Genomic DNA, 72,089 nt, shown 5'->3' on the forward strand with positions numbered 1-72,089 from the left:
TCGAGGGTAGCAGGTATTTTAATACCTGCTTGTTAACGGGTCAGGTTCGGGTATCACATTATCCATATCCGCGGGTATCCGCTACTCGTTAAAAAAATGAAATTATAATTTTATTTTTTTTTTTTATTTTTTTTTTAATTTGATTTTTTCTTTTATGTTGAATCTGCTGTAAAATTTGGCCAAGCCCAAATCCCTTTTTAGGGTTTTTTTTTTCAAATCAGAATAAGGATCTTTTAGGGTTTCTTTTTCAAATCATAATAAGGTAAACGCAAAAGTGGTGACGGCAAGACGACACATAGGAGACGAAACCCTCGTCGCTAAACGCAAAAGCCCTTGCCGCGCCACCGTCGCGCCATCATCGCGCCCTCGTCGCTCCATTCCGCTAGAAAAGAGATGGAGAAGGATATCTCACTGTACGAAACCCTCTAAGGCTATGGCTAGTGCTCGAACCTGATGCAGAGAAGGGAAGAAGAAGGTCTCTTGATGCAACAAAAAAACTTGCGAAGCTGCCAACGAAGGCGAGATCATGCCTGACCCGTGCCTCCCACACTGTCGCCATTCTCGCCGCCGTGAGGTTGTGCCTTTGCTCGAGATGCAGAGCATTCCCGCCCTAAGGTTTGGTTGTTCGCGAGAGGGAGAAGAAAGAAGCTTGAAGCTTCTGATGGGCAATAGAGATTGACTTGAACAGAGAAGAGAGAAGAAGAAGGAAGTTGCTCCCTTTGTTTGAGAAGAATAAACCTTAGTGGTTTCTGAAAGAGAGTAAATGGGCCAGCCCATAATTTTTTTTTCATATATTATTATTTGTTTATTATTTTTTTCGTATGTTATTATTCTACCAGACAAGAAAACGGGTATCCAACAGGTACCCGCGGATAGGGAAAAATCCATGGATTTTTTTTAAGTGAGTCTCTGGCGGGTAGCGGAGCGGGTAACGGGTATAGTTTTTACCTGCGGGTCGGGTTCGGGTATCACACTATTCATACCCGACCCAACCCGTTGTCATCCCTACTTGTGACTAATTTAAATGAGTATTGTTTCACAATAATTTACTCCAAATTAACACAAGAATTGTTTGCCAACTAACTATTATTGGCTAACATGAGTATGGTTTAACGACAAGTCACTCTTAACTAACATGAACGTTGTTTGACAATAAGTCACTGCCAAATAATATTAATATTCTTTAACAGCAAAGTATTTTTAGTTAATATGAGCATACTTTAAGAGAAACAAGTCATTACCAAATAACATGAATATTCTTTAACAACAAATCATTTTTGACTAATATGAGTATACTTTAAAAGCATATATCTCCTGTCTAAAACAAAGACATTGTTTGGCTATGATAAAAAGATCACAAGGTTTGTTCACTAGAGGGGTTGAGTCTTTTGATGTTTGCTTAATATCTACTAGTTTATTAAAGGAACACAACAATGTTCTTTCTCATGACTACAAGACCTAAATGCTTTAATCTTGTGCACATTGTTGTATTGAGACTTTTGTTTCTTGCCACAATTGTTAGGACCAAGACAATAAAAGAAAAGAGAAAGAAATAAATGACATAAGAATTTAACGTGATTCAACATACAAATGTCTCAGTATTGTACACCTACGTCCACACTACGCCAGGAAATATATTTATTTTGGTGTATCTTTCAAGTTTTACAAAGGGTTGATTATATAACTAAATAGAGAACAACATCTCACAATACTAAGCGATGTGAGACTAAATTAAGCTCCGCAATACTGACAATTCTTCCACTTAGAGCTTGATATCCAACATCACCTAGTGTAGTTGCTTTCATCATTTATTGTTGAAGGCCAATTGAGGCAATACAAAGCCTCAACTTGTTTCTTTTGACATTCTTGGTCAACATATAAACTAGATTATATGCACCTGAAATCTTTGACAAAGGCAAGTCTCTATCATTTATCAAGTTTCTCATAAAATGATACTTTATTTCAATATGCTTGCATCTAGAATGAAGTATTGGATTTTTAGCAAAATATATAGACCTTTGATTATCACTGAACAATGAAGGGTCATCTTTTTCTTTCCCTAATACTTTTAGAAAGTTCTTCAACCATATCATTCCCTTTCCTACTTCTGAGATAGCTACATACTCAGCTTCAGTGGTTGAGAGGGAGACTCTTCCTTTAAGTTTAGACTTCTAACTGATAATTATACCACCCAATGTAAAAATGTAACCTGTTGTGCTTTTTCTACCATTCAGATCTCTTGTAAAGTGAGATTACTTCTAATAAAAGACAAATGCATTTTTGAAGTGCCCTTCAAATATCTCAATATCCACTTTACATATTTCCAATGATCCTTTCTATAATTTGATAAAAATCTACTCATAACTTCCACTGCATGTGATATGTTAGCTCTGGTGCAAAGCATAACATACATCAAGCTCCTTACTACAGATGCATATGGAACTTTAGACATGTAACTTTCTTCTTCATTTGTCTAAGAAGATTGCCCTTTTGAAAATTTTAAGTGAGTTCCCAAAGGTGTATTACTAGTTTTAGCATTTCCAACATTGAATCTGCTAAGCAATTTTTCTATATATTCTCTTGAGATAAGTTCGAAATACCTTCAGATCTATCCTTGGAGATTTACATACTAAGAATTTGTTTGGCTGGACCAATATCCTTTATTTCAAAATTTTATGACAATTGTTTTTTCAACCAGTTAATTTCTATCATATTAGCTCATGTGATCAACATGTCATCAACATATAAATCAAGAATGATGTAACTAGCAACACATTTCTTCACGTAACAACAATGATCTTCTTCACATATGTGAAATCCTGAGTTTCTCATAAACTCATTAAACTTTTTTTACATTGTCTTGGTGCTTGTTTCAATCCATACAAGCTTTTATGAAGCTTCCATACAAGATTCTCTTGGCCTTGTGCATCAAAACCTTTTGGATGTGCCATAAAGATCTCCTCTGTGCAGGAATGCAGTTTTGACATCTAACTACTCGAGATGAAGATTTTTTGTGGCTACTATACTTAAGATAACTTTGATGGTAATCATCTTGATAATAAGAGATAAATTTTTTGTGAAGTTAATACCCGTTTCTGTTGAACCCTTTTACTACAAGTCTAGCCTTATATTTTTGGTTCTTTTTTTAACTTATAAACCTACCTGTTTTGCAAAACCTTGTTTCCTTCTAATAGCTTGGTTAAAAACCATGTTTTATTATTCTGAAGATACTTGATCTCCTCTTTCATTGCTAGCTCCCACTTAACATATTCATCTCCCTACATAGCCTTAGCAAAATGCTCTAGCTCACCAGCATTAGTCAACAACAAGTAGTGTAACGAAGAAGAATACCTTTGTGGTGCAATTGTTCTGCTAGATCTTCTAATCATAACTATAGGAATGTCTGACTCTACTATGTGTTCAGGTTCTGACTCAAGCTCTACCTTTATATTTTGCCTCCTGTTGACTATATCACTTTTTGAAATTTATTCTAATGATACTTGCTTTGGTTATGCATTTATTGATTCTACAGTCCATTAAAAGTAAAATTTCTATTATTGGAACTATCTTGATCATTTTGATCATATTCCCTGAACAAAACTTCTTGAATTCACTATTTTCATATTCTCTACCATTATCAGACTTCTAATATTTAACTTTTAAATAATGCTTGAGTCTCAACCTCCTTTTTCCACCTTTTAAACATAGAAAAATACATCAGATTTATTCTTAAGAAAGTATACCCATACCTTTCTTGTAGAATCTTGAATGAAGGTTACCTAGTATTGTAAAATGCCAAGAGATTTCACTAGAGCTGGCTCTCAAACATCTGTATGCACCAATACTAGTCTTTCAACTTTAGACGTCTTACCTGTTTTGGAGAAACTAACTTTTTTATGCTTTCCAAAGATACAATGTTTAATAGGCCCAATGTCAACATGCTTTAAGTTAGGTATTTTACCTTTTGAGATAATGTGTTTCATTCCTTTCTCACTTATATACCCAAACTTTGATGCCACAAAGAGAAATTGTTGCCAACTTCTGCAATTGATATCATATCATCATCTATAATCATGTAAAGAGATCCTTTCTTCTTTCCACGAGTAACAACAAAATTTTCTTTCATTACCTTCCAGTGTCCATCTTCAAAAGTGGTGTAATATTGCCCCTCATCATTCAATTGTCCTATAAATATTAAGTTTTTATCATGTTTCTCTTTAAGGCAGGAATATGTTTGACATCATTCATAGTCCACACGTTTCCATTAGAGGTTCTAATGTTAATATCACATCTTCCCACAATATTAAGAGATTTTTCATCTGCAAGGTAAATCTTCCCAAATTTTCCAGAAACATAGTTATATAATAGTTTTAAAGAAGGTGTAGTATGAAATGACACACTTGAATCCATAATCCATGAGTCAATGAAACTATCTAAACTACATAATAGTGTATCTGCAATTTCATCAATTGTTGAATTTTCTATTAAATATCATCTTACTTCTTTTTGTTGTTATTCTTCCTTGAAACCCAACATTGATTTGTAAAGTGACTCTTTTTCTATAATTCCAACAGGAGATATCATTATGTACTTTTCTTTTGTGATTCCTACAGACTTTGATCTGTCTCGACCATGATTACGACCTTTCTGGATATTTCTTCCTCTATTTTTAACACTCAATGCTAAACCATAATTAGAACTGGAAGATTCCACCAAATTTCTCCTATGAACATCTTTACTTAAAATCAAGTCACAAAATTGTTAACTGTGGTAACAATTGCACCTCAACTTTGCAGAGGAGACGATAACAAAACTAATGCTTTTATTTCATCATCAAAAGTTATCTGCACTAATGTTAACATTGCAATAATTGTATTGAATTCACTAATATGATGAGTAAACGAGTTACCTTTCACATTTTTAGGTTGATAAGTCTGCGAATCAAATACACTTTATTGGTGCAGATGGCTTCTCATACATATTTGACAATGCCTGCATCAAATTTGTGGTTGTCTTCTCGTTCATGATGTTGAACGCAACATTCTTGGCTAATACCAACTGGATCACACCAATTGTTTGTTGATCTAACAACTCCTAATTTGATTGCTCCATGTCGTCTGACTTCTACCCTCTTAAGGTTAGATACAACTTCTAAAACAGGTAGTCCTCCATCTGCTTCTTTCAAACCCCAAAGTCACTACCATCAAATTTCTTAATCTTCACCTCCTCTTTTTCCAATGCCATTACTGTTGGTGCTTTAGAAGAAAGCTCACACGACTTCTCTAAATTGAGATTCCCAAGAAAAAAGAAAACCAAACCTTTTTCTAGTGCCTTTTTCCTTTATCAGACAAAGCTACAACCACATAGTATATTAAGAAATTGGCTCTTAATACTAGTTGTTAGGAATAAGAAAATAAAAGAAGAAAGAAATAAATGACAAGAATTTAACGTGGTTTAACGTACAAATACTTGAGTATTAACGTGGTTCAACGTACAAATACTTAAGTATTGTACACTTACGTCCACACTACACTAGAATTATATTTATTTTGGTGTATCTTCAAACTTTACACATAATTGTTTATATAGATAAATAAAGAACAACATATCACCATTCTCTCAAGTTTATTAGACTATTTCCTTCTTTAACAAGATCCTTTATATGAAGAGCTTGAAGGAATAAAGTCATTGCATATTTTTTATAGTTGTTATAAAGGTCATTTTCTACTATTATTTTCCTAAAAACACATTGAATGTTCTTTGACGTAGCATAAGAATGTACGTGACTCGTTTGATAAAACCTTTAGAGCATGATAAAACTTTACAAACTAAGAAATATAAAAGATATAAATTCTTTCTACTTTTGAGCAAGTGTAAGACTTGTCATACTTTGCAACACCAACTTGCCTTTTCTAAAGAAACAATTTGTATGAAATATATTCCTAAAAAAAATTCTTTGATATAAATAAAGTGTTGCAAGTTCTTCTTAAAATATTAAATCCTTCCAAACATAATTTTTTTAAATTAAGGTTTGATATGTTATGAAATGTTTCAGCCTTGCATCTGTAAAATAAAATATAATTATCATTTATTCAAATACTCATTTCATTAAATATTCTCACTTTGGTTTCACGCAAAAGTTGATCAAAACAACACTTAGTATCTATTACATACAATATATATTAATCAACATTTCCATATGTCCAATCATAAATATACTGATATATAACAAATTATGTTTTATATTTAATTATATAAAAATGATTAAGATTGATCATGAAATATATTGAACTTAAATCTAACCATCATATTAAGCAAAAGAGCCTTATAGTTATTTTTTTAGAGATAAAAATGATTTAATTCTTTATTTATTAAAAAGTAAAATTATTTAATTAAAAAAATAATTAGAAAAAGACATGCCTCTTAATTCACGGACATATATTATAAATAAAACACTCGACAAAAATAATATGAGAAGTAATTATTTTGATAAATAATGTGATTTAAAAGAAAAAGGCTTCATTTTCAGATTTCACCCGTGACAAAATAGATCGATAGATGCAGAATGGTTAAAATTGGCCAATTTGCCTCTCGTTGTTTTCTAACTCTTTACAAACAAGATGATAATAATTTTAAAAAGTTCAGTGTGGCAAATGAATCTCCATACTCTATAAAAACAAAACCAAAGACTTATCTCAATCCACTCGCTAATCGCCGCAGCAACTAGTGTCGTACCGTATCCACTTTCTTCCAACTCCGCCCTTCTTCTTTCTCAAACAACCAAACATGGTGGTGGCGGGTCTGTCTCCGGCCATCTCCATCTCCACCGCCACCACAACCCCCTCTTCCTTCCATTCTCGCGCCTCAAAACCACTCTCTTCTTTTTTCGGCCTCCTCCACTCTCCCCAGCCCAATCTCTCCATCTCCGCCAGGAGGAACCGCTACAACACCACTCACTGTTGCCGCTGCTCCCTCAATTCCGGCGATACCTACGTCAATTGGGATTGGAACCGATGGTGCCGCTATTTCTCGGAAATCGAACAGGCCGAGAACTTTGCCTCTGTCCTTAAGGTACATCGATAAGTAATATATTTATTCTTTTACCGAATTTTTGTCTTCATTCTCAATATGAAATTTCTTGCATAAGTTGAAATTTTCGTATGCATAATCAGTTAGTGGTTTGATTCATCTTTTGGATTCTGTGCCTGTACAATTTATATGCAGTTAGAAACTACTCGTTTTAATTTGTACATAGAAACCATATTATCGTTTAAAAGTGTAGAAGCAGAGGCGAAAACATGAAGGTTATGTTGGCGTTGAGTTGATTTATCAGCTTTCTCATTTAATTTAAGAGTCTGTTTGGGTGGATTTTTTTCATAGTACTTTTAAAAGAAAACAAAGATAAAGGAAAAATGAAATGAACTTCTTCCGTGAACTAAAATTAGTTTGTAAGCTGATTTGTAATTGTTCTCTCATATTTAGTTCTCCAAAATTAGACTTTTACCATATGCATATGCTGGCTTTATTTTGGGAAGAAATTCATTTCACCTTTTTCTTCTCTTAAAAGTGTTCACGAATAAATTTACGAAAACTAACCCTTAGTCTAAAGCTGATTTTAATGAATAGGTGATGGTTACGCTACTTTTTTTTTTGTGTGTGTTTGTGTAGTTTCAACTTGATGATGCTGTAGAGAAGGAGGACTTTGAAGAGGCCATTAAGTTGAAGAGGGCTCTTTTGGAAGCAACGTCCAAGGACACTGTTGCTAAAATTATGGATCAGTTGAAGGTAAGAGCAGCAGAATTTGTCTGAATTAGTTGACTTTTTTTTTCTTTTTAAAATTTTTGTACATATGGTGTGGTCGGTACTCGATGTTAACTGGTGGTTGTGTTATGGTGCAGAGTGCTATAGATGATGAACGATATCATGATGCTTCAAGATTGTGTAAATGCACTGGAAGTGGACTGGTATCTTTCTTGTTTGCTCAACTTTGTGCTAGCCATTGTTTGAAAGTGTAACCTTTTACAATGTTTTATTATTGTATTTGGAGCTTGACTTTATTTAGTTTCTGTTTGACTCAGCCTTTTCCTACTTAAAAGGGAGAAGTGGAGCCAAGTATGTTTTTAGATAAGCTCTTGAAAAGAAAAGTAGTTTCGTCTTTAGAACAAAGGCCTGGAAAATAGAGGTATTGGATGAGGAATTTACTTTTGTGTAGATGAGAAGTGAAAATTAGTTAGCTCAAAAACACTATCTTAGTATTTCCTAGAAGATGTAGCTTCACCCTCTTAACAAAACTTCAACATTATGGATCAGTTCAACATTGTCCGCAAACTAGTTTTCATCTTTTGTAGAAGACAAATAAAATATCCACTGCTTAGAGCAACAATTTACAATATTTATTTCTCACATTGAGTTAATTAGATAATCACATGCCATGTTTAAGTTACCATCACCAATAACTCATGATCTGGAAAGGGTGAGTCTAATAATGTAGAAGAATGTTTTGGAAAAGAAATTGGGAGTTATGAGGATTTAAGGTTTGTCGTCTTGAAGATGTAAACAAAAATAAGTGGTATGTTTGGAAGATGTTTGGTAACTGTCATCAACCATTCAATACACTTTAACAACAACAAGGGTTTATAAGGGTTAAATATTGTAATAGGAAAGAAACTCAACATTATGAAAATTAAAAATAGATGGTGTGCCAGATTAGTTTCAAGTTAGTTTTAATAAACTTATGCAGTGCAGTTGTCTGAGAAGATAAAGACAACCCATCTAGAAAACAAAATAGTAGTTGTGATTTGTGAGTATTGTTACTGATTGATGGTCTCAACAAGGTTTTGTGAATCACAACTCCCTTATTTGATGACCATTGTTACCTTTGTGTGCAGGTGGGCTGGTGGGTGGGTTACTCAAAAACCACTGATGACCCCTTTGGTAGAATTATACATATAAGTCCTGGCATGGGTAGGTTCATTGGCAAGAGTTACAGTCCAAGGTATGAATGTTCTACATTATATTTTACCCTGTAGTTTTTTATTGGGGAGCGCTGCTTATTTCTACTTAATACAGACAATTGATGACAGCATCTAGTGGAACTCCAATCTTTGAAATTTATGTGGTAAAAAATGCTGATGATACGTATCATATGCAGGTAATATTCAAAATTTCTATCTAAATGATCCTTGTTTATTTGTCTTATCAATCTGCTTGAGAAAAACAAAGTCTCAGTTCACATGTTGATTCATGGATAGTTTTTATTGTTTCATTATTTATGAGCCACATATTTATCAGTAAAAGGCTTAATTTTGGGGGTACTAATGCAAACATTTAATAAGCAAACTGAACGTAAAATGAATTATAGAATAGGAACATCATTTTTAATGGATAGCTTTTATTGTTTCATTATTAATGACCTCCATATTTATCACTAGAAGACTTATTTTGGGGGTACCAATGCAAATATTTAATAAGCAAACTGAATGTAAAATGAATTATACAATAGGAACATCATTTTTGTGGTTTTGCTTAAGTGCATGATTCAGTTTGTTTGTCTTTACTGAGTCTTTTTCCACATTATCTACCTAGTTCTGAGTAGTTTGGTTAAGTAGTATGCTATTGCTTATGATGGGATTTTGGCAAAACGTAACAGGTAGTGTATTTGCGACAAGCCAAAGGAAAGTCAAAGAGAAACCCTCTATCTCTATCTGCTAAAGGCCCATCCAAACCTGAGGTGGATAATGTATCTTCATCAGTTGAGGTGCAGGAAGATGAAGAGAAGGTTGAAAGAAATGATGAGAAAAACAATAACATCGAGGCAGTAACTGAAGAGGGAATTAAAAGTGTGATAAATTTTCTTAAAGAAAAAATTCCAGGACTAAAAGTCAAAGTTATGAATGTTAATGTTGAAGAGGAAGCAGCAGAGAACAATGATTCTATTCAGCAATTGATGGAGGATGATAGTAATAAAACTGGCACTGGTGAGAATCATGAAGATGAAGTGGATAATCTCGATGAACCTGATGGGGTCACTCTAGACAGAGATGGAGATGCCATAGAAGAAGAAAAGGATTTGGAAATGAAGCTTTTTATTGGTGGGGTTGTACACAACAATGAGGATACTCCTCTCAAGGATGATTTTGTACGTCTTCCAGCAGTAATAAAAAATATGGAAAAAGATTCTTTTGTCTTCAATTTTGCTGGCAAAAATATAGACTATGGTATCAAAGAAGATAAAGCTCCCAATATCAAAGTGGCCGCTTTGGCAGCTCAAGGAGTCTCGGAGCTTATGCCTCCTGATGTTGCTAATGCATTTTGGAGTTCCGACAAAGTGTCTTCCAAGGTGAGACTGGGATATTTAAGCATTTTAAACAAAAATCATGCATTTCTTTGGAGTTCTGTTAACTCATTCAGTAGGAATTAAGGAACACCTGTTATGATTATCACTGTAATGCTAAGGTTTTCATTGGTGATAAAATCAGGACAATTTCTATATGGAAAATGGGAGACTGTATGATATTGATGAAATGACACAGAACTACAAAATAAGAAATAGCCTATACTCCTACCAATGGAGGAAGCTCCAATCCCCAAGCCTAAGCTTGAAGATGGAAAACTTATACATAATTTCCCCTCTGACATAACCCAATCCTTTACATTGGATCTGTCATCCTTCTTCTCCTGTTTTTAACTTGTCACACTTCTTACCAAACTAATTCACCCTTTCCAGCCTTTTTGTCTATTATAATACTGTTAGAAATACAAGAAATATATAAAGATTCGTGGTTATTGTTCACCATCACCTATTCTTTTGTTGTGTAGTCCATATACAACTTTCAACATCTTTTCCACTTTTCTTTCTTTCAACGTGGTATTGAGTGATACCATTTCTGTCCATTTTCTTTCTTTCAACATGGCATCGGAGCAATACCATTTTCATCACCTATTTTGTTAATATTCTGCTGCTAAGTTCCTTTAAAAGGAAGTGAAACTTCAACTAGTCACCTCTTCCGTTTTGTCTCTTATTTCCAGCATGACTGTTAATATTTCATAATGTCCTAATTTGTTTGCTATTCTAAATTGTGGTTGTTCACCATCACCAACCCTTTGGTTTAGTAGTTTGTACATAGCTTTCAGCATCTTCATCTATTTTTCTTTTCTTTCTTTTAACATGGGATCAAAGCGATGCTATCTTCCATGACTCATTTTGTGACTATTTCGCTTCCAAGTTCCTTTAAACAAAATAAGTGCAACTCCAATCAGTCACGTCACCTCTTTTGCTTCGTCTCATATTTCCAGCATGATAGCCAATCTTCAATTGGGTCCACATTTGGCTTGCTACTCTGATATGTGGTGGACATTCACCGTTACTGACTTTTCTGTTGCACTTCTTCTAGCTTTGACAAACTTTCTGACAAAATTTCTACTCACTTAATAACAGTAATTGATTTCTGTTATTTACAATTGCATCAAATATATTAATTGGATAAGCACATGGTCACAATCTACATTAATATCACTGTTGATTATTGATCTAGCCAACCTTAGTATAAGTGAGAATGATAACGGTATAACAGTGAGATAATGGTGATGTCAGTTCCCATGAAAATGGATCTTAAACTAGTGTGACCCATTGAAAGTTTTTTAACTATCACTTGATATACCATGGTTTACTTGTCAAAGAACTGACTGATGCTTTATCTAGATCTCCAAAAGCATGCGTGATATTGTCAGAGTTGCTATGAGTCAAGCTCATAAAAGAACTAGATTATCTGGGGATACATATTTTAACCGGATTACCTGTTCAAGAGGGGATTCTGATCCTTTTGATGGTGAGGTTACTTATCCTTTTGTGCGAATGATATTTTTTTGTATGGAATTTAGGTAAAGCAGAAGTAAGAACTGTTTGTGCTTGTCAAAATGCAGGACTCTATGTTGGCGCATTTGGCCCTTATGGCATGGAAGTGGTTCATTTGAGGCGAAAATTTGGACATTGGAATGAAGGGGACAGTGAAAATAATACTTCAGATGTCGGATTCTTTGAGTATGTAGAGGCTGTGAAGTTAACTGGGGATCTTAATGTTCCTGCTGGCCAGGTTTATACATTTTTAATTCTTGATCATATTGTGAACTTCTATCAACTTTATGTGAGCATGACAAGGAAGGACTTCTTTTTTTTGGTGTAGGTGACATTCCGTGCAAAAATTGGCAGAGGCAATCGCAACACCAATCGTGGGATGTATCCTGATGATTTAGGAGTGGTAATGCACTATTTTAATGGATGTCTTGGGTGACGGGTGCTCATCCATGTTGGATGATACTTAATTTCGAAATTAACTTTAGCCCATCATGCAGACCTTTTCCCCAACAATCTTTTACATTGTAACCTCAAACCATCTGTGACAGAAACCTGGAATCTTATTATAAAGATTATGGATATCTCCCCTCAATCCAGTGTTTAATTCCTAGAACTTCGAGGGTGTACACCTCCCAATATGAAAAGTCTTAAATTCTATCACAATTAGCAAGATGGCATCCCTCTCAATCCTTCTTCATATTATATACAGCTACTGGTGTACTAACTTAAACTTGCCTTCAATGGAACTAATCAGTTGCAGAACCTCAACATACCCCTTTGTATTTCTCAGACTAACATTAGTTACTAATGGGGAATATGTAGCAATTCTCCCTTTAAGCATTATTCACCTTGTCCTCAATAGCAATGGGTTGCTGCAAACAAGGTTCCATTTTGTTCTAACTAGTTGAAGCATGATTATCAAGCCAACTCCATCGTGCTGCTGAAAATATCCTTCACTCCAACTAGGACAAACAAACACGTCAATGCCCACCCACAATCTCCTATACTCTGTTTTCTGCAGTACTTTTATTGTATTGGATAGAAATAGATAGAGTACTCAAACAAATGCGACATTCACCTTCACTTTTTATTTTATTGAATGTCCTTGGAATCTTGTCTGTTTCCTTGACTTGCATTGTTATCTGGTAATATATTTTGTTGGATCTATGATTTTGTTTTGTTAATTATGAATATATCATGAATTTTGACTATTTCTTTTAAAATTTGAGCATTTATATGTATATTGTATAAATTAGTTAATCTATGTATAAAATTTCTGAATAATGGCCTTCGCTAGGAGAGGCAAAGGCCACTCATATCTATCTCTACACCATGAAAAGGTGACATCTAGTGTACTTCCAAAAGAATTAAAAAAATTGCTTCAATTTCCTTGAGTTTGCTTTCTAATGCTTTTTATATGTACTTATGGTTTTTGAGGTACTTATAGTTTTTATTCATCCTTTGCTTGGGTTTTCCTTTTTTTCTGTTTTGCTCATTTGATCAGTTTGTGATATGTTCTTGAAACATACAAATAATCTTAAATACTGCACTTATTTCCAAACAGGTTGCTAGTTATAAAGGCCAGGGGAGAATAGCTGACTATGGTTTTCGAAATCCAAAATGGGTCGAAGGGGAACTGCTCCAACTTAATGGCAAGGTAAGTTTAGTCAGAGGAGTTACATTTTTCTCATAATCAATAATATTAGTTAATAGAAAAATTTGGTAGAATTTCTGTTGACATTTTCTTGATCTGCTATTATCATATTTAGGGCATGGGACCTTACATGAAAGGTGCAGACCTCGGCTTCCTTTATGTAGTACCTGAACAAAGTTTTCTAGTGTTATTCCACCGGTTGAAACTACCCGAGTAAGCCATGGTTGATGCTATGCTACTCCTGTATAATATGTCATCTGATGCGGGGTGGAACATGAAAGATTCTGACACTTGCACGAGATTTTATGTTACACTTTTTTCCAGTGGTAGTTATACCCTACAGGCAGGCACTTGTTTTGTTTTTCCTAGCCCTTCTGAGTTCATTTTTTGTTAATCCTTTTACCAATCTCTTTACTATCTGTCATATTGTGTATATAAATTTTGCCGACTAATATAGTAGTATGCTAGGAACTCTGGAAGTACCGTAAGGGATCTTTTACGTGCATAATGTGGAATATGTCTGTGTGTGCCTCCTTTCTGGTTTGGATTTCTCGTTTGTGGAAGTCCGACATAGTCTGCTTGTATGAAAATGAGCAAATAATACTTGAATTTCTTCCCCGTGGCAATTTATCCACAGATATTGTTACACCATTTCCTCTAGAAAGAAAGGAAATAATAATAATTAATAAACTTTATGCCACCCTTATCAAGAAGAATTATGGTGAAGGTATTGGCAGCAAAACAGATGCCTCAAGCTAGATTCCTGAATAAACCTATAGTGCTTTTGGAGACGTGTGAAGAGATAAAAAGGTGTCTCGTGAGAAAGCAAGTGCTCCATTATGTAGCAGGTTGCTTTCAGTGATGTATTTTATAGTTATTTTTAGGACCTTAGATGTTTGCACAAGAATAAGTTGCATTAAAATGCGCAATGGGAACCTTTACAATGGAAGCTGAGTTAAAGTAAGAGATATTGTCTTCTTTTCTTCTTCTTATTACACGATAGTGAGTTCACTGGAACGAAATCAAGTTACTTTTCTCCATTTGAAAAGGTTTGTTTATATTTTAATCGGGCCCGCATCGATTTTCTTCGTCTTTTTCAGAATAACCACGACGACTTAAATATAGCACCAAGAAAAAGTTATCTATCTCCATTGCTACAGATAACTAACCCAATCTTTTCATCTGTCATATTGATACTTTTGTCTTTTCATCATTAATTAATCAGCGTATTTATGATAGTAAATGTTAAAAATCAAGATAATACCTTAATGAATGGAAATATTATTTGTTATTTTTAGTTGGTAACTTAAGACTTATAAAATTTAATTTAAAATAAAGATAAAGGCTGTTATAATATAATTAGAAATAGAAATTAAAAAGTGGTTGGTTTAAAAGGCAACAATTATAGCTTTTCCTTTTAGACTAACACAGTCAGTAGAGCACTAGAGAGAGTGAAGTAACCGAGGTGGCACGTCTTGTGCTAAGGAACAATGACGAAAAACTAAAACATCCTTCTTTTTCTTTTCCCACCACCCAAACCAACCTTTTTCCTTTTTCATTGCAATTCACTTTTGTTTTTTCTCACTCGTCGTCTTTCTTTTATAATCTTCGCTTCACCACACCAATGCAAACGGAAAAGGAAGAATCGCAACTCACAAGGATCACACCGTCGTCATGAAAAAATCGCTCTCCAAAGGCTCGGAGTCGCCCACTCAGTTGGACTCGCCGCTCCAATTCCACTCGCCGATGCGGTGGGACGGGACCGATCCGCCGGAGTCTCCGGAATACCGATCGCCGGGAAACTTGACGGAAAGGCATGCGGACCACTCTATGGCAATCGTCACCGTCGGCAACCTCAAGCAGCTCGTTCCGGACAAGCGCGCGGAGCACCGGAAGCCACCGGAAAATATGCCGCCTCCGTTGAGGGTGTTTAACGGCACGGTGACGGAGGAGACGCAGCGTCCGGCGGCGAAAGCGGCTCCTGCGATGGTTGGAGGCGAGAGGAGATCGAGGTCGTCGGGGTGGGCTACGGAGGAGACGGTGTGCAAGGCGGCCCTAGGGTTCCGGCTGAGCGAGATGGTGGTGTGTCTGATTTCGTTTTCTGTTATGGCGGCGGATAAGACGCAAGGATGGAGCGGTGACTCCTTTGATCGCTATAGAGAATATAGGTATTGAAATCATCATTACTATTTGTATGATTATCAATTTTAAGTATTATTATTTATTAATTAATTTTTAAAGTTTGTTTAGTCAAAAATAGGTTAAATTGATAAATGAATGTATGCATGGATGGTTGGTGATTGTAGAAATGTGGAAGTTATTGGTATGTGTTTATGATAATTCATTTCTGGCAGGTACTGTTTATCTGTGAATATAATTGGATTTGCATACTCAGCGTTGCAAGCATGTGATCTGTCATGTCAACTTGCCACGGGGAAACACTTTATCAGTCACCACCTTCGCAACCACTTTGATTTCTTCATGGATCAGGCATGTCCTACCACTCTGTTTCTGTTCCTATGTTTTACTTTACTTCTTTTCTGTCAGAGAAGTGAGCATGTTCAGTCTACCCAATATTAGTCAAATTAGTACACTACTGCTTGAATCAAGGAAGGTTATGTTGTGGTAGTATAACTAGTAATTTTGAGTTCATGTTGGAATATTCAGTGATCTGGAGTTTAAGTTTGAATATACTGTTGAATTAAATACTTAGAATTTTTTTTAACGTTAATAGAGATTCTTCTGATTCAAATATGATACTCTCTTGTAAAGATTACATATTGTCCTGAAAAGAAGATTGTTTCAACGTTCTGTTTGTTAATTTGGAGATTTTGCACTAGAGCAATATCGAAAACCATTTTTTGTGGCTGAAAGTCGTGACATTTTTGTGATGAATTGATGCGTAGGTTCTGGCTTATCTTCTGATATCAGCATCATCATCTGCAGCCACACGGGTTGATGATTGGATATCGAATTGGGGGAAAGATGAGTTCACAGAAATGGCCACTGCTTCAATTGCAATGTCCTTCCTCGCTTTTCTTGCCTTTGCTATGAGTTCACTCATCTCTGGTTACACCCTATGCAACCGCAGCTCCATGTGAACCTCACACCTACTTCTCCTCCCAACTTCTCTTCTACCGTGATGGAATATAGTAATACTTGTTTGAAACTGATTTGATACATGATTTATCATCACATCCAAGAACCCCAAAAACGTGGAAGCAAGAACGTGGAAAACAACATGAACTGTGCTTCCAAACATGTAAAGAAATTGTTGATGCTCGAGAGTTTGTACTGTACTGACGGATTTATGTATATACACAGTTTCAGTATATTGTTCGTGTTCCAAATGGGAGGCTGGACAACAGATTTTCTTTGTTTGATTTGATAACTTAACAGGAAAGTGATTGTGTGAAAGAAAGATATTTTGAAAGAAACTGTTCTATCATTTAATGGAGAGGATAGGAAAATCGAAAATACGATAAATAAGCAGTTAGTGCTGGACTTTTAACTTAAAAAAGAAAGAATCTCAACTAAACAGAAATTTTATCTGACTAATTTCTAACAAATCCTCTCTTTAACTAGAATCTTTTAATATAAAGAAATTAGTTTACATGGCTTTTTTTACAGATTCCAATGCACGCAGCTTCAGAAAAACATTCAATGAGAGATTTTATTATTACATCAACAATTTATTTCGAAGTATTACAATGAATCAATTTTATTACTCTTGTTTGTAAGAAAGTTAAAACGAACAGAACTATTGTCGAATTGAATACTTATGGACTCTTGCTTAGTTTGATTAAGTGTCATGAACAACCTCTTTAGCTAAATAGCTTGACAGGAACATGATGTTGTTGCAATGAATTTTGTCTATGTGATTGACAAACTGACAATTGGTTGTTTCTTTGAACACCGTGATACAACTCTAAATCCAAAAAGAAAGACATTTCTCATTGTACTTTTTCTGTCATCCACATCTCCAGTATAGTCACTATCAATACATGCTATGAGTTTACTCTTCCTCCCTTCTTGTAAAAAATTCCAAATTCAATAGTTCTTCATGTATACTTTAGTATCCTATTTGCAACGTTGTAAATGGAGCCAAGTGAGATTCTCCATATACCTACTTAAAAGACTTACAACAAACATTAAATCTATACAAGTCAAAGTAAGATGCATAAGACAACTCACCATTTGCATGAAGCAAGTTTTATCCACATGTTATTTTCCTTCATCTTTACAAATCTTAAAATTAGGAACTATAGGAGTTTGAATTGAGTTGCTTTGATTCATTATAAAATGTTACAAATCTTAAAATTAGGCACTTTCTTTTTAGATAGCATGTTGCGAACCAAATTCATGATTGTTCGATTCTTTTGTTCTGCAACACCATTTTTTGGCGGTGAATATACTACTATTAATTGTCTTTGCACTCCATGCGCATTGCAAAACTTATTTAATTCTTGAGATGTGAAATCCCCACCATGATATGTGCACAACCCTTTGAGTGAAATATTTGTTGCTTTCTCAACATATAATTTGAAGTTTTTGAAAAAAGTAAAGGTCTCTTATTTTTCTACCAAAAACTAAACCAAAGTTTTTCGACTGAAATCATAAATAAAAGTAAGCAAATACCTTTTCTTTCTATTTGAGGCTAGCTTAATGGGTCCACAAATGTCAGCATGAACAAGCTGAAGAATCTATGAAGCTCTCCAAGAACTTCTCATGGGAAATGAATCTCGATGTTGTTTCTCAATTAGACAATCTTTGCATAACTTAGAGGACGGGTTAAGCAGTGGTAAACCTTCCATCATTCCTTTTTGTTGCAAAGTATGTAAGCCTTTAAAGCTTAAATGGTCAAACCTGCAATGCCACAACTGTGTTACATCTTCTAAAATTGTGTTAAAATAAGTAGGTGCTACAGGCAAGGAGATGGCATGAAAGATAAAAATCTGATTCGATGACATTAGATTGCATAATCAAAAACTTTGTCTAGATGATATATTTTTCATTTTCCCTGTTGAAATAAAATGCTCAACCCCTTCTCTTGCAATTGTCCCAGACTTAGTATGTTTTTCCATGGCATGCAGAGGATATTTTCAACAACCCCACAACGGTCAAATTTTTCCAATGCTAGTGGATCCCAAGCTTTTCAAAGAGGGGAGTGAGTCTTGTGTTAGACATGAACAAGTATGTAAAATTTATATTTTGCAATATTGTTATAAGATATGTTTTCTTATTACAATCCCCTACATATTGCAAAAGATAAGATATAGAAAAGCTAAAAGAAGAAAATCCTAGGTTTTATATAAGATTTAATGCATTAGAACTGATATAGTAAGCTATATGAGCTAGTCCTAGGTTGATAAACTTACACACAATGTAGTTGATTTAAGTAGCTATATGAACCAAACAACTTAGTATATGTTAGCAGCTTATCAATCACAATACATTCACATAATCCTTGTTGTTATCAGTGTGTTGCATTTACTAGGCCATAAGCGTGTTCGGTATTCATGAGTCTCTAGAGATCATGCTAAGATCTCATACAAGCGACCTCCCTCAACTCTCATATAGGTGATTTCATAAAGTATATGTTGCACATCATACACCACTCATAAGGGATATGAAAATCATTAGAAAGTTTATTTAATCTAAAATTCTTACACCACATAGAATTTTAGTTACAAAGTTTAACCTCTCATTAATGTAGTCTCTAGAACCTTCACACATATACACACCATAGGAATGGAAAATATTGATTTAAAATCAATTTAGTGTTATTAGAACTAACAAATGACTTGTTTTTACCCATATAAACCTTATTCATAGGATCTCCAATCATAAAGGTTGGGTTACCATTACTTGTTTGTTTGCAAATGGCTTAAGTCTTATTGATGTTTCTAATATTATGTTTCTTCCCACAGGTTTAGTTAGAGGATATCCTAGATTTGGTTCTGACTTCACAAAAACAATGGAAATAGTTTCACTATTTAGGAACTACTTCACCAAATTATGTTTCAATTGTATATGTTTTTTCTTTCCATTGTAATTCTTGTTTTTAGCTATAACTACTGTCAATTGATAATCACAATGTATTGACACAAACGAAGTTGGTTTCATTCCCAGTGGAATGTTTGCTAAGAAGTTTTTCAACTACTTAGCTTCACTACCAACCATTTCGAGAACAACAAACTTAGATTACATTATTGATCTTGCAATAATTGTTTGCCTGATCTCCATGTAATCACACCATTCCCAACACTAGATTGATGAGTACAAGTCATTGGAAAACCCAGTCGCTGCCAGTTTGTGCCTCCAACCATCACACATTCATCGAAGAATTTCAATCGTATTGTAAGTCACGTAGGAGCTGATGTGGAGCTTCATGTTGTGCCACCCATGAACACCAGGATGCACAACGAACAGAAACGTGCATAATGCCTTCGAACCTCGTGCATGTAGCAACAATTCAATATGTGAGTCATGTCAGGGCCTTCTTCCACCACGAGAAGCAACCACCTGAAAAAGAAGAAAATCATACCAAAAAGAGTGTACAACATTGAAGAAGACAACTCACCGTCACAACTGCCAAAAAATGCATATTTGGTCTCACATGTGAGCTCAGGCTGTTTTGAACTAATATAAAAGTACAAGTACCTATAGAGGCTAAATTGAAAATTGGATAGAAAATTAGTTGTTGCTATTTTATTAAATGTCTTTAAAATAATTAATTTAATTATATAAGAAATTATCAACAGAAAATATCTATCAAATATTTTTAAAACTGATCAATATGTTAATTATTTGAGAGATATTACATTATTAGAAAATAGATTTTGGCAACTCAAAGGTCATATCCAAGCCCAATCAAATTATATATTAAGAGACTTGGGAGAAGTAGAAAAAGGAAGTTTTGGACACTCTAATTTTATGAAGCTATCATCCACCACACCTACCACTTTCTTTCCCCTCTCTTTTTCAATTTTTGTTTCATTCATCATGTATATCACTACATTAATGGAGAGTTAAACTTCTTGGATTCATTCTACTGTAATTTCATTATGAATTATTAGGTTAGATTAAAATAACTTCTTTGTTCTTTTGATTATTGTTATGATTTTCATTTATCTATTTTCATTCCAAATCAAATAGAAAGTAATGATTTTTGCATTGTAACTAATTAGCAATTGCTTTAATCTATACACACATTGATCACATAAGTTTGATAAATTTAATTGAGAATATACTTCAATTAAAGTTAGAAACTTTCGTATAATTAAATGATTTTTTTTACTAATTGAAAATGAATAATGTTAAAAACTTTAATATGAGTTAATTAAGAATATACTTTGATTAGTTAATTTTTTACTTGGTAAGAAAATAAAATAATAAACATAATTAGACATAGTGGAATTTATTTGAGGAATCAATCTCTTCTACTGTAATTGTTTTAAAATCTTTTATTAATTTGTTGCTTTATTTATGGTTATCAAACTCACATTTATATTTTTCATATCAATCTTATTTATTAATTTCATCACTTTATACTTTGACTTTAATAGTTTATTATTTGTGTTGTATTTTATTAAGATAATGATACTTTAACAACATTGCTTGACAACATTTTGACACGGGCCACGTGACAAAATGTGACTGGTCCACATGGAAATGAATTTAGAAAATGGGTAATTACGTGGAAACAAAATAGGGGGCAAGGTTTCAATTGAGGGGGTTTCAATTTAACTTTTCAGAATTTGAATTTAAGGCACTTTTAGAGAGATAAGCCAAGCTTAGATAGAGAATGCGAACCCTAGAGAGAAGTTCTTCCCTTTCACCCACCCATCCATTTTTGTGCCCGTTCCCAAGAGCGTCGCCGGAGTGCTACCGTTCACGAAACCCACCCACCCACCCATGCAGTCACAACCGGAGTGTCGAAGAGAACCCAAACCCTAGAGAGAAGGACTTAACTCCCACCCACCCACTCATTTTCGTGCTTCTTCCGAAAAGCGTCGTCGTTGATGAAAGTATTGTTTGTTCACCGGCGTCGTTGATCGTATTTAGTAAAACTCATGGTGTAGAAACAACAGTGGTAGCAAAGGCAAAATAAGTGAGTACTTCAGGAAAATGTTTTGCACAAGTAGGTCAACTACGAAGATTACACTCATTTTGGACTGCCTAATTTATTACTCATCATTCTTCAACTTAAAAGTGATGTGGAACCAATTATTATGCCATTTATATAGAAGTCCATGGCCAAGGAACCATATTTAGTAAAACTCATGCTGCACAAACAACACTGGTACCAAAGGTAAAATAAGTGGGTACTTTAGACAAAGGTTTTGCATATGAAGGTCAACTACGAAGATGACAATCATTTTGGAGGGCCTAATCTATTTCTGAACATATTTTGAAGTTAAAAGTGGCGTGAACACAATTATTATTCCAGTTATATACAATTCCATGTCCAGGGAACCAATCTTTGCAAAACTCATGGTGCAAAAACAACACTGGTAGCAAAGGCAAAATAAGTGGGGACTTCAGCCAGAGATTTTGCATAGGCATGTCAACTACGAAGATGACACACGTTTTCAATTGCCTAATCTATTCCAGAACATATTTTCAACTTAAAAGTGACGTGGACACAATTATTATTCCAGTAATATACAATTCCATGTCCAAGGAACCAATCTTTATAAAACTCATGGTGCACAAACAACACCAATAGCAAAGGCAAAATAAGTGGGGACTTGAGAATTAACATAATTTTTTTACATTGTCTATTCTAAATCGAACCCTGTACATACAACATTTCATAAATAATCACATTCAAAACTTGTGGGGACTGCAGGACAAACATTGATCATTATGATCAATGTTTTTCATTTACAATAAATGTGACGAGTACATTTCTTTGAAGCTTTTGGCCAACAAATATGTACATTCAGACCTCATCAATACACATTGAAAATGTTCTAAACAAACCATCAATAACATTGCAAAAATCCATATTTAACAACATCTACAAAATGCCTAAATCTTTCAACACTTCATCCCTCCGCACATTGTCCACATCCAAAATCCAATCACAAACATACTTATCCCTAACCTGTTGCGTTGCTCCTGCAAAACAATAATTCACAACATATCAATAAAATGCACTATTTCTATCAAAGCTCCAAAACATTAAAATTTTTATAACTTACAGATGTGTAACTAGGCATTGTGTTGCCTTCATATTTCTCAATGTCATCCCACAACTCCATAAATTTCAAAACAATTATTCCACAATCATATCTACAACAAACAAATTCCAACAATAAAATAATGTTATTTAACCCAACAATAACTTAAATAACCAAACATAATACAAAACCATAGTCTAAATAACCCAATATCTACCATAAACCCAATACATTCATACTTTTCAATCAAAAACCACATCAACCACAAAATGTTCTACACACTTTCATGCCAAAGTAAACCATACAACGAAAAAAACCGAAATAACACAACAACCCATAAATGCCCAAAATAATTTGAACAAATTATACCAACCGAACACAATAAATGCATTACCAAAAAGAATGGAGCCAACCTTCAAAACGCACCTCCAATGGCGGTTTCCAACTTCGATGGTTCCTTCACGCGTAAAGGCGACGCCTACAACGTTGACTTCACCGACAATAGTCCCACCAACTTCAGCAGCGACAGGGTTGGTGGGTGGGTTTCGTGAACGACGGCTTGGGTTCGCATTCGATTCTCTCTAGGGTTCGCGTTCTCTCTCTGAGCTTGGGTTCTCTCTCTAAAATGTTCGCGTTCTCTCTCTGAGCTTGGCTTATCTCTCTAAAAGTGCCTCAAATTCAAATTCTGAAAAGTTAAATTGAAATCCCCTCAATTGAAACCCTGCCCCGAATTCTATTTCCACGTCATTACCCATTTTTTAAATTCATTTCCATGTGGGACCAATCATATTTTAACACGTGCCCCGTACCAAAGTATTGTCAAACAATGTTATTAAAGTATGATTATCCATTTTATTAACCTTTTGAGTAACATTATAAGAATACTTGAAAATTAATTTCTTATTTATTAGGATAATCATATCTAATTTATTAACTACTAAGTTATCATACTTTATTTTAGTCATGATGATTTGATTAATAATAATTTATTACTACTTTTTTTCAATCAGAACCAAACAATAAACTTGAGTTAATAAGTTTTTAATACACCATTTTACCATTTTTCTATTTTAACCTTCGTTAAATCTAAAATAATATATTTCAATTAAAAAATAATTCAAATAATTTTTAATATATTCTAACACCTATTCTGTATATTTAAGTTTTTCTAAACTTTTAGAATAAAATTTTATGTAAATCTTAATAAAGATAGATTTTCCAACTAAATCTGCGGATTATCTAGTAACAACTTTATTTGAGATATTTCACTACCAAAAATAAGGGCATTACCGACGGCCTACCTCCATCGAAAAAAGCAAAAAAGCCGGATTAGCGAGGCCCAATTGGTCGTCGATAAATCGTTTGTCGCTAACCATTACCGACGGTCTTTGCCCTTCGGTAATTACCAAAGGTCAAAGGCCTTCGGTAATTACTGAAGGGAAAAGGCCTTCGGTAATTACCGAAGGCCAAAAGCCTTCTGTAATTACCGAAGCACAATGGCCCTAGTTTCCTTTCACTAGTTTAGATTATGAAATTTTTCATGACATCAAATCAAACTAACCACTGATATTTTTACTGGAGAAGGACAGTTGAAAACGAGATATCATAATATATTTGTAGTGTTTTACATAAGATACTTGTTGCCACAACACTACTACTTGTAGTGTTTTACATAAGATACTTCTTGCCACAACACTACAACTTCTTACACTTCAGTACATAGGAAAAACATTTAAATTCTACTTCTAAATAAGAAAACAGCTCAAAAGGCATTACACTATGCACATTTCGAAGTTTCTCAGTCACCAACTTCTCCAAAGACAAAGCTAAATCCATTGCCTCATTTCCATTGTTATAGGGAAAGTACAATGATATATGATTCTCTTCAAAAAGACCCATTTGATTTGGGCTCTGAAAAACCTGTGACATTTTGGAAAGTAGTTGAAGATTTGTTAAATCCTTCCCATCCTTTTACAGAACAAGTGTTTCATCCCTTCTTTGCAGCCAAATTGCAACATCTGCACCAAAAAACTCACTTATATAAAAAGAGAAAGTAAAAGTGTTTCCAAATCCTTCAACATTTTAATTAATACCAAAATCTATAGCTTCAATTTTTTTTATCGTTTATTATACATTTATTAATACCAAAATAATTATAAGAACATAATGTAATATATAATACTTTATTAGTAGCAGAACCTGTTAAAGATTATGAAACTTTAAGTTCATCAAATAAAATGCCAAACAACTTTACTCCAAACACATGATTTTGGAATAAAAAATTAGTTAATCATTTTCAGTAGTGAAAAGAGACCTAATACAGTTTTTAATAAAACCTTAAGACTTAATATATATACACGAGTTTTATTTTCCTTATCTATCATAATTTTTGTTTTATTTTTATCAATCTAAAACTTTGAACAGAGAGTTATTTTTATCAATCTAAAACTTTGAACAGAGAGAACTTAAAGACATATATACCAAATCATGCCACGTTTTCCTTCTTCAATCACTCACTCTCTCTAATCATGCCACATTTTCCTTCTCACTCCGTCTAAAATCCCACCCTTCTTTTCAAATTAAACACACCAAGCATAGTCAATTTACTGAACTTTGAGATGTCCATTTTGTTTTCAAGTGAAGAGGATTGAAGCCAGGAAGAGCGTGGGAAACTTTATTTCAGATAAAAGAGACTACATAAACTCAAATATCCTAACAAGTAGCACTTTAGTAACTGATAGTAGTCAGACATAAAATGCAAATGCAAAATAGATGTGCCCATGCACACAAGTTATTGTAAATTTCTCAACTAATTAAACATTAAAAAACAAGGAACAATAGTTACCTTGAACAATTTGACAAAGCAATTGCAACAGCACTCAGTAGCTTGCATGCCTCTTATGCATCAAGAACAACACTGCTTACACTTTTAGGAGAAATCACCTAGTGTTGTGCAACACAATGAGTGTTTTCTTAGTGAAAGCATTAAATTTTCACAAAAAGGCTAACATTAAGGGTATAATGTTCACGGTACCTCTAGATTGTATAGTGCTAGTCCCTTCTTAATTCTGCCAGAAATATCGTAATGGGAACCATGGCATGGACAAAACCATCACCAGGATCAAATCGCTCATGGTTGTGTTCATCATATATAATTTTAGAAGAAGGGTTTTTAATAGCCGCAACAGTTGTAGGAATTTCATGAATAAGGTTGTTTTCTTTAGGGTGGAACAGAGAATCAGTAGCATAACCTGGACAAGATAAACTTAAACCAATTAACCCATGAAAAAGTAAGCGTTAAAACTAAGAGCATAACCCAAAGAATCAACAAATGCACAAAGCTCAATTAAAACTACAAAACCAAAAACCCTAAATTAACATAACATTCAACAGCATATTAGGCCCACCGTAATACACAAATCTTCTTAAGGAATAACAAATTCAAGAATACTTTGCAAGAAAGTATTCATCCAGTGACACAAGAGTGGTAATGTCATCAGAAAGCAACTAAACTTCCATCATAGAAGCATAATAAGTTACCTTTCATCAGAATGGGTTAAAATTGTATAGACAGGGAACATATGACCTTGAAACATTTAGCTACAACAAGGTTGCATAAATTTCCTCAAAGCAGTGGAATACAGAAAACTCCAACCAAATGTCATCCAAGAATTAAAAAGAGAAGAAAAAAAGTACCAAACAAAATCAAAATATCAAATAACAGACGAAAACACGAGAACGAATCCCACACCATCTTATAATAAAAAAACATCCATGAAAAATCCAAAAGCTATCATCCAAAGGGAACAAAGAACGTCGCAATCCACAAAGGTGAACTGCCTCCGGTTGTTGTAACCTACTTAAGTAAATCAGCCACAAGTACATAGATCATATAAAAATTTGAGCTTTACTGATGATCATAAGCATAGAAAAGCATCCAATCAAGGATAATAATCATAAGGAGAGGAACCCTAAGATTCAAATAACAGAAAGATCCAAACAAAAAAAAATACGAGCGAAACATATCATTCAAAGCTTCGAATGAATCCATAAAGGGAGACAGATGAGAAGGGAACCCAAACGACAGAGTGGTGGGCCTCTTCCTCCCTTCCCTCAACCTCCGTGGTCCAATTGATTCTCTCTCCCCACTCGTGTACCTCCGCTTCCTCGACCTCCACGAAAGCCACTTGAACTCCTCTATCTCTCCCACAATGACTTCTTTGGAGACATTTCGTAGCAGATATCCTCCCTCCGCCTCCTTCTCCGCCTTGACATCTGCGACATCAACATCCACGACCCAATCCCAAACCAAGTCGCCAAACCAACACCACTTCACTACAACGCCCTCGACATGCCAACCCCCACCACTGTCGCAACACTCACAAGGACCAAAACACGAACCCTAGCCGCAAACCAACCACCAACGAACCGCCGCCAGCGTCCACAACAACAACCGCTTCAAACTACCTTAGGGAAACAACCTCAAGCTTCAAACCAACGAATCGCTTCAAACAGAGAGTAGGGAATGGAAGAGCGCCACCCAGCAACAAACCTCCGTCAACGTCCATACCACCAAACTCGCGCCGTCAAACCGCAGCGTCAAATCGGTTGACTGCCACCAAAGTTGCAACCCTAAGTCAAGAGTGAGTTCGACGAATAAGGGAAAGAGTTCTGCTTTTGGGAAATTTGAGCAACAAATACTCAAATTTGAACTTAAAACATCTCAGGCATTACCGTAGGGCAAAAACCCCTCGATATTCAATTTTACCAATACATTACTGAAGGCATGAAGACCATCGGTAGTAAGCCTTCGCTAATACGTACTTTTATTGTAGTGTTTGTTTTAATAAAAATTCATATTGAAAATTAAATATGAAACAAAGCTCATTTTAAATATAATAGTTGTAAATTAAATTATTAATTTTCATTGAAGTTTTAAAGTGTTTTCAGAAATTCACCTAAATAGTTTATCAGGACCTAATTGCAATTATTTACAATAGACTAGGACTATTACGTAGTTATGAAAAAAAATTAGGGACTATGTTGTAAATAATAGAAATTAAATAAGAACAAAGTTGTATATTATTGAAAAATATTTAGGGACAATTTGTAATTTTAAGAAATTCCAAGAACTAATTTGTAACTATGAAAAATATTTGTAGAATTAATAGGAAAAACTTAATTTTACTCTTAAAGATGTAAACTAAACTTTTAAATCAAGAAGAAACTCGAACATAATTTATATATTGTAATCCGTAAAACACAGGCTATTACAATTTATCTGTCCTTCATAGCCATCAGAAGTTTCATTAAATTGTCTCTTGTAACACATCAAATGAAGCACAAAAGATAAAACTTTTATATTGTCTACCATATATTATTTGTCTTTCTTTTAATCAAAACGATCAATCAAAAGTCATAATCTTAAGTTATTTTGAAATATTCAATCAAAATTATCTTTAGAATTGTAAACTTGTATATAAGTTTAAATAAACAAGGGGGATTCACAATTAGGTTCTATATAAAAGATGTTACAATATCTTTCTAAATTAAAATAAAAATAATAGAATACAATATAAAAGAAAAATAAAATAGTATAAAACAAAACAAAACAAAAATAAAATAATATAACACAGGACAAATGTAATCAAATCTTATTTTAGATTGTACAGTCTTAAATATACTTTTTGTACTCTAAAGTGTATAATCCAAGTATTTTTTTTATTTTGAACTATATATTCTAAAGTGTATTTTCAGATTATGGAAATGTATTATATATTTCTAAAAAAATTTACTATTAACCTTTTTTAACCAAACTTCCTTCCTACTGATTCATCATCTCTTCATAATTAGAATCTTATCTTTCATTAAATATATTAATCAATTTAGAGACTATTTTAATTCTTCCCTAAAACAAGATTCCTTAAATGTTAAAAATTTAGAATTTGTCTCAAAATTATAATAAGATGAATTTAAATGTTAAAAACAATGCAAATTATATTAATCAAAGAATCAAAATCGACTAACACATTGTCACTATTAAAAATATTTATATTTTTAACAATGGAATATGTATGCAAAACAAAAATTATCATTGACTCAAATAGTCTAAACAATGATATCTAACATAAATTATCTATTAAAATTCATTACAGGCCACCTGAAGATATACCTAATAATTTCTAAGATGCCACGTTCTTTTTTATATTTCCCACAATGTCATGGGAAGCTATTCATATATATATATATATATATATATATATATATATTATTGTTTTATTGCTAAGTTACTTGGTGTGATTGTGTAATATACATAAAAGGTCAAGGGCAGAAAGGAGATTGCACACATAATACAAACAGGGACAAGGTGATGACAGAGAATCCTTGCACCAGAAAAACTGTTAGGAGGAATACACGCCAGCACGGAAGGAATGAATATTTGGAGGATTACGCTTGAGGGAGAGGGCATGCCTGGTATAAATCTTCTCTGACCTTCTAGTCTCTCTGGATTTCTTTTCTCATTCTGGGTTCTGCTCTGCTCAGGTGGAATCATCATTCTCTGCTCTAAATCACCGCCACCGACCATTCCTACTATTTTATTCTTATCGTATTGTTTCTGTTGATTGTAATAGAATAGAAACCATACTACTATATAAATATAAGAACTCTGCTATACAGTTCTGCAATAAAAATTCATATGTTTCATTGGTGTTTTCATTCCTCTTCATGGTTGAAGCTACAAGACTGAAGGATATTCAAGCTGAGTTGAAAACTCAAGGCAGTGAGATTCAACGGTTACTGGAACGATTTGAGATGCGAGACCGTCAACATCGTGACTACAATGCACAAAAAGAGGTGGAAAATCATCATCGTTTTGATCAAATACAGGCAACACTAGAATGCTTGTTAATGGAAAAATCAACGCACCAACAACATGAAGAGTCCACGGCGAACACTTCTCCAACACCGATTAATGTTGTGTTTCCCATGAGAAATATTTCTCTAGAGTTTCCTCACTTTGATGGAACATCTTCAGTGCTTAGCTGGATTTTCAAGGCGGAGAAAATTTTCAACTATCACAGTACACTGGATATGGCGAGGGTGGAAATAGTTGCTATTCATTTTGAAGGTGAAGTGGTACCTTGGTTTCAGATGTTACAACAGTTAGCAGTTGTAAACACTTGGCTGGAATTAACCCGTGCTTTAGAATCTCAATTTGGACCTTCGCCCTTTGATTGTCCAATGGCTGAATTGTTCAAACTGCAACAAACAGGTTCAGTCTCTGATTATTACTTACAATTTATGTCTCTGACAAATAGATCATCAGGGTTAAGTGATGAGGTCCTTTTGAACTGTTTTCTGAGTGGGTTAAATGTTGATGTTAAAAGAGATGTGATGGCCTTATCCCCAATTTCATTATTGAGAGCGGTGGCTTTGGCAAAATTATATGAAGATAAATATTGTCCTGTAACCAAACCATCTTTCAATAAACCAATGGTTTCTACATATGCAACAAAACTTGTGTCTCACCCTCTACAACAAGCATATTAGAACCAGAGAAGTAATATTAAAGGGAACCTTCCACCTCTGTTACCCACTCCCAGCACTTCCCAACTAAAAAATAACAATGTTAAGAGGATTAGTCCAGCTGAAATGCAATTGCGAAGAGATAAGGGTCTTTGCTATTTTTTTGATGAAAAATTCACTTTTAATCACAAGTGTATCAATAGGCAACATCTTTTCCTACAGTTAGAAGAGGAGGCTGTAACTGAACAAGAGACTGTAACCGATTCAGAAAAAGTTGATAAATGCAATGTTTCTGAAGAAGAGCATCACCTCTCTTTGAATGCTCTAAAAGGGGGAATGAGTGTGGGCACCATTCAGTTTTTAGCTCACATTAATCAACTGCCTGTGCAAGTCTTAATTGATGGAGGAAGTTCTTATAACTTTTTGCAGCCAAGGATTGCCAAATTTTTTCCTGTTGAACCTGCTTCATTGTTTAGAGTGATGGTAGGGAATGGGAATTACATGACAACTGAGGGAAAAATTCAGCAGCTCAAGGTGCAGGCACAGGGCCATTCTTTTGTCTTACCTGTTTTCTTACTACCTATTTCGGGGGCAAATTTAATTCTTGGAGCGAGTTGGTTAAAAACAATTGGTCCTCATATTGCTGATTATGATGCTTTGCAATTGAAGTTACTTCACGAGGGTAGATTTACCACACTACAAGGTGATAGAGAGTTGGTGCCAACTCAAGCTCAATTAAACCATATCAGAAGAATGGTGCATACAAATACTATAGTAGAAATATACAATATGCAGCTATTAAAAGAGAACATCCACTTTGGTACACTCTTAGAGGCACAGGTTGAGATGGAACATGAACTTGCTTTGTTACTGCATACTTATAGTTTAGTTTTTGATACTTCTCATAATCTACCACCTCAAAGATCACATGATCACTCCATTCCCTTGTTGGAAGGCTCTAATCCAATAAAGGTCAAGCCTTATCGGTATCCTCATAGCCAAAAAGAGGAGATTGAAAAGTTGGTAGAAGGAATGTTAAACAAAGGTATTATACAGCATAGTAAAAGTCCTTTTTCTTCTCTCATTATTTTGGTCAAGAAGATGGATGGCTCATGGAGAGTTTGTACAGACTATAGAGCTTTTAATCTTATAACTATCAAAGATAGTTTTCCCATTCCAATTGTGGATGAATTGATTGATGAACTCTTTGGTGCTTGCTATTTTTCCAAGTTTGATCTTCGATCTGGATATCACCAGATTTTATTGAAGCCAGAGGACCGACACACGACATCTTTTAGAACACATCATGGCCATTAAGAATGGCTAGTTATGCCATTTGGATTGACTAATGCACCAGCTTCATTTCAGAGTTTGATGGACAACATATTTCATGGGTTATTAAGAAAATTTGTGTTGGTTTTTTTTATGTACAGTTGCAATTGGAAGGATCACTTATCCCATTTGGAAGTTGTCCTCAGGATTCTACAGAAACATAAACTCTTTGCCAGGTTTTCGAAGTGCAAATTTGGAGTAACACAAATTGAATATCTTGAGCATATCTTATCTTGTTCTGGAGTAGCTATTAATGATACCAAATTGGTTGCAGTACGTGAGTGGCCCTGACCTTCAAATTTAAAACAATTAAGAGGTTTCCTAGGCCTTACCAGATATTATAGAAGGTTTGTCAAACATTATGCCAGTATTGCTGCACCATTAATAGATTAAGAAAGATGTGCTTTTCGTTAGACTGAAAAAGCTACAACAGCATTTGAAAAATTGAAGTGGGCAATGACTTTTGCTCCTGTTTTGGCTATTCCCAATTTTAAAGACTCCTTTGTGCTGGAAACTGATGCATCTGGAATGGCAGTAGGTGCAGTCCTCAGTTAGAATCCACACCCAATCGCTTATTTTTCTAAGAAAATGTCCAACCGAATGCAAAAGCAATCTACATATGTCAGAGAACTTTATGACATTATCGAAGCATTAGCTAAGTTTAGACATTATCTCCTGGGACACCCCTTCATTATTAAAACTGATCAAAAAAGCTTGAAGCAATTATTGGATTAGACTCTCCAAACACCTGAGCAACAACAGTGGTTGCCAAAATTTTTAGGCTATGACTTTGAGATTCAGTATAAAGCTGGGAAGGAAAATATCATTGCAGATGCCTTATCCAGGAGCTTTTTCATGGCTTGGTATGAACCAAATTGTGTGTGGCTTCAACAGCTTGTGCAACTCACTCAAACAGATCAGAAATTGTCCCAGTTATATAGCCAATGTCTTCAAGGTCAAATTCCAAATTCAGAATATTCAATCAAAGAAGGTATTCATTTTTGGAAAGGTCGTATCATGGTGCCTAATAATTCCACCCTTATAAACCAAATACTTCAAGAGTTCCATAACTCTAAGATTGGAGGTCATGCTGGCATCACCAAGACAGCTAGCAGAATTGCAAATCAATTCCATTAGCCCAATATGCAATAGGACATTCAGAAATTCATCAATGAGTGTGTAGTTTGTCAACAAGCATAGGTTGATCATGCATTACCTAAAGGGCTTTTGCAATCCTTGCCTATTCCTCAACAAGTTTGGGAGGATATTGCCATGGATTTTATCACCCATCTTCCATCAGTTACAGGTTACACAACAATAATGGTTGTAGTTGATAGACTGTCCAAATTTGCCTATTTTATTCCATTAAAATCTGATTTTTCTAGCAAATTAGTGGTAGAAGCTTTTATTGGTTAGGTGGTAAAGATACATGGAATTCCAAAATCCATTGGATCTGACAAGGGATAGAGTTTTTATAAGTTCCTTCTGGCAACAATTGTTTGAATCTCAAGGAACTACCTTAGCGATGGGATTTGCATATCATCCTCAATCTGATGGTCAAGCGGAAAATTTAAATAAGACATTGGAAATGTATTTGAGGTGTTATGTGTATGAGAATCCTAAGTCCTGGATGAATATGCTACCTTGGGCCCAATATTGGTATAATACTTCCCTTCATCACAACTTGGGTATGACTCCCTTTCAAGCGGTGTTTGGAAGACTTCCTCCGAAACTTACCAAATATGATATCAATCAAAAGGATCCTATTTCAATGAGAGAAACTTTGACAGCAAGAGATAAAATCCTATCTCAGTTAAAGGCTAATTTAGTGAAATCTCAAAACTATATGAAACAGGCAGATAAAAGCGGCGGGACATTCAACTGCAAGTGGGAGATCTTGCTTTGGTTAAGCTACAACCATATAGGCAACAATCTCTCGCCTTAAGAAAAAATCAAAAGCTGGGATTAAAGTTTTTTGGGCCTTTTGAGGTGATTGAAAAAATAGGATCAGTGGCTGACAAATTGCAATTGCCTGACACAGCTAAAATTCACTCGATGTTTCATATTTCATTGCTTAAAAAGTTCCAAGGTAATCCACCACAACAATATCTTCCACTGCCGTTAACTACTTCAGAATTTGGGCCTACCGTGCAACCTTGGAAAATATTGAAATGCAGAGTGATTACTAGAAACCAGTAGAAAGTGTCACAACTGTTAGTGCAGTGGGACATCTCAGCTCCTAAAGAATCTACTTGGGAAGATGTGGAAGAGGTGAAAGAGGCTTACCCCTTGTTCAACCTTGAGGACAAGGTTGCTTTTGATGGAGAGGGTAATGTAACATGCATAAAAGGTCAAGGGCAGAAAGGAGATTGCACACATAATACAAGCAGGGACTAGGTGATGACAGAGAATCCTTGCACCAGAAAAATCGTTAGGAGGAGTACACGCCAGCGCAGAAGGAGTGGATATTTGGATGATTACGCTTGAGGGAGAGGGCATGCCTGGTATGAATCTTCTCTGGCCTTCTAGTCTCTCTGATTATTCTCTCTGATTTCTTTTCTCATTTTGGGTTATGCTCTGCTTAGATGGATTCATCATTCTCTGCTCTAAATCACTGCCACCGACCATTTCTACTATTTTATTCTTATTACATTGTTTCTGTTGATTGTAATAGAATAGAAACCATACTGCTATATAAATATAAGAACTCTACTATATAGTTCTGCAATAAAAATTCATAACGTAGTAACTTTTTTTTTTTTTAGATAAAGGGTGTTATTAATTTAATAGAGTGTTTTTATATAATTTGAAGAAAAGATATTATAATGATACAATTGTTTTAGAATTTTCTCTTAATAGAAAATACCACAATTGTTATCAAATCATATTTTACATAAATATCTATTTATCTTAAAATAAAAAAATTATTATATTATCAAATGATAAAGATTTTTTTTGAAACACAGACAAAAATATTATTGATTAGTTTAGAAGAATATTATTGATTAGTTTAGAAGAATGAAGAGGAAGAGAGAAGGCGTGAGAGCATTTCGAGTTGATCAATGTTCATTGCTATAAATAATAAATTGTAGGTAGACAAATTATTATGAATTAGAACCATAGACAATATCTATCTCCCAAAATTCATGTTTTCGATAAAAACAAAAACCATTAAAGTTTGAACCTTGTGGGGAATTTCTTCCTGCAACCCAATGTTTTCTGCATGCACCACCATATTGTTTAAAATTTCAATTATACTTAAAAGCTGTAATTATAGTTTCGTATTAAGTAATCTATAAATTTATATTTCCGATTATAAAATTTATAATACAAATTTTGAAAATAATTCATGATATAATTATATTTTGGATTATACAAGGAAAATTATATTTTGAGTTATATGATGTGTAAAATTATAAATTATATAATTTATAATATAAAAAGTAATCTAAAATGTAAATTACATAATGAATTGTAGAATCTGTAATGAAAATGTATATTAACGCATTTTATGTCATCGTTATGCACCAAAGACCCATTTCAGAGCCCTTGGCATACGGAAGAATACCATTTTTGGAATGAAACGCTTTAAATGCATTTCACTAATGTTATGGGGTGCAAGAAGAAACACCAGTCTCTTTTTTCTTTTATTGTTAAAAGCACTTGCCTCCATACCAGTCATCTTTTACTTATCCAAAATAATTGAATGATTTTTTCTAAGTATGAACACAAAATTTGAACGAAGCCTTGTGTCAAATTTTTTTTCTTAATAAAAGTAAACAGTGCTTCTGTTAACAGTGTCTTAAACTATTCTCATGTCAGGAATTAGGATTCATAATAATAAAAGGAATACTTATTTTTGAGTGTGTGTTGAATAAGGGTAAAAATGTTATAGAAATTATAGGTTATGATATTTTGGATAAAAACTTTTTATGATTAATTGACTTTTTTTTTCTTTTACAACTATATTATCGTATAATCATTTTATTTCTTTCCACTGTATATATTTAGGAGATATCCTCTTATAAACCTATCAATTACTTTATAAAAACATAAAATTGAATACATTTAATATTTTCTGAACGTATTCTATTCAAAATTGCGTTTTGATTAATATATTCAATCATACTATTGCATTTTTTAATAAATTTAATCAGTAATATATATGGGTTTGCTATACGCTTGTTTTTCAGTTCGTATATTTTAACAATGTGTACCGGATTTTAGTAGACAAAAATATCCTTATATATCATGATTCTAAGTTTTAAGGTTAAGGGTATTTTAATAATTTTTATTCTCAAAACTAAAAAAAAATAAACCGCCAAACACTTGCTCACCCTCCCTCGTACCTCTCAACCCTTCCTCTTTCATCTCTCACTCCAACATTTTCTCTGTCATCCTATGGTAGTCCCAAGTGAAAAATATTAGAAATGTTAAACAATTTTACAAAATATTTTTTTATAATGAGTTTTCATTTTATAATTTTTGTCTTATCTAATTTTATCCAATTTTCACAAGCATAAAGAAATTGGTAATTGACTTGGAAAAAATCAGAAATACTCGTTGTTAAACAATTTCTTACAAAAATTGATTTTATAATGAGTTTTCATTTTATAATTTTTGTCTTATCTAACTTTATCTAATTTTCACAAGCATAATGACATCAAAGGAATTGGTAATTGGCCTGGAAAAAAATCAGAAACACTAGTAGTTAAACAATTTCTTACAAAAAATGATTTTATAATGAATTTTCATTTTATAATTTTTGTCGTATATAATTTTATCTAATTTTCACAAGCATTTTTTTAGAGATGATGATTCAACATATGCAGATGATGAAATTAGAGAGGTTAGTGAAGATGATGAAATTGAAGAAATCTTGAATGAACCATTGCTCTGTCAATGACTCAACTCTTTACAAAGACAAATTATTTAAAATGTACCAAGTAAAAAACAGGCGCGCATTACCAAACTTTATATATATATATATATATATATATATATATATATATATATATATATATATATATATATATATATATATATATATATATAATGTGTATGAAAAATTCTCTTTTTCTTTTGTTTTTTTTTTCTCCAAGAACAAAATGTCGACTGTGTAAGTTCTTTTTGTTCCAATTTTGAGTTTTTGTTCCAATTATTCTAACTCTAATCCACTAACCACGCCGAACACAAAGGAAAAGATCAATATATAAAACAGTTATAAAAGATATTAAAACTATTTTATTATTCTTGTTTATAGTTTTTTTTTTTAAGTTACAGCTTTAGTTGATCTCTAATTAGATGTTCATCGTACTTTTCTTTACTAAGGTTTTAGATTCACCCCCTCAATTAAGCATAGTCTCTAATTGGTTATACCATTTGTAACATCCTACAATCTCATATTTCAATGATAAACTCATAAATATAACTCAGAATTTTTCTAATTTATTTTTCTATCTCTTTTTTCATTGGCACTGAATTAGATGACATTTCTCCATCTGCTCCCGTATAACGAATTATACGATCATCGCACATACACAAAGACAAACAAGTAGGGTGAGCTAACATGCAACAAATCATTTATAAAACATGCATAATTACTTTGATACACTCAACAAACATCATATAATAATTATGTCAGACACCCTCTCATATCATCATACAACAATCGCACCATAGATACTCATCCCATCATACTGCAATCCCTAATAGACACTCATCCCACAATACCCAATAGACACTCATCCCACAATACCCAATAGACACTCATCCCACAATACCCAATAGACACTCATTCCACAATACCCAATAGACACTCATTCGGATGATACGTTGATGAGCGGTCACGGAAGGTTATGCACTTGTGATGACTTCTACTTCTTCTTACAAATACACTTCCAAAATACTCCATACCATCCACAAGGTTAGTCCTCAACACTATGTCCAAAACCGGCACATAGACCATGACCTCATGCCCCTCTCACCACATAATTCATCCTTCTCTACTTGAGACTGGATGATTATTAGAGTATTAGGATAACCTCCAACGACAGGACCCTCAACATCAACATATACACAAATATCATATCATTACAGAATCTCTCCACGAGACTCATACCATGCTCACATTCCCCAACTCATATTATACTCATATCATGTTCATATGCATAAATTCAAATCCAATATAATAAAATACAATCATCACAAAAATCAAACAAAATGAATATATCACAAAATAAATTAACAATACTAAAATATCACCATAAATGGTCACCGGAGAAGAATCAAATGTTTGACGAATCAAACTCACCATAAACGCCAGTACATATGACTAGTCACAACTTATTGGATTTGACCAGGGCTGCTCTATGATCAGGGATGTACCAACTCCGGTTTTTAAGATTCTTCTATCCTACCATCACAATTATAATTCATAATTTCATATCTAACCACAATAACATGAATTCATCAAAAATTTTCATTCCAACAAGATATATTGCACAATAATTTAACAGTACATAATCTGTTCAACAAGATTTAAGTTAAAAACTCGTCGAGTAGACTTCCAGAAAAGAGAGGTGTGTCACAATGGACAACTTAAGTATCAAGTCTTTCCTTAGCCAAAGTGTTCCTCAACTAGTTTTAACAAATTTTTTATTTACAAATTCAAAACAACAAAATATAATATTAACACAGAAATTCAATATAGATATATACATAACAAGCACCTATGTTTTTCATTAACAGTATTCACACAGAATTTCAAGACATGAATAGTAATAAAACAATACTAAATCATAATATAAAAGCTTAGAAAGGTTAGCTTCCAGAACCTCTACTCTTCTTACAACTAAAAATTTCTTCCTAACTCTTTTATCCACTATCAATATTTTAAAATTTATTATTATTTTTCTTTAATTTTTTTTAAAGAAAAAGGTAGAAAAGAGTTTGAACGCATGTTCTTGAAATCCCCACAATTTTCTACCATTTAAGCTACCAAAATTTCTTATTTAGCTTTTCACATTTTATAAACTTATTATATTTTCCATTCACAAAGAAATTTATTATTACTAGTAATAAAATTGTTACTATTAAGGTAAATATTTTTCATGGGTCTTACACCATTACTTGATTATGATGAAGTTTTTTTTCCATTTCAAAGGGCCAAAATTTCCTATTGGCCAATTCACTCTTAAATGATTATATACCAAAATATTCATAACAATTCTTGCTATTTACTTTAAAATATAAGATATGTGTTGATGCATAAACCCTTTATAAAATGTCTCTCTTTGAAAATGCAAAATCTAGAGACTCAACAAGTGTACCTTATTTGAATAAATTTTTAGATCTTTTGAAGTCACCCACTTCCTATTAGCTAGTAACTTCTAAAATAAAATAGGGTAACTAATTGATTTAGTGTAAAAATATTGAGATAATTCACTTTTAGTACAATAAAACAAATTACATTTATAGTATTAATTTTGTTAATGATTGATATAATTGAGAGTATGTCTATAATTTTTAGTAATTGTAAAATTTGTTTATTAAAAAAATTAACATTACTTGAAATAACCATTAAGAATTTTAAATGGGTAAAAGACTCTCTACAATATTAACTACATATCTACGACATTAATTACATATTAACGTTATTTTTTCTTTTAATAAACACATATTACTAAAGAATAAAATTGCTTCCACCATTAACAAAGTTTAAAAAAAAAACTCTATAACTATCCATATTGTCATTATAATTCATATAATATTACTTCCTTGTAGCATATTATATTCATTGTAATCTATTTAAAACTTTAATATCATATTTCATCTTGCAATCACCTCTTCGTTAATTTTCCATAAAATTCTTGAAACTTATCCATAAAATTCTTGAAACTGAATATTATTCATAAAAACTTCAAGTTAACAAAAATTTCAACATCATAATTGTTGTATTTCGGACGTACCAAAATTTCAAATTAGTAAAAAGGATAAATATAATTTTATAAAAGGATGTGTCTTTAATCCTTGCAACTTTAGAAGATTGCAATTAGAAGAGAACAAGAAAAAATTATTCAAACTTATCCTTTACATTAAACATGTCATCATACAAGTAAAAAAATTTTACTTTGTTCTTATCAAGTACACAAAATTTAAGAAAGAAATTAAATTGTTACACTTATTTCTATTGTTTTCATTTGGAACCAAATTGTTACACTTATTTCTATATTAAATTCAAAATAATGTATTTCATTTTAAAAGCAGTTCAAACAATTTTAAATATATTCTAGGTTTCATTATATAGGTTATTGGTAGTATATCTTGATTCTATTTTTCTAAAATTTTAGAATATTTTTTTTATAAATCTTATTAATGATAGATTTTGTAATTTAATTAATGACCGAATCAATAACTAGTAGGAACTTTAGTTGAGATATTTGTCTTAATCAAATTCATTGGAAATCAAATATGAAACAAAGTTCATTGTAAAATTTGGTAGTTGTAAATCAAATTATTAAAGTGTTTACAAAAATTAACTTAACTAGTCGATGAAGCAGCTAATTGCAATTATTAACAATGTCTAGGTCTATAATGTAATTATAAAATAATCAGGCATCGTGTTACAAAAAATAAATATTAACTAAAAAACAATTTAAGTATTATAGAAAAGTATTTAAGGTTAACTTGTAATTTTAAAAAATTTCAGGAGCTTATACATAATTGTGAAAGATATTTTTTAAGTTAATAGAAAATATTAAATTTTACTCTGAAAAATGTAAACTAAAATTTCAAACGAGAAAAAGAAAATTTAGAGAAAATATTTTTTAAGTTAATAGAAAATATTGAATTTTACATCTTTTTCCATCACCAATAATACTAAATCGAGAATCTATGCCAGAGAAAAAACTTAAAAAACAATAAATTAAATGACAGACGTGAGCAGCGGGACGACCCAGTGCAGCTATGCATGACTATTGCCCTAAAAATTTCTAACATGCCACGTTCTTTCCTATATTTCCAACAGTGTCGCAGTTTCATGAAGAAACTGAGGCCATTCCTATATCTTTTATTTCTTTTATTTCTATGATAGTTTAATAAGTTACTTGGCGTCATCCACGGTGACATACGTAGTAATTTTTTTATTTTTATTTTTGTGAGCTAAAGGGTCTTATTAATTTTTTAGGATGTTTTTATATAATTTGAAAAAAAAAATATTATCATGATACAATTTTTATAGATTTTTCTCTGAAGTTTTCATAGAAAATTCCATAAGTGTTTTCGAAATATATTTTACAAAAAAATAATAATTATGACAAAATGAAATTTTTATTATATTCTCAAATTGATAAAGTAATATTTTTTTTAATTATGAAACACAGACAAAAACATTTATAATCATTTTAGAAGAATGAAGTAGAAGAGAAAGGGTGTAAGAGCATTTGGAGTTAGATAATAAAGAGTTTCATTACTATAAATAATAAATTGTATTTAGAGAAATTATTTCGAGTTTAGAAGCACAGCATAGACAATGTGTATCTCCCAAAGTTCATCTCTGTAGCAGTCATCTTTTACTTACCCAAATCAAAAGCCGTCATGCAAGAAAATAATTCAATGATTTCTTCAAGTATGAGCACAAAATTTGAACGAAGCTCTGATGCTAAGTTTTTAGAACCTTGATTTTTACCGAATTTGAGTGATTTTACATTGTTTATCCTCACATAATAAAAAAGTTATTTGAAATACTTGGGTGACAATCTCGGATTAAGATCATTGTTAGTTAACAGTGTCTTAAACTATTCTCATGTTATGAATTAGGATTGATATGAATTAGGATTGATAATAAAAAGAATACTTACTTTTTAATTAGTGAATGTTGAAATTAGGGTAAAAATGTTAAAGAAATTATGATTTATAATATTTTGGATAAAACTTTTCATGATTAATTGACCTTTTTTTTTTCTTTTTCAGATAAATTCTCGTATAATAATTGTATTTTGTTGTTGACAGAAGTATATTTAGGAGATACCCTCTTATAAACCTATCAATTTTCTTTATAAAAACATAAAATTAAATACATTTAATATTGTAGAAATATAAACACCTTAAATGCTTATTATATAAAGAAAGTGACAGAAACTGTAGAAAAATATAGGATTAGATAAATTCTTATAATAAAATAGATTCTAATATAATTTTCTGAATGTATTCTATTCACAGTGTTGCAAATTTGTGTTTTGACTAATGATATTCAATCATAGTATTGCAATTTTTAATAAATTTAAACAATAATATATATATATATATATATATATATATATATATATATATATATATATATATATTATTGATACTCCTTCATGACATAAAAATACAGAGATTTTTCTATCATTGATTTTGTTTTTCAATTCCAAATCGCACTTCAAAGAAAGAATTTTTTTTTTATCATTTCAATATAACCATGATTATTATTGAACAAGTAGCAAGAAAAACAAAATGCAATATTTTTGTGGGGTGAGTTTTCTAACTAACTAGAAAACTTTTCAAACAAAAAAGGTTGAAAGTGTTGACGATAATTTCCAATATTAGAAGGTGACAACATTATATTAGTAACTAATGTGGTTCAACTTTAATATTGTTAAATAGAAATATGTTTGCCAAATTCATACAAGAAGAGTGGACCTCAACTACTTTAAAGACCTAAGCTTTTATTATTTAGGCCAACATATTTTTTGAATATTAAACTAGAGTTTAATTTTGGGTTTTGTATTCTGACTATGATAGTATAAGATTTTCTTTGACCCATGTATTTATGTCTAAAATGAAGTTTGGGCTTAGAAGGAGTTGGACTTGAGAAAAGAAAACGCATTAATCCTAATTTACTTCTTTAACTTGGAGAGCAAATTAGGGTTAATGTTCTCCATTATGCACCTACAAACATAGAAAATGTGAATTGTTTATATGTACTCAGTCACACTTGTGTAATAAATCACTTAAAGTGTGAGAATTACAATGACTTCTTGACAAAAAAAAAATTATATTTAACTTCTCAATAAAATTTTGACTTTTTTAATATATAAAATAAAATGTATAAATATATATAATTTATATTTTTTCAAAAAGAGACGGTTGTTAAGGCCTACACATCCTCCTTGTGTATCGATCTTTGAGAGTACTAATAAGTACCTTGTCAAGGCCTACACATTCTTCTTGTGTATCGATCTTTGAGAGTACTAATAAGTATCTAAATATTAGCAATAAAAACTACAAATATAATAAATAAACACAAAAAGAAAGAAATATGTACAAAATATTTAAAAAGATTGGTTAATCCTAAAAAACCATTTAATAATTATATTTAAAAAAAACAGTTAACAATTATATTATAAAGGGTAAAATGTGAATAAAATTTGTGTACACTTCTCTTTATATATAGGTGCAATTTTAAGTTAATAATATATATATCTAAATTGAAACATAAAGAAATAAAGAAAAAGAAACAAATAGCGATTATTTATAAAGAAAAAGATAGTTAACAATTATACTTTTTAAGAAATCAATTAATAATTATATTATAAAGGATAAAATGAGAATAAAAATTTATGTACACAAAAACATATATATCTTATTTATATATGGGTATAGATAAAATATGTCTTGATGAATAAACTTTTTATAAAATGTATTTTTAAAAGTATACAAATACTCTACAAGTGTACCTTATGTGAATAAATTTTTAGATTTTTTAAGTCATTTACTATTAGCTAGTAAATTTTTAAATAAATTTGAGTAAATAGTAAATTTGGTATAATAAAATAAATTAAATTAATAGGACACAAACTTCAATCTATTAATTTTATTTGAAATTTATTAATGATTAATATAATTGAGTATGTGTACAATTTTTAGTAATTATCACATTTATTTATTAAAATAAAATTAACGTTACTTGAAAAAAGCATTCAGAATTTAAGATCGATCAAAACCTGTTTACAATTACTTACATATTAACGTTACTTCTTCTTTAATAAACAAATGTCACTAAAGATAAACATGAATTCAATTCTTAAAGTAAAAAAAAAATGAAAAAAAATTAAGTATTTTTACTGTATTTTTTTATTATACTAAATAAAATATAAATTTCTATTGAAGTGAATATTTATATCAAACTTAAAGTTATTAAACTAATCTTAAAATTTTAAGTTAACCTAAGTTTCACACCTGAATAAAAATGAAATAATAAAGCATTATATAAAAGTCAAAATCTATTAATATATTATTTTAAGATTTTGAATTGAAAATAATATTAATAAGATTGAATTCAGATGTAGTTGATATTATTAAGGAGATGAACTTTTTTTTCAATAAACCTAACAATTACGTATGGAAATTTTTATGGAAATTTTTATTGTTTAAAATTTGTTGCAAATAGTTTAAAAAGAGATATGGGTTTTCTAGGACGTAACTTTCATTTGTTGTTTTTACTCTAGGTAGTTTGCTGTTACATAAATTCAGAAGTTATCTGAGAAACTGAGACATTAAGAATGAACATGTTTGGCGAACTTTGATGTTGAGTGTTGATATCTCAATCCAACAACACAGTGTTCTTTCTTTGCCAGGATATATATAGCTGGAAACTTGTGGCCTTTTGTCCCCTAATTCATTGCCCATTCCACATGCAATAGACAACAATAGTAACTCAGATCACGACTAAAAGCTACTGAATTTCTTTTTTAAGAAAAATAAAACAAAATAAAAAATTATATCAAACTGCATTTAATAATGTTATATTACAAAAATTTATGAAGAAAAATACTTCTCTACAAATATTTAAACTCAAAATTCCATTACCATAGTCAAAATGGATCACCTGATCTGATCTGGTTCAACTTATTACGAGTTGATATTTGGTAAGTCAACGAACGTATCACGAGTAGGTATCACGAGTAGGTAGATTAAATAGATTGACTCATTAATTTATTTAATTATACTTTTTTTTAATAGAAAAATGATTCTAATTCAAATATAAATAAAAGAAAAAGTCGTAAATTAGATTTATCATCAATCAAACATAACATTCATTTACACAAAGATATCACAAAATCTCTTCAACAAGATTTCAATGTCTTATAGAGATTCAAATTTATTTCTGCATAAAAATTGAGTTAATAAATATAGAGTTGTAAATTTTTTATATTGTTTAATTATTCTATAAAAATAATTTCACACGAATCTTTATTTTAATATTATATAAAATAATTAATATAATAAAAAGTACTTATTAAAAAAATTAAGTGAGTTAAATTTTAATATTTTTTAACTAAATTCAATCTGAACCTATAATGAATCAGACTCACGAGTTTTAAATTTATAACAACTTTCAATGTATTTGATAACCATTAAAGATGATTGAAAATTAAAAATAATTTTCAGGGAAAAGAGTTTGAAAAAAAATTGATTTGATAGATTATCGAACTGTCCCAAAAGTGTCTTAAAATGTAGGGTTAAAGAATACAATGTTATGTCTAAATTATACATATTTTAAATTCATTACGTATATAGTGTAAATATTTAGAAACTCTAAAGAAAAAATTGTCACAGTTAAGTTAATTTCATTCTTAACATGGTATAAATACTTTACCAAATATTTAAAATAAGTAAAAATAACAATGACAAAAAAACTTAATGAATAAAATATAAAAAATAATTTTGATATCAACACTATCAGGATGATATTATAAAATAACCACCCAAATAAAATAAATTTTGTAAAGAAAACAAGATTTAAATAAGAGATGATACGATAATGGAAAAGAAAGTATCATTCACCATTAAATGAATATTCTCCATCTCCAAAATCTTACGTTTTTTCTATTAGATTAATTGTTTTATTTTTATACTTTTTAAGTCTTATTAGATAAATTTTTACCTCTTAATTAGATTAACATATTGAAGTTCATGAACCATGTCATTAAAAAGAAAAGCCAAGAACTAATTGAGATACAAGAAAAAAAAAACAAATTAAATTCATGTTCAAAATAGAAAAGCAAACTTTCCTAAAAAAACTACATTAATTAAAATAGAGAGAATTGATACCTATTGCAAAAAGAAATCTGAAAATCTAAATTGATAACAAGAGAAAGAAAACATAAACTACTTTAACTCAAACCATTTATCAATCCGATTAAGAAATCAATAACTCACTACAATAATGTTATAAAAGATTAGAAATATCAACATCTACTTAAATTAACCTATTTTATACTCTGAATGTGCTTTTCTAACTTTCATAATGAAAGATGTAATAGTGATTTATGAAGAAAGCACATAAAAGAATTTTTTCTTGACTCACTTTCTGAATAGAATAAACTGAAATTCTCATTGCAACAACAACAAATAAAAGAAAGGCGTAATTCATGGATATGATTTCATACAATTGAAATTATTACAATTTTTTCTCTTATTCCTTTTTTTTTCATGTCTTTTATTTAATTTCGACAAGTCAAACCGAAGTAGTAGGTTATAGTATAGGATGATAAAAGTTAAAGTGTTGCCATGTTCTACTAGATAAGCATGGATAGAATAAAATCACACTCACATAATGGTGATTGCAAAAATCAGTTGCAATGTTTAGATCCACAAATGTCGTATATCAAGTGGATGGCAACACAATAGAAAAAGACTTGGTGATGATAATGTACTCTAACAAAATATCAATTCAACAGTTTAGAGATACTTTCAGAGAAAACAAAGCATAATTGTAATAAAAAGAGAGAAGGAAATGAGATACAATTATCTTTCCAAACAAGTTTCTACGTAAACAACTATAGAAAAATAAAACAAAAATAAGTTTCTTCATAAATTAATACTCGCATGTACTTTATAAAAATTATCTCATATGACTTTCTACATCTTTAACTTCACTTTATGTATAAATTAATTTTATCTAAAATTTTGTTTCACTTTTATTTCTTAATTAAAAAAGTACTTCTTTCAAAAGAACATATACGAGAAAAATAAGAAGAAGAAAACAAATGAATTTTGTCTTTCCATAAACTAAAATTATTTATGGCATAAATTAATTTATAAATTTTATTTTATAAGTTATCTAATTTTTTTAATTGTGCATAAATTAATTTTAATTTGTACACAAACCTTTTTCCTCTTATTTTTGTCTTAGAAATGTTCATGAAAAAAACTTGACAGGTTGATGTCACCACTAAAGAATAATAATGAATTAAATGTCTGACAAATTTTACAAAATCTTTGAGAATATTTTGAAACAAATTACTGGTTGCATTTGAATTGTGGTTTCAATAATTAAGATGCTTTAAACAATAGTCAATAATTATAAAATTTTATATTTAATTTGTTTACAAAGGTTAAAAAAAAAAATATGCAAGAGATAATATAAAAAACTAATTTAAATTTTGAAGTATCAAAATCGAAATGGATTCGGAAAACACCTCTAAAAATGAGCTCATTTGTCATTCATAGTCAGGATAGTTGGTGTACAATGCACGTTTAACTTAATCCCAAGAGATATATAAATTAAGCTTGTATTTGTGAGTGGATCTCTCTTATGACAGGTGATGAGTTTTGCAAATATTTTTTAAATTCATGTTAGCTTAAAGTTTTGATTGTACTTATTGTCTGATTATTACTAATCAATTATCACATGCACTGGAAAGATATGCATGCTTCTCAGTCTATTATATGAAGCACTTGTACTCGTAATTTTTACTCCTCTAATGCAACTTCCTTTAAGAATTGTGTATCTAAGAACTTAATCAAAATAATAGGACATTGGATTTTTTTCTCTAACAGCAATAATGTTTAGTAATAACGAGTGTTAGAGATATTTTTCTTCTTGAAGTTAGAATTGTACATGTATAGATATATAGAGATGTCCTTTAAGAGAGTTAGTTATTGGATTTAATTTATTTTCCGTTCATATATGTGTATTTATCTTCATATATTTATATTCTATTTTTATATTTATATTCCGTTTATATATTGTTTCAAACAATTATATATATGTAAAATTGTACTCTCTTCTTATGGAATAAGAAATACAATTCCTATCCTTTCTTTTCTCATAACATGGTATCAGAAGAAAATTAATTTTTTATCACGTTCTTCCGCAACCAATTCTTTTCCTGTCCAGATCTTCATTTTCTACCTTTCGTTCTTGGCTTTTCTGCCTTTTTCTTCTCCTTTTATGGCTACTCCCTCTGTTACTCTCGCATCGTTGCAAGATACAACACATGACTATTACATTCATCCTAATGAGAATCCTTCATTGGTGCTTGTTTCCCCGATTCTTGAAGGTCACAATTATCATGGATGGGCTCGCTCGATGTCTATGGCACTACAAATGAAGAATAAATTTGGCTTTGTTGATGGTTCCATTCCTTGTCCAGCTGGTACAGATCCAATGGTTCAAGCATGGAAGCGTTGCAATAATCTAGTTTTATCTTGGATCAATCATTCTGTTTCTCATGAGATTGCTACAAGTATTATTTGGATTGACTCTGCTGCTACGGCATGGAAGGATCTCAAAGATCGTTTCTCCCAAGGTGATTCTGTTTGAATTTCACAATTGCATCAAGATCTTTATTCAATGCATCAGTCTGATCTAAGTGTTACTGCATATTACACTAAAATGAAGATTCTCTGGGATGAACTTTGCAATTTTCGCCCTATTCCTGAATGCCAATCTTCTGCTTCTTATTGTGTTGTTTCTAAGACAATGAAGGAATATCGTGAAAATGATTGTGTTCTTTGTTTTCTTAGAGGCTTGAATGATAATTACTCTGTTGTTCGCTCTCAGATCCTTCTCATGGATCCCTTGCCTTCTTTACCCAAAATTTTTTCGATGATAATTCAACATGAGCGACAATTACAATCAGGAATTCTTTCTCAACCTCCAGTCATGGCGTCACAAGTTTCTCAATCTAAACCTTCTTTTTCTACCTTCAATGGCAGAGGTAAACCCTCTCCTGCCAATGATTATGGCCGGGGAAGATCTTCATATCAAGGTTCTCAGGCTCGTTATCAAGGTTCTTAGGCTCGTTCCTCAGGGGGAAGGTTTGGTACACCTCGACAATGCACTCACTGTGGCAGGACAAACCACACCATTGATACTTGCTTTCTAATACATGGATTACCACCTGATCTCAAATCCAAAAGAGTCCACAATGTTACAACAGATTCTTCTACAGTAGTTCCTTCTTATAATAATTCTCCAGCACAGTCACATTCCGCAATTTTAGGACTTTCTCAAGAGCAAATTCATGGTTTATTGGCACTTCTTCCTCAATCTAATCCCACAATCCCACATTCTACTAATCTAGTGAGCTCTCATAATGCTTCCACTTCTTCCCAGGCTCAAGGTAATATCTATTCCAAATGGATTCTAGACACAGGTGCTACTGATCATATATCTAATTCTTTGTCTCATTTTATTTCTTATCATAGAATCTCACCAATTACAGTATCACTACCCAACAAGAACTCTTCATTTGCTCATTTTTCTGGCACTGTTTCACTTAACCCACACCTTAATTTACATAATGTCTTGTTTATTCCTAATTTTTCTGTCAATCTTATTTCGGTCACAAAGTTAACTAAATCTCTATCTTGTAAACTTAACATTTCTGAATTTTCCTGTGAAATACAGGACAAGTCAACCCTGCAGATGATTGGCAAAGCTGAAGAAAGAGATGGCTTGTATGTCATGATAGTTCCTGCACCCACACCCCTTGGTTCACCAGCTGCTATTACTTCTGAGAATTCTATTGCTTGTTCTACAATAAGACATAACTCTATAGATATTTGGCACTATAGACTAGGGCATCCTTCTTTTTCTTGTTATACCAAATTACGCAACATGTATGCCACTTTACCCAATACAAAATACACGCATTGTGATGCTTGTCATTATTCTAAGCAAAGAAAATTACCTTTTCAATTAAGTACTACTGTTTCAAAAGCTCCTTTTGATTTAATTCATGTTGATATTTGGGGGCCCTATAGTACTTCTTCTGTTGATGGTTTCAAATATTTCTTAACTATAGTGGATGATATGTCTAGATACACATGGATTAAATTAATGACAAGTTTGTTCTACAATAAGACATAACTCTATAGATATTTGGCACTATAGACTAGGGCATCCTTCTTTTTCTTGTTATACCAAATTACGCAACATGTATGCCACTTTACCCAATACAAAATACACGCATTGTGATGCTTGTCATTATTCTAAGCAAAGAAAATTACCTTTTCAATTAAGTACTACTGTTTCAAAAGCTCCTTTTGATTTAATTCATGTTGATATTTGGGGGCCCTATAGTACTTCTTCTGTTGATGGTTTCAAATATTTCTTAACTATAGTGGATGATATGTCTAGATACACATGGATTAAATTAATGACAAGTAAATCAGATACAAGATCACAACTTATTGGCTTTGTTTCTTATATAAAAACACAATTTGGCATTGATGTAAAAGCTGTTAGATCAGATAATGGTAATGAGTTTGCAATGACAGATTTTTATAGACAAAAAGGGATACAACATCAATTATCATGTGTTGAAACACCTCAACAAAATGGAGTCGTTGAGAGAAAACATCAACACATTCTCAATGTTGCTAGATCTTTAATGTTTCAATCCCATTTGCCCATAATTTTCTGGTCTTTTGCTGTTCGTTATGCTGTGCAACTCATTAATATTTTACCTTCCAAAGTTTTGACATGTTTTTCTCCATCTCAGCTGTTACACAATGTTAAACCTGACATTACTTACTTACGAGTTTTTGGCTCACTTTGCTATGCTTCAACTCTTCAAACTCATAGAACAAAATTTCAACCTCGTGCAAGAAAATGTGTTTTACTGGGTTTTAAAACAGGAGTGAAAGGCTACCTTTTGTTAGATTTCAATTCTAGGGAAATTTTTCTATCAAGGAATGTAGTATTTTATGAAAATATATTTCCTTTTCTTACTAGTGACAAGCACTCACCTATTAATACACAAAATTCCTTGGATTTTGTCACCAAAATTATTTCACCTCCATCACCTCTTTTCTCAGAAGTTACTGATCAACCCTCTTTACCACTTACATCTCCTCCTTCTATTGTTTCCGACCTTGTTATTTTCTCTTCTCAGTCTGTTTCTGTTGAACCTGTCACTGCTACTCCACAAAGGAAATCAATTAGGCCAAAACATACACCATCTTATCTACAGGACTATCATTGCAACATGTCATCTACTTCTTCCGCCACTCAGTCATCCACAGGTACCTTATATCCTATCTCTTCATATCTATCATATGATGCATTATCATCTCTTCATAAATCATATGTCCTTAATCTTTCCCAAGTTAGTGAACCTAAAACCTATAACCAAGCCATCAAACATGATTGTTGGAGAAATGCCATGGATAAAGAAATTGCAGCTTTAGAAAATACCAAAACTTGGGTTTTGACTGATCTACCTAATGGAAAGCAACCTATCGGATGTAAATGGGTATACAAAATAAAGAGGCATGCTGATGGGAGTATTGAACGATACAAGGCAAGGCTTGTAGCCAAAGGCTACACACAACAACAAGGTTTAGATTACTTTGAGACTTTTTCACCTGTTGTCAAACTCACAACAGTAAGATTGGTTCTAGCTTTAGCAGCTTCCAAACATTGGTATTTACATCAACTAGATGTAACTAATGCCTTTTTACATGGGGATCTAGATGAAGAAGTATACATGTCTCTTCCTCTTGGTTATAAATCTGAAAAACCAGGACAAGTTTGCAAGTTGTTGAAGTCTTTATATGGACTCAAACAAGCCTCTAGACAATGGAATTACAAGTTGACAACTACTTTACTTTCTTTGGGCTACACACAATCAAAATCAGATTATTCACTTTTTGTCAAAAGTGATTCTGCTCATATTACCATCTTACTTGTTTATGTAGATGATATAGTTTTGGCAGGTGATGACATCCAGGAAATCCAAACTGTGAAGGCTCTATTGAATGCAAAGTTCAAGATTAAAGACTTAGGCCAACTCAAGTATTTTCTGGGCTTAGAAATTGCAAGATCTCAACAGGGCATTAATTTGTCACAAAGGAAGTATGCTCTAGAGTTACTAGAAGATGCAGGATTGTTGGGGTGTCAACCTGTTTCTACTCCTATACAGCCAGGCACAAAATTTTCCAAGACAGAAGGGAAACCCTATTCAGATGTGCAGGCCTATAGAAGACTTCTTGGCAGGTTACTATATCTAACCAACACAAGACCAGATTTATGTTTCGCTGTTAGTACTCTCAGTCAATTTCTTTCCAATCCTTTGGAAGATCACTATGCAGCAGCAATAAGAATCCTGAGATATATCAAGAACAATCCAGGACAAGGATTATTCTTTCCCTCCAACACAGAACATGCTCTCAAGGCTTTTAGTGATTCTGATTGGGCTGCTTGCCCTGACACTAGAAGGTCTGTGACTGGTTTTAATGTGTTCTATGGTGCATCATTAATTAGCTGGAAATCCAAGAAGCAAGGTACTATATCTAGATCATCAACCGAAGCAGAATATAGAGCTTTAGCTTCCACAACATGTGAAATTCAATGGCTTCTGTATTTGCTCCATGATTTGAAACAACCAGTTTCTCTGTTTTGTGACAATCAATCTGCTATACAAATTGCACAAAATCCAGCCATGCATGAAAGAACAAAGCATATTGAAATTGATTGTCATCTCATAAGAGATAAAGTTCAAGCTGGTGTAATTAAGCTCCTGTCCATTCCTACTTCAGCACAACTTGCAGACATTCATACTAAAGCTTTGCATCCAGCACAATTTCAATCTTTGTTGTCCAAGCTGAGCATTAAGGATATATATGCTGCAGCTTGAGGGGGGATATTGGATTTAATTTATTTTCCGTTCATATCTGTGCATTTATCTTCATATATTTATATTCTATTTTTATATTTATATTCCGTTTATATATTGTTTCAAACAATTATATATATGTAAAATTGTACTCTCTTCTTATGGAATAAGAAATACAATTCCTATCCTTTCTTTTCTCATAACATTAGTTACTCCTACACATTCTAAATACTATAAAAAAATAATGATAAATTTCCCAATCTCCATAATGAATCTCTACTTTCTATCTTTTTAAATCAAGTTCCCTCTCTCTAAAAGAATTATTTATTTAAACATTCTCTTTACAAATTTCCCAAAATACATAATTCGCTAGGAAAATTAAGTCATTGGACGAGTTAAACACTACTTAATGGGTGAACTGGATTGGTTCATTGGGTGAACTGGTTCGAACTGAACTAGGTCTTAAATTTGTGCTTGAAGTAACCAAGTATATTAATAATTGATTTCTTTATATATTCTTTAATCTCTAGTGACTTTCATTTATCTACAAAATTATCAACCAAATACTTATGTTTCCAAATTATTAAATAAAATCTTAATTATCTAAAAAGTAAAAAATAAAAATATCAATAAAAGATAAATATAAACAAAATAAAAACATAATAATGTCCATTATCATTCCCCCTATAATAAGACTTCAAAAAAATATAACAAAGAAACTCTCAAAGAGAAGAAATTTTAAAGTTTACTAGGTGCCTACACATCATGAATAATACAAATATTTTAGAACTCCAATAATAATTTAGAACAATTTTAGACAAAGAACGTAAGCTCACATATCTCAAAAGTTTTTTTTTTTTGGTGTATATCACTTGTGTTGTTCTTTTAAGATTGAATTCTTCTTATATAGACATAATGAATTTTATTGTTGCACACCAAACATAACTATTTTAAATTTTATAAATATACTATTAGAGTTACCATTTCAATAAATTTAATTTTAAATGTTTTCGTTAGAAGTAACTTTCTCACTAAAGTACTTGTGGATAAAACAAATAAGTTTTATGATTAGAAAAATGTAAATGTATATTATGAATAAATATACCATTTTCAATAATATTGTTTACATAAGCACATAAATAAAAATTCCATTAAAATATAATTGGGAAAATGTTGTCGGATTATGATAGAAATAATTATTGTTTGTCTAAAAAGAACTTGAAACTCTCACAAAAGAAAGCAAATCCCATATCCTATTTGTAAGATTTTTTAATTTAATTCAAAAATATTAAGAAACATATTACTTTTAGTTTATAAGAATTAGTATTTTGTGAATTTTCATTTTAAGTTCCTTATCATTAACATTCTACTAGTACAACTTCTATTTCTTTTTAATTACATTTATTTTAGTTAGAAATGTTAGAATAAAGTCCAAGAAACATTGTTTGTTTAATTAAGAGTTTTATAAAAAGTATAGAACATGATTTTTAAGAAGAAGACTATAAAAGACGAGTAGACTATAAAAGACGAGTGTTTAGCCTAACGACACATATTTTGTTATTTTGTATGTGAAACTAACAATTAAATATATGATATAGATACATTGAATATCATATATACTTATTTTATGTATATGGAGAATGTTCATTTCTTGTAAGAAGAGTATCTTGGGAATACTTCTCAACAATAAGATCTATTGAAAAAAATTGTTAGAGCTATGTTATGTCGACAACCTCCTTTGAAAACATTGTATGTTAATTTTGTAAAGACCATCTTGTAAGGTGCTGCTTTTTTTTATCTAATTTTAATAAAATCTATATGATCTAGACATCATAAATGCCTTATGTAATAATATTGTTTGAAGAAGATATATGCAATTAATATTGCATGCAGAACATTTAATGAGTTGGACATAATGTATTATAACTCTTCGTGATTTCTGTTATTCAATATATTTGTTTTTCATTATACTCATGTTCTATTCTCATTTGTGTACTCATTTGTAATCAAATTTTTATCACTGATACCTCTTAATAAGTTGTCTTAAGGAAGAATTGAACATAACACATGAGTTTCATAAATAAATAAAAACTTTTTGTGTTATTTTGCTTACTTGCTAGATGATTTACCATTTGCGAGAAAAATTTAAGGTTTTATTTAACCTTTATCCTTTTTAGGGCTAGTTCTTTCTACAAAGACATGATATGAGACATATGACTCAAAATAAAGCAATTAAAACTAGAAGACACACAAAAATGAGTAAAACTAAGAAATCATTTCTACCATAAGATTGATGTCAAAATACACAAATAAAACTAATAAAAAAAACAAATTATTAGACATAAAGCCTATACATAATTAAAGATTCAATTCAGTAATTCCTTAAGAAATTGAATATAAGAAATTTGTATTCAAGATTATAGGACAAGTAGATTTTATGACTATTGATTCTAACAATTTTAACAAATTATTTTTTTTTCACTTTTTGTTTAGTATTTAGGCATGATTTGGTCCCACAAATTCATATTTTCGTGTCCTTTTATGGTTTCTTTTGGTTTTGTAATTCTGAAATAAAATCATAATTGAATATCAAATGTAAAGATGAAGAATTACAACACTTGAATCTAAATGTTTTAAGTCTCAAATAAATCCAATAATATGTTCATTTCAAATAATTTTCTAAAGATGCTTTAACACTTTTATACTCTACACAATTGAAAGAATAAAGAGATAAACTCAAAAGAACCAAAAGTAAAATCAAAACTAGATCAACCAAGTAAAATGCATACCCTTTCGACTAATTAATATAAGAAAAGGTGCAAAATATTGATTAATGCATTAACATGTAAACAAACTTAACATGCACATAACTACTACAAAAGTATTTTACCTAATGAATAGGAAAAGAAAGACCAAGAATCATATCGCTTATAAGAATATGTTTAAAAGACCGAGAAAAAACTCATTGGGAAGGAGTGCTTACTTGGAGATAACACCTTTTAAGTTTGTGACGAATATATAACTCTAGTGACATATTGATGTAAGTCTACCTTGGAGAAAGTAGGATCTATCAACACTAAGAGATTTTGGATGGAGACAAACTTCAAAGAAGATCATAGAATCTTATAGCCAACACACAAAGAAGTTGCAATAGAATCCGTATGGCCAGACGGACTACGATGTGACCGTCTGGAAGGGGACACCAGGAAGAAACAATTGGCCGAATAGGCCAGAATCCACCACGTATCACGAAATTCGAGTGGGCGGTGCACCAACTAAACGATCATGGAAGATTGGAAACGAGCGGTTGCCCTCCAGCAACAACCATCCCTAAAATATCACTTCAAATCAAGATTACTAGTAAGTATTACTTAGTGGGTAATGGACCATGATTGGGTCGTGATTAGGGTTTTCCTAATCTTGGGTTCATCTTGAAACCTAATAGAGATCAATGGTAAGAAGGTAGGTGATTGCATTTATTGTGAATTTAAGATTTTACTTTGACTCCCGATCAGGCTGATTATTAACTTGAGTGTCGGAGTGCCTTTGACATGTACATCCGAACAGTTTGAAGTTCAAACAAGAAAAGATTTTGACTAAAGATATTCAGAATTGCCTAAGCTAACTTGAAGTAAAGTGTGAATATGTGTTTTGTGAAAATATTCAACCCTACCCTTGAAATAAGAATAACAAAAATGGATTAAGAAAAAAAAATGGAAAGAACACACTGTCTTAAATGAATATTCAAGAATAACTACAATGAAGATTCAACACTTACACTTGAAAAAGTTCTCAAAGATAATAACCCATGTAAAAAGGGTTTCATATTCTTAAAAAAACAAAATGTTTTCACAAGTCTAATAGTATTAAATATTCAAGTGTAATTTATAACCTTAAATATTAGTCATGCAATAGATGTATGTTGGGATATAGTTTTACTTTATGATAATTTGAAATTAGGTTGTTATTTCCAATTTCAATAACAATAGTTATTTTATGCCTTAAATGTTTTACTTGATATGTTTAGAATTATTGGAATGCTTAGAATGGTTGATATGGATTTGAAACTAATTTTAAATAATTATGTAGAACTATTAATTTTCCATAATTTGTTTATTACATTAAAACTCTATGAATTAATCTCAACTCAAAATCAAAGTTTTTTCTAAATCAAATTTGTCCAACAAACGCAAATTCACTCATGAAAACTCGAGAGTTAGAAATTCTTTTAAAATTAAATTCACTTATGGTCTATCAATTTTGAATCCATCTGAATAAACAAAATCAAAGAGAAATTAGGATAATTTTTCAACTAAATTTGATTAGTGAATTTAATTTCACTTAGCAAATTAACTTGTTCTAATTTTACATGTTTAACTTAATTATATTTATACCTATATATAAAGAGGATATATATATTTGTATACATAATTTTTATTCTTATTTTATCTTTTATAATATAATTTTTAAGTGATTTTTAAAAAAAAAATATAATTATTAATTTAATTTTTAGAATTAACCGCTATTTTGAAATATTTTATATAAAATTATCACTAATCTTTTTTTTATTATATTTGTAATTTCTGACATTAATATTCGGGTGTTTCTTTCTATTCTTATTGTTTTTCTCTTATATATTAACTTAATCAATTTATATATATTATTAACTTATAATACAATAAATATTTAAAAAAAAGGTTTAATCCTTTTCGACATTCCTATTTATGTACGAATGTCTCAATTGGGTCCTCGTTTTCTAAAGTGTATCAAAATGGTCCTTAATTTTGAAAATTGATATCAATTGAGTCCTTTCCGTTAAGTTGGCTGGACGGCCTTAAAAAAATTGATGAGTGGATGCTGAGATGACGAACGAACGCTCGTCCACCAGCGAATGAACGCTCGTCCATCAGCGAACGACGCTCGTCGACCACCGAACGAACGGTCGTCCAGTGTGGAACGAACGGTCGTCCAGCAGTAAGAGGTCGACGAGCGTTCGTTCTCTGGTGGACGAGCGTTCGTTCGCTGGTGGACGAGCGTTCGTTCGTCATCTCAGCATCCACTCATCAATTTTTTTAACGTCGTCCAGCCAACTTAACGGAAAGGACTCAATTGATATCAATTTTCAAAATTAGGAACCATTTTGATACACTTTAAAAAACGAGGACCCAATTGAGACATTCGTACTAGGGATGTCGAAAAGGATTAAACAAAAAAAAATGAACAATAGGTCGCACGCTCGCTAGTTTGTTAGAATGATTATAAATACGATATTCATTATAAAATATGTCGTGGTTATTTTAAATTATATTCGTTGAGTTATGTACATATAAACAGTGTGTTGACTTTGGTTGAATTTGTGAATATTGAGTAAATGAATTTATGGTATAATAAAGATCCATTTATTTCACACATAATCAAATCATTTAGATTAATACGTCAGGTGATTAGAATCAAAAGAAGACTTCCTTACATGCCAAAGACTCCATTGGTGTTAGAATAACTATTGTTTATTAATATCTTGGATTGAATTTGATATTAGCATCTAGCAAGACATGCTTAATACATGAAAATGATCAAAATAAAATATGTTTAGTACGAGATGTGTTACGTCGAACTAAACTAAATACATTTATTTTAGAATGATTTATTTTTAATTTCTTTATTGAACAAATTTTTTATACCTTAAAATTATATATTTATCGTATAATAATATTAATTTTCTAAAATTTAGTAACCCTTATTTTATTATAACTTATGAGAGTTACATCTCATCAATCAATTAAAAATTCAGAAATCAAACAAACTCTTATTTACTACTAAATATTAATTATAAACTAAATATGAACTACTGAAAAAAAAATATTTGAGTTACTACAAAAATAACTAAATTAATATAGTCGAAGAATTAAATAATAAAATATAATCTAATCATAACCTTGAAAAGAAATAACTAACTATAATATAGATATATACATGAAAAAATCTTAAAAATGTTATATGTTATTGGCGAACTCAGTTACGGATCTATTTATATTTGTATTTTAATAATATAAGGGTGAATAATATGAATGGCATAGATAACTTTCGAATTCCACACCACGCAGGACACGTGGAAATAGGAAATAAAAAATTGTTTTAATTTATATTTATTTTAGAAACTGTTTCTTTATATATTTATGTAATCGATGTTGGTTTAAAATAATATACAGAATTGAATGACGTAGTATTGAACTTTAAAGGAGATTTTTGAAAGGTCACTGAGCAATGTTTAGAATAATCTTGCTATGACATACATTTCATTTTTTTAAATCGGTCATTAAGATAATAAATGGCAAGAGTTGTGCCTCGTAACTTGTGAGGTTGATGAGTAATAAGTGATTTCACATGGCAGTATTGAGAAGCACGTTGGTGTTGTAGACATATTTGTACTAGCTGACAAAAATTCCCTACCACACTCGTCTTTTTCCCAACCAAAGCTACCGTCAACTCCTTTTCACTTTTGCTCTCAAAATGTACAAGGAATCATCCTCCCCTACGTACCCTTTTACCCTACGCACCCTTTTACCCTACGCACCCTTTTACCCTACGCACCAACCCAACCACACAAATCTCACCCATTCCATTCTCATCAATAAACCCTAACATTTTTTCCTTTCTCCTTAATCAATTTGAGTTTTAGATTTAACGTACATTTCTTAAGAAACCTCTTTCTTCACCATCATCGTCATGATCAGTGTTTTTGAGTGTTGATTGGTTCTCAATAATTGATATCTCAACCATGTTTAACTAGAAGCCAAGCTATGCATTATTAAGTACGGCAATGGGAAATAGTTTGTACCACCACACCACGCTCAATTATTCATTTTTGGCCAATTCTATTAGTACGCATGCCAATTATTTTATCCCATATTACGTCCCATTACTGCATGTGCTTCCATCATAATTATATCCTTTCTTTCTTTCTACCACACAAACACATCAAAATCATCCATATATATCAATTACCAGTTGTCATCACATTTATTATTCCTTTCAACAAATTCAAATCATCCCATAAATATATTATTATCTGCCAGCTAATTAACACTTTCTATTTTCCATATTATTATCCACCCTCTTTCTCACCGTATCAAATCATATTTATGCTTAGATATTCATACCTAATTATCAATTCACGCGCTCTAGTACCTCCTATTCTTGCTTAATCTTAATTTTCCTTCTTTTCATTAATTCAATCAAACCAGCTTTCAACTTTCTTAATAATACCCCTCACCTAAAACTTCTACGTTTTCTCACTGTAGATGTTGCTTAACAAGCTTGGCAATGTGTTATACATAATATTTTCCTTATATTAGAGGGATAATAAAATAAAGACAAAAGTTTGTTCATCCCATAATCACAGCCACTGATTGCATAAAGCTCAGAGATATTATTAGACATTAATTAATTTGATTACACTAATTTTATTGCCAAAGCGTCGTGGGCCCTGTTAAAGATAAAAATAAAATAGCCATTGACTCGACGAAGAGAAACTACTTTAAAACTTGTATAAAGATAAGGAATCTTTAGTTTATTAGAGTTCGATATAATAATTTGTTATTCTTTTCACAACTTTAAAAGATAGTCTGAATGCAATTTAAAGACAATAATAAGAATACCATACTACACAGATTGAAGATTAATTAAATGGATTACATGGCTTTTGAGCTAAAATAGTCCCTTCAGATTAATTTTCTTACTTTTCTAAGCATAATCAATAGGCGGAGATATTTATAACTGGATAAATTCAATCCTTATTAGATCATTAAATTATGTTGAGTATAGGTTTCAACGTGATTTAATCTTATATTAATTATATAAACAATATTTAATCTTATATTAATTAGTATTGTTTGAGATTTAAATGTATATTTTTAAACAATATTTACTAGTGTAAAATAGTAAATTGACGATCATATAATGAGTCTCTCCAATAGATAAGATCACACATTTGATTTTGAAAGTAATATGTACATACATTTAGATAACACATACTTCAAATGATGATTATGGAACATATATATGGATGGAGATTGCATTAATTGGACATACATAGTGATGAGCATGAGAGAAAAATAAATGAAGTTATATAATTTTTGCACAATATAATATCAATAACAGTGTTGATGGGTAAAGTTTAGGTATCCTTACATTAATTGTTTGAATAGGACAATACTGAATTCTACAAAAATTAGGAGCACATTTTATGTGATGGGTTTCTACAAAATTATACAAGTTAGATATGAGATGTTGTATTATTATATTTTCCAAGTGTATGTCAGACTGTGTGATCGAGTGAAGGAAGACCGATTGGAGGTCATATTCATAATGTTCGAGTAGAATTTTTTTCTCAAACTCATGTATACAAAACTATGGTCAAAAACTCCATTGTATTATGAATCAACTAAGTTCACGCGATTGTTATAGTAGCTTTTAGGTTGATGAATTTATAGGTAATCAATGGGTGAAATGATAAAAGCTTAAGAAAATATTTTGTTCGATGGATGTGAAGTATAAAAAGATGTATGCATTTATTAATGATTTCATATTATAAAAAAAAATTAGAATGGTTGAAAATTTTCACAAGTATAGAATATCACGATAAAAGACAAATATGAAGATCATAATCATGGGATGACAAATTATGTCTCTTTGTGAATAGGGCATGCAGAGAAAATGTGAAACTATTTCATTATGCAAATGATTTTAAGCAATAGAATGATAAGCTTTCCTATTTTTGGGAAAAAATCAATAAATATGATATGTGCAGAAGCATTGCTTATTAATAATTGATATATGGAAAGAATATAATATATCTTTGGCATAAGTGATTTTAAAATGCCAGCATCCTTACTACAAATTTGCAAATTGAAAAAAGCTTGTAATATGTCTAAACAAGAAAAATAAATTTTTTGGTCAATGTTTAAAGCGTATGAAGATACTATCTATAATTATTAAGAATCTTGTAATTATGTTGGGTTTGAAGTTAATTAGCTTAAAATTTCATAATTTGATGTAATAATTGTTTCATCCGTGAAATCTTACGAAAAAATAGTTAACTATTTTAAGAAAGATGTGAATGTTAATAGTAATAAAACTTTTAAAGAAAATTCGCTAAATATTAATTCTTATAAATTAAATAATATATTTTTCATAATTATGGTAATATTACTTGTTATTTATTAAAATTGAATTTTTTTTTGTACTTTTTTTAGGTCTTCACTTGATTTTAAACAAATAATGATTGCATTATCATAATAATGTGACATTTATTCATTTTATTGTGACAATTTCGTTTAAGTATTCATATAAAATAATATTATTGAAAACAATATTTGAATTCATAACATATATTTCTTTAAGTAAAATTTATATATTTGTTTTAGAGAAAAGAATTTTAGTAAAAGAATGACTTTTAGTTAAATCGTATTTCTTGAAATGGTGATTCCAAGTTTTATTTAAGTTCTATATAGGTGTTATATTTGTTTCCCTCTTGGAATAATAGGTTTTATAGGATAAAGTACTTTGTGAGTATATAGAGCTTGGTTTCCAAGTTAGTTATGTGAGGTAAAATTCTACTAAAAAGTTAATTATAACTCACATTTCTAAATATCAAGCTTACGTGAGTTTCATTAGATCTCATGTGAGGATTAAGGCTTTGTGATAGATTACTTAAATATTTGATTTCAAGCATTTTCTAATTACCGAATCCCTCAATCTTGAATGTAAGCAAAGAATAGTATCTTTTTTGGTGTCGTTCATGAAAAAAAAAAGGGAAGCAACATAATGATTCAAAGTGATGTTTTGAACAACACCTTTGCATTAACTTGGTAAAATGTAGCTTGAAACTTAGGAACTTTGATGAACACATTGAATATCAAGATTTATGTAACAAACACATTATAACTTGTTGAAAAGAAATTAATCATGAGACTTAAAAATGAACAACTTAACATGTGATCATGATATATATATAAACAATGGAAGAATATCGTAAAACACTAAAATTTAGAACCTTTTGACATGTATCCTGAAAAGAAAAAGTTTTGATGGGTCTTCAAGATGTGTGAAGTCACTAAATGATCTTGGCCTTTCCTTTAACAACCTTTCTTACTTCTTGTAGTATTGATTGGTTGTGTGACTCTTTTTGTATTCTTCTCAAGAGTGAATTGTCATCCTCTATATTGAGTATATTCTTACATTTTGCATATTGAGTTCTTCAGATATTATATGTTGTTACGTTTAGTGTTTTGCCAGTTTTACTTGAGTGTTTCTTGTTCTTATTATATGTTTTTAAATTCACTGTGTAAAAGTATGTTATGCTCCTATGTTGTTTTGACTTATCTCCTCTATTGTTTAACATCTTATGTAGCTTTAGACATAACCTTGATTAGGTTTTATTGTGTACATACTTCTAATTTAGACTTCGTACTCCTATGTTTTTTTTTTGTTTTCTTTGCGATATTTGGTAATTTTGTGATCTCTGACTTTTAGTGTTTAGACGTTTTATAATCATTGTATATTGTTCTTTGTATTTATGTTCTTTTGAATTTTTACATGTTTGATTATCTAAGACTATTCCGTTTAATATTGTTTGTTAAACTTCAAAATTAAAGATGTTGTAGACGATCCTAACCTCTCTCAAACGGTCTTAACAATCTCCTCATTTTTTATGTTTAACAAATATATATGCTAAGCGAAATTTTTATAATTTTTCTTTCATTTTACATGTACTCTAGATGCACTCCTCCCCTTGATTTGAATGTTCTACTTTATCTATCCTGTTTAGCATATTTCTTTCCTCCTTATTTGAGAAAGATTAAAAGGGTGTTGGAGGATGATTCCTAAGGGTATGTGCTTTTAAGAGCTAAGGATGAGGACACATTCAGGTAATAAGCTCGTCTGTGTCTTTTGTATTTTCTCCCAAGTATGAGCTCCCCAATTTCGTAAATTCAAGAGAAAGTTATTAAGTGTTTATCTTATGATTGATCAGATGTATTGGACTATCTGGTATAACTTTTCTCTTTTCATTATGCCTAGTGTTTTATCATGTAATTAAGTCTTTTATTAAAATTGAGATGTTTGATAGAAGATTTTCTAATCTTTTAAGACAGTTATATAGGCTGGACTTTCAAACAGATCTAAATGTTGTGGGGATATAGACATATGGGGATGATGTATTCTATCCTAAGTGGTGTACTTTCCCTATTTTTCCTGATTGTTCATCTAGTTTGCTTTTATATACACCTGAGTTCTCTCTTTGTAGTATGTCAACTGTGGGTGAGCTAAACAATTATCAAATGACTAACTACTAAACGAACAATCTATGATTTACGCAAGTCAAAGTTGTCATGATATAATGTAAGATAATATAGTAAAAAAAATATTCACAAGCCAAGCAAATGAGTTCGAAGCATATTAAAGCAAAGTTTATATTGGGATATTTCCAGTAGTAGTTATGTCAATTTTATTAATAATCAATGTAATAAGTATTAATTTATTTACAGAAGCGTTATCATAATCACTTTTACATAATTTTATTGTGAATCAATGTGAATTTGACGACGAAAATACTATCAAGAAAAGTTAGGTAATTTGTACAAATATTCATATTAATAATATTGGAAGTTTTTAAACACGAAAATAATTTTGTGAAAGAAAAATAAGAAAATAAAAAAAGAAATAAGGTTTTCACAAATTAAAATTAATTTGTAAAAGATTAAAATACGTGTGTAATTTATTATTTTTAATTCATGTATAAACAAATTTTAATTAATAAAAGAATTTTTTTTTCTTATTCTAGAAAATGCTTATAAAAGAGCTTATTAACATATCGGTTATTCATAAACATATAACAAACAAAAGCGTACACTTATTACTTGCCATAATATTTTTCTTTCAGGTGAAGTGTTCGTTAGACTTAAATACTCACTTTACCTAATATGGTATCGAGACATTAAACTCGGGTAACAGTCTAGAAAAGAAAAGAATCGATATATTTATATATATATATATATATATATATAAATACTAAATGATAAAAATAATATTATTGGTTAATTTTGAAGTATAGTATTGTGTTGTAAAAAACTGAAAAGGAAAAATGCCTAATTAATTTTGGAATGTTTTTTATATTTGGGTATTTTAAAATTCTTTTAGTTTCTTAAGTATTTAATATGTATATTTTAATTGAGTTTTATCATTTAAATTTTGTTCATTTAATTAAGTGATATGGCTATTATTTTTCTTATTTCTCTCCATGTGTTAGTTAATAAATATAAAATTATTGTGATTAATAATTAATGTAAAAAAAATAAATGATATTGTGTTATTTGTGAATATAACACGAGATTGTTTTTCTCATCTGACGACAATATTTTGATTATTATAGTTGAAGACACAAAAATTATAAAAAAAAATCATATGTTTCGGTTGTGGGGTTGAGTTATTGGGCTCCTTTATAATTTGTCTTTTTATCGTCCGGTCTCGCTCCAAACTCTGTTGTCTTGCTCTTCCGTCCGGGAGGGAACTTGTCAAAGATCTTGCGATGCCAAAGTCAGTGTGTGAACCGTTCGACAATTCAATAGAACAGTAATAAATGTGCAGTAAATGCAATGTACCTACCACTTACCTTAGTGAGGCATTTGAGGAGGGGGGTGGAGAACCCTCTTCGGTATAGATCGTCCCCTACTACTAAGTAGCGAGCAATCTTCTTGGCGTCGGTCGATTTCAAAGATTGGCCTGCGTCTTGCTGGGATATTAACGTCCGGACCTCCGTTCTCCAATCTTCGCCTCCATCTCTTGTTGCAGTCATACATTCTACCGATGGTTGCAGTAGGACTTGGCGAATAATCGTGGTTAACTGCCCTCTTTCTTTCCCGGAGCCCAGCTTCGACAACATGTCCGCTCGGGTGTTTTCTTCGCGTGGGATGTGCCAGATCTCCACCTTCTCGAAGTCTTTGGTCAAGGTCGTTGCTTTGTGAAAATACCAGAGAAGATGCTCATTCTTTACCTGAAAATCTCCATTCATTTGGCCTACCACCAGTTGGGAGTCCGTTCGACACAAGACTTTCCGTGGTCCCATATCTCTTGCAAGCTCCAGCCCGACCACTAAGGCTTCATATTCCGCTTGATTATTGAAGGTTTTGAACATGAAGATTAAAGAATACTCCAATAGGAAACCATTCGGTCCCTCTAGCACTACCCCAGCTCCACTTACAGACCGTCCGGACGACGCCCCCATCCACGGTGAGCGGACGACGAAGACCCCCCCCCCCCCCGCGAAACCGCTGGATATCATGTTGATATGCCCTCGCAAGGGGCAGTCATGACTCCTACTACGACTCCTTCTTCGCCGTCTCTCAGATCGCGGACGATCCGTCCGGTCACGTCTAGACCTTTCTTGTCCCTCCGGTCTTCTAGGGCTAATCTGCCGAGGACTTGGTCGATCCAAGGGTGCTTGGGGACGGTCGATCTTCACATACTTCTTCAACTGTCCTGCCCCGATTAATTCTTCTATGTTGTCCTTCAAAGTCACGCACTCTTTTGTGGTGTGCCTCATGTTTTTGTGTTACAAAGAATGTTTGTGGTCGTCCGCCCCAGGTGGTCTGGGTCGTTTCTTTGGTTCTCGAATCAGATCAGTACTTAAGGCTTCTTGAAAAATTTCGCCCTAGGGGCGTTCAGTAGGGTGTATTGTTGAAATCGCGGTCCCCTGGGTTCTCTCTATTTGAACTCCCCCGACTTGCCGATTCGACTATCCAGCCTTCTTCCGTCCGTCTTCTCCCCCTTGACCTCCTGCCCTTCTTTCTTATAAGACTACTTAATCTCTTCTACCCTTATCTCATCTGCCGCCCTCTCTCTCAGTTCCTCCATGGTCTTAGGAGCTCACTGAAAAACACTATCTTTGAACGGCCCAGGCTTGAGGGCGGGCAAGATGTATTGAAGGGCGAGTTCCGGGCTTAAGCCCTTCACCCGCCGAACGGTCTTCTGATAGCGATCCATGAACGCCTTTAAGGTTTCCTCTTTCCCTTTCCTCAAGTTGACCAATTCGAAGATAGTCCAGTCCTGAGTATTGCTGCTTGCGAACTGACGGTTGAACATGCGTTGCAGTCCCGCGAAGTTAATCACGGCCCAATTTTAGCTCAATAGCTCTAATCGCTGCTTACCTTGATCATGGTCTTAATGACCTAGAGAACCTACCGGCCGGTCTTAGTGACCCGTACGATTAAGTTGATCATACGTGGTCTTCCTTGGACCGTCCGGTCCGTATGGTACATGATAATATTATTATCTAATATCTTTTAATTAAAGAAACAAAAATTACTTATCATTTTATATTTACTACATCATCATTTTATATTTGCAGAAAATTTTATATTTCTTAAGGTATGAAAAAAAAAAGTGATAGATAAGACACAGTAACAATTACAATATTCAAGTAAATAAAACAAAAATATTAATTAAAAAATATTAAAAATATTGAGTACTGTATAATAATAAAAAATTAAAAACAAAACTTAATTAAAAATATCTAAATTTATAAAATGCTTAAAACTTAATTAAATAAAAATAATAACATTTTAACATTCTTTACAAAAAATATTTCTACCCAACAACTTATTTTAATAATATATAGATTTAAATACTATTTTGATCTCTATTTTCATGTACTTTGTTTAATGTGCTTTTCACTTTTCTACACGTTTAATGTGATCCCTATTTTGGTAAATTTCATTCAATTTAGTCATTTTTATGATGCAGACTAAATTATTAACGGATGAACATACATGTCGCACTATTTTAATGAGTTGTGTTATTTTTGCTTATGTGGCCCATCACGCACTATGTGACTTGGAATTATATGTTTATTGTATTTTGAAACCAAAATTAGACATAAAAAGGGAAATATGGTTTCTTAACTAGGTATTGGTTTTTTCTTGATTTTGCAAACTCTCTCGTGAAAGAAATCGTGTTCGTTGCTTGATGAGGTATGTTTGGTTGTCAATCTTTGTCTTCTTATTGGGATAGTTGGGGGTAACAAATTTGTCGTTTCTCGCATGGTGGTGGTTCAAAGGGAATGGAGATAACCCCATTTGCAATTTTGGTGGGATGAAAATGCTAAGAATGGTAAGAAGTTCAAACAATGTTGAGAGACAATTTTAGAGTTGTCATAACTACAATGTTAGATTAATAATAACATATTTAATTATTTATAATAAAAATGTTTCTTGGTAATTAACATTGTCTTTGTTATTTTTGTGTTTAATAATAGAGTGGTTCCTCTAATGTGTTGTGCTGTAACTATTTCAAGTGGTGCTCTAAAGAAAATGTTGATGAAAGAGATGTTATCATTGTTAGGTAAAGAGAAAGATTTATGTATTGTTGATGTAATGAACATAGTTATGGTGTGTCTATGTTTAGGTTGTCACCCTGTTTTTTCGTTTAGTGTGTTAGGTCACCAAATTTGACTTAAGTGTAGTTTATGTAATGTTAAGGTCGTCTTATTCTGTTTTTGAATGTGTACAAATGAATCAACGAATGAAATTATAATTGTTTGTTTTTTGTTTAAATAAGTCCTAATTTTAGTAAAATTTTGTCAATGTAGTCACTATTATGTTTGTACTTAACCGTACAAATATATAATGAACAATTTGTGAATTCATACATAACAATGACACCAAAGATAAAGATAAGGTTTTTAACAGCATAATAACATTAATATTTCCCTAAAATATTATAGAGAACTAGTTTCCCAAATACAATGTTTTCCATAATAACACCATAATAACATATTAATGTAATGTATTTAAGCACAAAGTAGTGGTTTTCAAAATACAAATGTTTCCTAGAGAAGTGCATCAAATTACATTACAAAACTTCACCAAATGTGCTTAAAATAAAATTGAAAACACTATGATACACTTCCTATCCTAATTTCTATTATGTCTCTCTTGATTGTTGGTGTCGATAGTCCTAATTGGTGTTGTTGTTGGGTTTGTTGTGAGGATTGTTCAGTTGGTTGTGGTGGTGGCTCTAATGCTTATGAAGATTGTTGAGTTTATTGTGTTGGTGGTTGGGATACCTTTGTTGGTTGTTGTGGATTTAGTGGAGAATTATTTTTGTTATGGCTAATTAGTGACAGATCACTACAAAAAAAAGGGCATTATCAATGGTCAAACCACAGAATAATCGTCGATAATAACTTTTTTCTAACAAATTTTTGATAGATCGATATTCGTCGATAAATTCCATTGGTAAATATTGTAATTTGGTTCATCTTCTTCCTTTTCTTTTCTTCTTCTTCTTTCTTTTAGGGTTTCATTGTTTTTTATTTGTGCATGGTGACTCTCGTGGTGGGTTCCATTTTTTTTATATTATGGGTTTCTACTTTCAAGCCCAAGCTCCACATTAAATCATATATGCCAAGTCAATTGCTTTTCCCTAGTGCAAGACATTATTCACTTCCTTTTTTTGCATTTTCAAATGGCTACATGGAAGGAGTTACTCTAACGATGAAAATCTGTTTCAAGTGCACAAGCTGACAGTGGAGCTACTAGTTGTGTGGTGTGCGAATTACTTGTAGTCGTGGAGATGTTGGTGGGTAATGCTCGAACGATGGTGAAGTACATGGATATGCATTTGTGTTGGTGGCGTGATTTTGAGAGCCAGCGGGTTCGTTGTGGCTTCTATTTGCGTCACGATGGATGAATGGTTGCGCTATGGAGCCTTTCTAGTGAATATATTGTTCACGATCTACTCGCGCTTTAGAGGTAAATGAAATATGTATTACCGTCGAATTTACAAACCAATTTTTTTGTTAGTAAATTTGTCGATAATTCAAATTTACCAACAAATTTATTTTCTTCGGTAAAATTTTGTTGGTAAATTCATGAATTTTTCTAGTGGATGTTACATTTTTTTTAAGCTCACCTTTGCTCAATTGGGTGTCCTTGCTCTTTAACTACCATTGTTTTAATCTTCTTTTTTCTTTGGTCGCTCAAGGATCCTTCTATTTGTTACCGATGAGGAGCATTGGTGTCTTGAAGTTAATGATTTTGATGATGCTACAAAGTGAAGAATATGAAGACTCTTGCTGTATGAAGTTTAAAAGCATTTTTGTATAAGAGAAGACACCAGAACCGAGCAGTTAAGACCGAATGGTGACTCAGCAGTTGAAGACCGAACGGTCACTATCAGTCAAGACCGAACGGTATGTAATAGTTGAAGGTTGGACGGTGTATAGCAGTTCAAGGCCGAACACAGGATGAACACTGGCCGAACACAGTTGAAGACCGAACGGACACTCAGAGGACCGAACGGAGTTGAACATTAGCTAAACCTAGTTGAATACCGAACGGTCACTAACATTGGGCGAACACGAATTGAGTCGAACGGCAGAAGGTGATAAGGTTTAAACCAAACGACAGGAGTCTGTGCCGAATCAAACCGAGCGGCAGAAGACGAAGAACTCGAGTCGAACGGTTGAAGAGTTAAAAATCCTAACTGTTCCAAGTCTTGCATATAATCGATTATCACTTACAATAATCGATTATCACTGGTAGTTGTAATAAGTATTTTCAGTTTCGGACTAGTAGGCTATATATACCTTTGCCAAACACTTTAGAATGTAACTTTTGCGAATTTGAGAATACAGTGAAATATGAGGAAGTTCTCAAGTTCAAGTTCCTGCTCTTGTCAAGTCTTGTGAATAGGAGAAGCTCGCGCTTTGTATGTCAAAGGTCGGAGCGGTTCTCTTCAAGTTGGCAGAGTTGTTGCTTCCGGTTCGTTTGTCGAAGGAAGCTCTTCCGGTTCGTTTGTCAAAGGAAGCTCTTCCAGTTCGTTTGTCGAAGGAAGGTTCTTGTTGTACTCTTCCGGTTCGTTTGTCGAAGGAAGGTGTTTTTGTTATTGTTATTTTCTATTCACTTTCATTGTAACTGTGAAACTGTTTTAGTGAAAAATTTAATCACTACTTATAGTGATTAACGACTGGACGTAGAATCTTTTGATTCGAATCAGGATAAAAATCATTTATGTGATTTTTCTACTTCCTACACTCTTTATATTTTCAGCACATCAACTGTTTGATAAAAAGTTTATAAGAAAAATAAAGGAACCATTTTTTTTAAAAGTGACCAAACAAGCTCTTTTTTTTAACAATCTGCATCGAACTCTGTTTTAATATTTTCACTGCGCAAAATCGGTAACGGTTGTTCCAACACTCTTAAATGGGGGCATCACATTAGGGAAGGATGTTCTTTCGCATAGAAACTTGATCATTTACTATATAGATGATGGCTCCATTTGTTTCTTCATATGTGGAGCGTCTGAACGAATGACGTATATAGTCTTTTGGATTAAAATTTAAGAAATTCATTGTTGTAATTGCATGACAACAAGGGATGTTATTGATGAGTTACTTCCTACAACTACAGTGTTGAGTGTCTAGGTTAACTGCATACTTGTTCCTAATCATTGATATGCGCCTAACTTCAAACAATTTTTCTCTTGACCAGTTATGTAAAAGGTACAAAAATAAGTCAACAAATAAAAAGTCAACACAACATGTTTTAAAAAATAGAACAAAATTATATCTTTACCTCAGGATCCAATATTTTATTAAATTTGATTCTCTTTGAAATATTTTTTTAATCTTTAGGCAAATGGATTGTTCTAAAGTTGATACCTTCATTTTGTTGGTTTCCCACCTTTTGATCAGATAAAGCCTAATATCTTCTAGCATGGTTATAATGGGTTTACCTCTACATCAACAACGACTCTATTGAAAGCTTCACTTGTGTTGTTGTCAAATGTATCACAAATTGCTTAACTTGTTTCAATGATTAAGATAAATGTGTTTAAGGTATCTAGATTTGGGAGAATAACATCATATATTTGTATGCCTCTAGATTAACTTCTTTAATATTTAACATTTCTCTTTCTCAAGTTTAGGAGTATGTGCTGATAGTAACCCTCCACATGAGATTCTTCAATCTCTGACCACAAAACTTTTTCCTCTAATTTGCATACAATTGTCGCATGCAAAATCTTATCTCTGCCCCAAGTAAAAGTTCATGGATAGCAGGCACTAGACCCTATGGGTAACAACATTGAATCAATTATCATAGACACAAAAAGGCTAACATAAACACAAAAGCCAGAAGGAATATAAATACCTTTTGTTGGTCAGACATAAATGTGCATGAGTCACATACTTCATGACCCCAAGGTCTTTAATCAATAACTCCAAAAATCATGTCCATGTTTCTTTGTTCTCCACTTCTACAATAGCATAGGCTAGTGGTAACATATGATCATTAGGATTCCGACCCACAAGATTTAGCAACTCTCCCTTATACTTTCCTTTCATAAAACACTCACCCAAACCAATAATGGGTCTACATGACACAAAATTATCCTTGCAAGCTTTGAAACAATGTAAATTCTCTTGAATATTGCATCATCATCCACATGTCCACTTTCATTTTTGTTCTTGATCTAGGTTAACATCTCAACAATTCATGTGCATAGTCAAAAATTCTTTTGAATTAGTCTTTAAATGAACTGCCTACTTGGCCTGATGTAATTACCCTTGACCCTACGAG

At 31.8% G+C, this 72,089-nt stretch overlaps 3 protein-coding genes across 3 annotated transcripts; all 3 read left to right on the top strand.

Moving 5' to 3' along the window:
• The first annotated feature begins 6,677 nt into the window (after nt 1-6,677).
• On the top strand, nt 6,678-14,134 carry LOC124841730 (protein EXECUTER 2, chloroplastic). The gene is made up of 11 exons (XM_047318058.2): nt 6,678-7,071; nt 7,669-7,785; nt 7,899-7,964; nt 8,889-8,995; nt 9,070-9,151; nt 9,650-10,339; nt 11,702-11,828; nt 11,923-12,092; nt 12,183-12,257; nt 13,419-13,511; nt 13,624-14,134. Exons 1-11 carry the CDS (start codon nt 6,787-6,789, stop codon nt 13,723-13,725), a joined length of 1,914 nt encoding a protein of 637 aa, XP_047174014.1. The 5' UTR covers nt 6,678-6,786; the 3' UTR covers nt 13,726-14,134.
• An 803-nt stretch (nt 14,135-14,937) lies between these two features.
• On the top strand, nt 14,938-16,899 carry LOC124841731 (CASP-like protein 4A3). The gene is made up of 3 exons (XM_047318059.2): nt 14,938-15,676; nt 15,863-15,998; nt 16,415-16,899. The coding sequence occupies exons 1-3, from the start codon at nt 15,183-15,185 to the stop codon at nt 16,607-16,609; spliced, it is 825 nt and encodes a 274-aa protein (XP_047174015.1). The 5' UTR covers nt 14,938-15,182; the 3' UTR covers nt 16,610-16,899.
• Nucleotides 16,900-47,755: 30,856 nt separating this feature from the next.
• Nucleotides 47,756-48,946, top strand: LOC148203463 (uncharacterized). Its single transcript, XM_088106600.1, has 2 exons — nt 47,756-48,135; nt 48,545-48,946. The coding sequence occupies exons 1-2, from the start codon at nt 47,778-47,780 to the stop codon at nt 48,712-48,714; spliced, it is 528 nt and encodes a 175-aa protein (XP_087962726.1). The 5' UTR covers nt 47,756-47,777; the 3' UTR covers nt 48,715-48,946.
• Nucleotides 48,947-72,089: the final 23,143 nt, after the last annotated feature.

Source organism: Vigna umbellata, chromosome 2 (assembly GCF_029865625.1).
Source record: "Vigna umbellata cultivar VRB3 chromosome 2, Vumbellata_1.0, whole genome shotgun sequence".
In the NCBI taxonomy this organism is placed as follows: Eukaryota; Viridiplantae; Streptophyta; class Magnoliopsida; order Fabales; family Fabaceae; genus Vigna; species Vigna umbellata.

What these genes read in the sequence shown, in the direction of transcription:
- LOC124841730 (XM_047318058.2), top strand. Translation starts at nt 6,787, where the DNA reads ATGGTGGTGGCGGGTCTGTCTCCGGCCATCTCCATCTCCACCGCCACC. An exon ending in GGCAAGAGTTACAGTCCAAG is followed by an intron (nt 8,996 to 9,069) that starts GTATGAATGTTC and finishes TACTTAATACAG; the next exon opens with ACAATTGATGACAGCATCTA. An exon ending in ATGATACGTATCATATGCAG is followed by an intron (nt 9,152 to 9,649) that starts GTAATATTCAAA and finishes AAAACGTAACAG; the next exon opens with GTAGTGTATTTGCGACAAGC.
- LOC124841731 (XM_047318059.2), top strand. Translation starts at nt 15,183, where the DNA reads ATGAAAAAATCGCTCTCCAAAGGCTCGGAGTCGCCCACTCAGTTGGAC. An exon ending in GATCGCTATAGAGAATATAG is followed by an intron (nt 15,677 to 15,862) that starts GTATTGAAATCA and finishes CATTTCTGGCAG; the next exon opens with GTACTGTTTATCTGTGAATA. An exon ending in TTGATTTCTTCATGGATCAG is followed by an intron (nt 15,999 to 16,414) that starts GCATGTCCTACC and finishes ATTGATGCGTAG; the next exon opens with GTTCTGGCTTATCTTCTGAT.
- LOC148203463 (XM_088106600.1), top strand. Translation starts at nt 47,778, where the DNA reads ATGGCTACTCCCTCTGTTACTCTCGCATCGTTGCAAGATACAACACAT. An exon ending in CAAAGATCGTTTCTCCCAAG is followed by an intron (nt 48,136 to 48,544) that starts GTGATTCTGTTT and finishes CTTCAATGGCAG; the next exon opens with AGGTAAACCCTCTCCTGCCA.